Raw genomic sequence first — 72,089 nt, forward strand, 5'->3', positions numbered from 1 at the left:
TCACCACCATATGCCTATAACCCATACCCTCAACATAACCCTCAATCACTGCATTTTCAAACACCACACCAATACCAACAACCACATTCTTACATACCACTTTAAGATACCTACCAACATGAATCACCTTCTATATATACAACCTTCCTCCCAAACAATAAAACTCCTCTTTCATCACAATGTGAAACTTTCCCACCCTTGGCCCAAGAGCCACAAGACCTTCAACCCTTTCTCCAAGAGCAAGAAGGATTCCGAAGGACACAAGAGCAATTTGTGGAAACCATAAAATCGCTTAGTCCTCTTACGCTCATCCGATCAAGACACTTCTCTTGAAGAATGTGAAAGATCAACTAAAGAATGGAGTGAAGAGGAGAACGTAAAGCCTCAACGAAAGGAAGAGGAGCCAAGGCTTGAGTCACAAGAGGGGGAAGGTAGAACTAGTGAAACGGAAGAGGTAAATGGAGAATGGTGAGAGTTTGATCAAGAAGAGGATTGCATCATCAATGATTTTTTGTCCACTTGGTCAACCCCCTCAATGATCTTGAGGAGCCTTCCACTCTTGAGTTTGAGAGAGAAAGGGAAGAGCTAGAAAAGAATGGTGAGGAAGAGGTAAATACCCAAGAAGTGAAGCAATTGTGCAATAGTCCAAGAGAATGATTCCAATTCACGGGCAATTTTAATGGGTAACAATTTCCTCCATGAGCTTCATAGGCCCATACCAATATGCTCTCTTGGAAACGGACCACCAACTTAAGGTGCTTCTTGGAGTGTTAAATGATGAAAGATTGGGTGTTGGTTCCCAAAGGATTTCAAAGCATGAGTGGTGCAAGGGCCAATTAGGAAGATTCCAAGATCTCATTGGATGCTCAAAAGGTGCTTGGAGAGGTTGTTCATCCAAGGGTACAAGTAAAAGTCAACAAGAGGATGATGGAGAAACCAAAGTGTGGGATCCAGGCATACAACTCAACAACCGACAATTTTGGGTCCCAATTTATCGCTTAAGGTTGCTTAGGAGCTTAATGTACTTCGTTTGGGATCCCGGAGGATTCTTGAAGAGCAAGCATGGTTGGCAACTCAAGGATGGATGGAAGCACAAGCCTCCTTGATGTGAGCTCCAACCAAAAGTCTAACTTGAGGACTTAAAACCAAAGTGCTAGGTGGGAGACACCCCACCATGGTAATATCCTTTCAACCTTCTCTCTTTTAGCTTTTGTTTCATGAATAATTGGCTATGTTGCTTGCTTGGTTAGTTGAATTTTGATGTTTGTTAGATAATTTTAGTGAAATAATGTGTTTGTGGGAGTTTTATGATGTTTTGGGACTTGAAAACCTGTTTTGGATATCAAGTTTGATGCCTTAGAGGCAAAATTTTTGTTGCAGGAACAGAGACCTGTGCGTCTGCACAGCCTTGTGCGCACGCACAGTTCTCCTGTTTTCCCGTCCTTATGCGACCGCACAGTAATGTGCGCACGCACACTCCCAAACACCCCCTCTATTCGCAGCACGCGCACGGCCTGTGCGTCCGCACACCCAGCGTGCGAACGCACACTTCATCCTTTTACTTTAAAAAAAAAAGTGTTATGTGTGTGCGCACAGCTCTGTGCGTGCACAGCTCTGTACGCACACACAGATCTTGAGACCCTCTCTGCCAGCAACGCTCGCACGCCCTGTGCGTATGAACGCCCCCAAAAACTTGTTGGTGTGCGTACGCACACTCCCCTGTGCATACGCACGGGTCGCGGTCTGGGCAATAATGAGGAAGGGTGCCCTGTTGCGCCACTCCTCACCCCTTTCTTCTTTCCTTCTTTCTTCTTCTACCCCCTGATCCCACCCAGCCCCATTCTTCCAGCGACCACCGCCGCCGGAGCCACCACCACATTTCTCTCTCTCCCTATTTCTTCTCTTTTCTTCTTCTTTTCTTCTTCCTCTTATTTTATTTCTTCTCTCTTTCATCTCTTCTCCGGCGAAACTCCGTCGCCGTGGGCCTCGCAGTGGCTATCACAAGTGCCACTGTTGCCTATCCTATTCTTTTCTATCCTTCAACTTTCCAATTTTCTTGTTTTACTCTTCTTTGTTTTGATTACTTATTTGCTTAATTTTTATCTTCTTTATTTAGTTTTGATAATCTAGCTTGAGTTTTGCTTAATTGGTTGCTTGTTTGTTACATTGCAAGTGTTCAATTTTGACTTTTGGGTTGCTCATTCTTGAATTTTTTGGCTTGATTTGTTGAATATGTGCACTGCACTCCATGAATTTGACATAATGCCTAAATGAACTTTTTGTTTAATGCATGTGTTGTCGCGACCATATGTGTTAGACTATATCCTTGTTTGGCATTCTAATTAAGAATTGTGCACTTTTGAATGATTATGATGTTATTTTGAAATTGAAATTTCAATAATGTATTTGTTCATTATCTTGAGTTAGTAGCACCAAATTGATTTAGAAATTGACTTTTTGTCTCTTATATGGTGCAATTTTTAACAAGTACATATTGAATTTAGTGAATTGAATGGAGCTGCTTGTTCATCATGGTTTTTAAGTCAATATAATCACATCACAAGATATTTGCTCCTTGTTAATGCTTTGCATTTGTTTGAGTTGACTTTACTTGATTCTTATCAAGACTTGTCACTTTTTGTAGCAAGCACCTTCCCATGTGATTATTGCCTTATTCTTAAGGATGAATAGGTCATTTCTCTTCATCATTGCATTGGTTATTGTTGTTGTGCTATTTTATATCAATTTTTCTCTTTCACTTGCACAACTTCAATATCCCATAATTTCTACATTCAATTCACTCTTGTTGTAATTGCCTAAGTTTGCTCGTGTTTAATTGATCCTCATTCATTGCTTGCATCTTAGGCCAGTTAGTTGAGGAACTCATTCTTACTTTTTGATTGTGTGGATGCCATTTTAACTGACCGTTGTGTGTATTCTAATCGCGTGCATAATTGAAATACACACATGGCTCATCTTTTCATCATACCACACTACTATGCAAAATTCCTCAATCAGATGCTTATTTGCTTACTCCTTTACCTTTTTGTCCCACTTGCCCTATGATTCTTAATTATACTTTATCCATTCTTTTGAGGATGAGACATGGAGACAAGGAGCCGGGAGAGGAGAAGGACACTGAGGATGAAGATACCAAAAATACTTTGAACTTGGTGATTTCCACACAACCCAAGCCTCCGCATCCGCCAACCAAAGGTGGAGGAACTTAGAGACATTATTCCCGGATCGTGTTCGTGCACGGAGGACCGTGAAACGCTTAAGTGTGGGGGAGGATTCGTCATTTTGGGGCGTAAACTTTCTTTTCCGAATACTTTGCACTTTATTTTTTGTTTCTTTTTATTATGTTTCTTGCAGATATTTGAGTGCTTTTGACTGTTGCATTGCATTTTTTCTTTTGGTATATATATATATCTTAGTTTATTTCTAGTTATTGCATTTGGCATTTTTTGTTTTTGCATGATATATAGCTTATAGATAGAAGTTGTGATTGGATGATGTGAATAGTATAGCACCTAGTTCAATTTTGTCCTAATTATTCATGTTAATTTTTGGATGTTAAAAATTAGGAATAGAACTAGGGAAGTTTTTGAAATTGTATCCATCACATCATTCATACATATAGGAAATAATTTTGGTGAAGAACAATAAGAATTTTCCAAGAATTTTGTTTTTAGGGCATTCTATTGAATTGATTTGGAAAATTGTTTTTAAACTTGCTTGAATGAATTTTTATGGAACATAGAAGAGAGATAGAACAAAATACCTTGTGAGTTTTTGAGCCTTAATGAGTGGTTACATATTCTAACCACTAATTTTGTTCTTGTGTGATATGCTCCTTCTATGATTGTAATCTTGGTTTTGCTTGATTCTTTATTTCCAATGGTTGATGTTTTGAATTGCATTGAGCATGATTGATGCTGTCTTTGATAAAAGCTCACTTTACCCATATGGTCTACCATTGCATCTACCTTTGTTAACCCCTTTGAGCCTTATTTACCCCATTGTTTGTAATAACACCACATCACAACCTTAAGTAGAAAACCATAATTTACCTTGGATTGTATCCTTGATTGGTTTAGGTTGAGGAGTGTGTTAAATTTAAGTGTGGAGAAATTTTGGAAAATATTGATAGTGAATGAAAAATTTTGTTTTGGGTATTTCATTGAAAAATTTAGAAAAATGGGTGCACATTCATGTATCAAATTGCTTTAACTATGTGCATTTGTCATAGAAAAAAAAAGAAATAAAAAAGAAAAAAATGAAATGAAAATATAATAAGAGGGGACAAAGGTTGCCCCAAAGAAAAGAAAAGAAAATGAATAAGGAATGCATATGTGTTTTGAATAGAAACTAAGGCATGAATGTGTGTGGAAAGAAGTAATAGGTGGTTAGAATGCATTTTTGTGATTTGGTGGATATAGGTTGAGTTGGATACTTGAGCTAATCAAAAATTCAATCCTTTAGTCCACTTAGCCATATATTCATCTTACCCTTACCCCAATCCCATTACAACATTTTAAAGACCTCATGATATTTGCATACATGCATCAAATACTTGTTGATTGTTAGATGAAAAGCAAATCCTTGAAAGCATGATTAGAGGAGATTTGAGTGAATTGACCCTAAACACCGAGTGATGAGAGTGTATACACACCTAGTGAGGGTTCGATCACTCAATTCTATGTTTTCACCCTTCTTATCATGCATTCTTGCAAGTTGCTTCTTTTTTATGAGTTGAATCAATTCTTTAGATTTTGATTGCATTGAGCTACTTCGTTGTTTAGCCCTATATGCATATACTCTTACTTGGAAATTTGATTGTTTGTTTTCACCAAATCGATAGGAACTATAGATACATAGATATATATAGATGGTATATAGCATACTTGCATGCATATAGATAGTTGCATTTAATAAGTTGCTTACCCTTTTACCCTTCTCCTTTGATTGTGATTAGCATGAGGACATGCTACTGTTTAAGTGTGGGAAAATTGATGAGTCTATATTTGATGAGATATTTTAACTTGATTTGAATGAATTTCATCACATAAACTCACACTTATTCACCAAAATAGCATACTTTTGTGTTTGATCCCTAAATTGAACCTAAATGTGAAAACATGCGTTTTTGTACTTAAATTGAGCAATTTAATCCCACTTTTATTCCATTTGATACCGTTATATGTTTGTTGAGTGATTTCAGGTCAAGGGGGTAAGAATGAATATGCAAAAGTGGAAGGAAGCATGTATAAAGGGAGAAAGCATGAAGAAAACAAAGGAAAAGCACACAGCCATGTGCGTACGCACAAGCAAGCGTGCGTACACACAATAAGGAAATCAGCATGCGTGCGTGCGCACAACCACCTATGCATACGCACAGGATCCCAAGTAGAGCGAATCCAGAGCATCGCGAAGTGTGCGTGCGCACAACCCTCTGTGTGTACGCACAAGTGGAAATTCAGCGAAGTGTGCGTACGCACACATCTGTGCGTACGCACAGGTACCAGTGCGTGCCTTCATTAAAAATGCACGTGCACTCGTATTTTGGGACTCTTTTTGGCCCATTTCTAAAGGCTTGAGGCTGAATTCAAAGGCTATATCAAGGGGGCAACATCACATACGAAGGCATTAGGAGAATTAGCTTAGGGAGCCATCTTAGGATAGGAAAAACACATAGTAGGAGTAAGAGTAGTGTAGATTAGAAAATTCTCTCTTAGGATTTTAATTAGGTTTTGTAGAATTCTATACTTCAAGTTTTGATTTGGGATTATAGCAATTTTATTGTAAGTATTTCTTTAATTCTCTCTTTTATTATACCACTTGTTCTACCCTTGCTTTTATTTTCATCTCCTTTATCCATATTTACATAGTCTTGCAATTTTGGATTCCTAGTTGTTTAATTTGATGTTTGATGGCTTTTATATGTTTGTTTGAGTTGCCTTTATTGATTTTGAGTATTTGTGGTTCATAGTTTTCCTTAATTTACCAATTTTGCCATGTTTTATGTTTATACCCTCTATGTGTTTGATGAAATGCCAATCTTAGTTATGGGGTAATTTCCACCCCTTGGCTTGGGAAAAATGAGTTTATGGATTACTAGAGCTATAATGTCAAACATTTAGTGATAATTCTTAGGTTGTAATTGTTCTTGTTCCCACTAACGCTAATTTGTTGCTAAGGTAATTAGCAAGCAAGCTAGGATCTGTGGGTTAAGAACACTTATGCTCATTTAACTTACTCTCCGATGTGAGGGTTGACTTAGTGAGATTAATCCATCATAATTATCGTAGTTGTGGTTATGGCAAGGAAGGGATTCCATAACTCATCCCAAGTCAAGATTTTATTTATGTTTTAAACCACTTTTCCATCAATTTTGAGTCTTACTTGTTTATATTACATACATAGTTCTTTTATTCCTTCATTAGTTTATTAATTATAATTTTGCCTTGTTCTTTTATCTCTTTATTGTTTACTTCAAACATTGAAAACCCTTTTGATCTTCCCAACCAATTTTATGCACTTGTTGTCACTAGTTCCTAGGAATAACGACCCGGGAGTCTAAATACTCTCGGTATATATATTTGCTTTGAATTGTGACAATATTTAGAGTAATAATTTGACTATTGGCCAATTGTTGGTCCGGAGCTATACTTGCAACGAAGATCTATTTGGAAAAAATCCCAACCTACAATTTGGTCTTTGTCAATGAAATTTTTACAATAGTTAAGCATCAATTAAGAGAAGTTTGTGTTATTTTGTGATAGCTAAAGTGTTATCCATCTCAGCAAGAATCCGACGTTTCACTCTAGATCAAAGCACATAAAGGTGAGGTATCATTGGATATGTCAAACGCTTGAGATGAAGTCATATGCACTTGAAAAGATCCATACTGATGACAATGATTCAGATATGATGGCTAAAAATTTACCTACAGTGAAGTTTGATTCCTGCAAAGAGAAGGCATGCTTAGTAGAACAGCCTATTCCTACTTGAGTTGATAAAAGAGAAATTTGTTGTTGGGTTTCCAATTCAAGTGAGACCCACACTTTAAAATAAAAGAAAAAATAATAATAAAAGAAGTAGTGGCTTATAGCCACGAGTAATTAAAAAAAGTAGAGTGGTGGAGTCCTTCATTTGAAAAAGAAAAAGAAAGAGGGAGAGGGAGAAGAACTCGCCGAAAAGAGAAGAAATTGGGAAAAAAGGGCAGGTTCAATTTGATCTCATTAAATTGGTAAACTTGTTCTATTTCTTATAAAATTTTAGTTTGTTATTCTTGGTGTAGAGATGAACATTAAGGTATAACTTGTTAGCTGTATTGCCTTTTCTTTTGTCTGATTTGAGATACCCATTTTTGTAGAGTATTTATGTTGGTTCCGTCAGTTTTGATGATGTATTTTGTTGATTGTTGAGATGTCATAGTGCTTCTATAAAGATTAATTGTGTATTCATTATTTTGATAGTAGAAAATTTTACTAGACTAGATTTTATAGGTTTTTTATCCCTCCTTGGAGGGGGATTTTACAATAAAAATTCTGGTATTTAATTATTTAATTTCTGCTATTATATTTATTGTTTGGAGTATTTTTGAAGTTACCTATTTAATTACACAAATTGTAAAAAAATATTTTTTTGATACTTTTGTTGTTAGACAAATTCTTGTGTTAACCTTAATTTTTTTCAATAATTTTTAGTATAATTTTTAAATATATGTATATATAAATAAGATAGGTACTCTAATAAAGATTTTATAATTATTTTTATATAATTTTTTTTTAGACTTTTAAATAATAAATTATAAAATTAAATTTTAATACGTTATAAAAATATTTTTTTATTTAAAATATAATCAAATAAATAAATCATACCTTTATACAAAAATATCTTCATAAGAAGATTATTTTGAGGTCTTCATATTTGAGTAGCTCCTTATAAATTAATTATTTCACTAAACATAAAAATCTCTTACAATTTAATGTTATTCTCATATTAATGATAGAGTAACAAATTGGCAAGAGTGCGTGCCAAGCAAGGAAGAAAAGAATAAGAGTGGTCAACCACTCCAGTCAAAATTAGAAGCAAGCCGCCGTAAAGGAATCTAAGACCTATAAATAAATGTGCTAGGCTGTTACTCATTGGCACGAATCAGCTAATCAACAATCATGGCTTTGGAAGAACCCCTTCAGCTTCACTTTGTCATGTTTCCATTAATGGCGCAAGGCCACATGATCCCTATGATGGACATTGCAAAGCTATTGTTGCAGCACAAGAACGTTACCATCACAGTTGTGACAACACCAAGCAATGCATCACGCTTCACATCAACCTTTGCCCGTTACCATATGAGAGTGCTTGAACTTCCATTCCCATCCAAACAAGCTGGTTTGCCAGAAGGCCTGGAGAACATGGACATGCTACCTTCCACTTCCATGACCATGAAATTTTTGAACGCAACAAAGTTTTTCTGCGAACCCGTGGAGAAGCTTCTAGAAGATCTAACACCGCCACCAAGCTGCATCGTCTCTGATATGAACTTATCATACACTAGGCACATCTCTAGCAAGTTCAACGTTCCCAGGATCTCTTTCGGTGGCGTAAACAACTTCTTCCTCTTGTGTCAACACTGTATCCATGTCTACAATGTTAGCGAGAGGGAGCGCGAAACCGCTGAATCGGACTACTTTGTTTTGCCCGGTGTCCCTGACAGACTCCAATTTACCAAGGCGCAGATTCTGCTCAGCCTGGACGAAAGCTGGAAAGAGTATAACGACGAAATGATGGCGGCGGAGGCGGTTACTTACGGCGTAATCATGAATTCCTTTCAAGAGTTGGAGCCTGCGTATGCGAAGGAATACAGCAAGGTTAGAAACAACAAAGTCTGGTGTATTGGCCCTGTTTCACTAAGCAACAAGGATCAAGTGGATAAGGTGCAAAGAGGTATGGTTAGTTTAAAACAGAAATGTTTGTTAGTCAAAGAAAATTAGTAAGAAGAGTTGATAGTTAAGTATTGGTCAGATTTTAATAAAAGTGTTGACCCTTAGATTTTTTTAATTAGTAAAAAGTAATCATAATTTATTTTATTTAGTATTTATTAATTATTATGATAATTAACAAATATTAAATAAGACAAATTTTTATTATTTTTTTGGTTCTCTAATATTATCCGTTTAACTAATTTGTTTATTTTAAATTTTTAATTCTAGACTCTAAATTATATATCTAACAGGAAAAAGTGTTTCGATGGACGAGTGGCATCATTTGAAGTGGCTTGACTTGCAGAAACCGGAGAGTGTAATCTATGCATGCCTTGGAAGTGTAACCAGTTTGATTCCATTGCAGTTGATAGAGCTTGGTTTAGCCTTGGAAGCCTCGAGAAAACCCTTCATCTGGGTTATAAGGGAAGGAAGGCAGTTAGAAGCTTTGGAAAAATGGATGAAGGAAGATGGATTTGAAGAAAGATGTAAAGATCAAGGTGTTGTAATTCGAGGTTGGGCTCCTCAGCTGCTAATATTGTCACACCCTTCCATTGGAGGGTTCATAACACATTGTGGTTGGAACTCTACCTTAGAAGCCGTGTGTGCCGGTGTACCAATGCTTACGTGGCCGCAATTTGGAGACCAATTTTTCAATGAAAAGTTAATTGTTCAGATATTGAAAGTTGGAGTAAGGATTGGGGTGGAGTGTCCTGTTACGTGGGGGAAAGAAGAGGAAATTGGTGTGCTGATAAAGAAGGAAGATGTTCAAAATGCAATAGAGGAGTTTATGGATGAGAGTATTGAAAAGGAAGAAAGAAGAAAAAGGATAAGAGAGCTTGCTGAGATGGCTAAGAAAGCTGTAGAAAAAGGTGGGTCTTCTCACTCAAATGTGACCCTCCTTATCCAAGATATTATGCAAAAAACTAAGGGAGATATATGATATCGTTTGTAAGCATATCTTCCTATAAGAGGCAGCGACCTTAATTTCTCTAATGGCTTTTTCAAATTTGTTTAGGAGAGTCAATTTTATATTTTTGTTTCAACAACAGTGTTATATATCTGAGCTTATCATTGCTATTAAGTTTTAGTTTCATCAGTCAGATCGAATCTCTAATCTGTTATAATAAAAGACTGCATTGTCATAACTGAAAGGGTTTTATAATCACTTGTATTTTAGGAAACCAGCAGAAGAAGACCAAGAAAAATGAGAAAGTGTGAAATAATAGATAAAGACAGAAACATAAAAAAATAAAAGATAAAGAGACATACAAGACGTGTACCCATATATCACCAATGAAACAATTTGAGAGTCTCTATTCTTTTAATTTAGAGGACTGTAAATAGTGTTACAGATTGTCAGATTGTATGGCTAAAGCAGCTGCTCCTGTCGCGGACATTTACTCGAATTGAAGCCAACCATAGAGTGAGTTTCAACATCTAATAGATTTAGATATGACCTTAGCCAATTAATTTGGTTTTGTCTCTCTTTTTTTTTTTCTTTCTTTTCTATTTAGTCACAAAAAAATATATCACCAATGAAACGGAATATAATTTATGTTGCCATATATGACTTTAAAAGATTTTAAAAAATACTGTTTGTATACCAAATATTTTTTATATTTAATTATTATTAAATAATTATAAATTTAAATTATTTTTTATTTAATAAATAAAAAAAATTGTATATAATTATTAAAAAAATATTAGTTTAAATTAGTATTTATATAAAAAAATGTATCAAAAATAGAGCTACATAGAATATTAAAAAAAGACTAAAAATATTTATATAATTAAAATAAAATTAAAATAAAATTTTAAAAGCGACTAAACTAAAATTTACATATAATTTATATATCAAAAATTAAAGTTAAAGAGGGCATTCCCCCTTTCTCACTATGCGGCTTCGTCCCTCGGATGTATATCCAGCAAAATTGTATTATTTTTAAAGTCATAATCGAAATAATAGACAAAATTTAATAAAATAGAAGAGACTCTCTGACCCTGGAAAATGCATGTAAAGCTGCTACCGAACCTAGAGAGAAAATTGGATTCATATCTCTGTTTGTATGCATATAACCAAGTGCCAAGCTACACCCAATGGGAAAAAACAAATGCATAGAGACAGTATATATGCTGTAAAATTACGTAGACATTTTATGTAAACTAATAAAACAAAGAATCTAATCAAGCAAGAAAGGAACTGCAGAACAGAGATGAACACATATGCCAGAATCAATGTACCCAGACATCCGAGTTTTCTTTATTAAAATTAGCAAATTCAAAATTATTGTACTTATATGTTAATATTTTACCCTTTCATAAAATAAAAGTTTAGAAAACTGAAATATACATTCTAAATTTTTTTTACCTTGCTTTTTCTTTGAGGATAAAAACTGCAACATCTACTCCAGTTTTTTTAAATATACTTGTTTTATTTATAAAATAATTCATTTTTCAGAGTTATTCACATTATTTTTAAATCAAACTGCAAAATCGTCTTTTCTCTCCTCTCTCCTCATTACATTAAATAATAATATTGTTGTAACTTGCAAGTAATTTGCCTCCTTCCACTTCCAAGTTGCCACCCAGTCGAATTGCAATTTCACTTATATCTATAAAAAATATAAAATTTAACATATATTTAAAAAATAATATTCACATAATATTAAAGGGATTAATCACTAAAAACGCCTCTAAATTATTCAAACGCTGACAAAAATATATTTAAATTTAAAATTTTATTATCAACAAAAATGCTGTCAAATAATTTTAAAATGCGATAAAAATGTCTAACAGTAAATATGTATTTTCAAAAAATGTCTTAAAGATTGAATTTTGATGTGATTTCTTAAAGTATGATTAAAAAAATAAAATATTAATATTCTTAAAATTTGGTGACTTTTTTGCTAAGTATATATTTTTTTGTGATTTTTTTAAAAATATTATTGGTTGTTAAGAAAAATTACAAAAAAAAATTATATACTTAACAAAAAATTACCAAATTTTAAGGATAATAATATCTCATTTTTCTAATTATGCTTGCAAAAAATTGTATCAAAATTCAATCTCTAATATATTTTTTGGAATGTTAGATAATCTTACAAAAAAATTAACATTAAATATGTATTTCTCAAAAAATACATTAGAGATTGAATTTTGATGTGATTTTTTAAAAGTATGATTAAAAAAAAAGATATTATTATTCTTAAAATTTGGTAATTTTTTGTTAAGTATATTTTTTCGTAATTTTTTAAAGAGTAAAGTATCGTTTTTGTCCTCAACGTTTGGGGTAAGTCCTATTTGTGTCCCTAACGTTTAAATCGTCCTATTTGTATCCTTAACGTTTATAAAAGTGATTCAATGTTATCCTACTATCAATTATACTAACAAATCAGATTATATTTTTCAATTATTCTCACTTGGATGTATTTATTCTCAATTAGGTCTCACTTGGATGTGTTCGATTTTAATATTATACCCACTATTTGTGTTTAGATTTAATTATGTCCCTAGAAAAGTGAATTATGTAAATGTTGTAGGAGTTAGTTTCAACATTTGATGAGCTATTTTTCGGAGTAGATCATCGATTCTATCCCAGACATTTGTATTCTAACTTCAAGAAGAGATTTTTAAAACTCAAACTAAAGCGCTCATGATGTGTATTGATGGCAGGATAACATTGAATCTCTTTTACAAACGTTAGGGATACAAATAGGACGATTTAAACGTTAGGGACACAAATAGGATTTACCCCAAACGTTGGGGACAAAAACGATACTTTACTCTTTTTTAAAAGTATTATTAGTTGTTAACAAAAAAATTACAAAAAAATATATACTTAACGAAAAATTACCAAATTTTAAGGATAATAATATATCATTTTTATAATTATACTTGCAAAAAATCGTATCAAAATTCAATCTTTAAGACATTTTTTAAAATATATATTTACTGTTAGATTTTTTTGTCGCGTTTTTAAATTATTTGAAGGTATTTTTGTCGATAGTAAATTCGGGTGCATTTTTTGTGGTTAAGTATAAACTTAAAATTTATATATATCATGTACGAGACTTCTCTAGTACGGGTTGAGGGAAGAATCGAGGACTGTTGGTCTCAGTGATGATGTGATCGAACTTCTGGAGCGGCGGGAGTGGTACCTGCAAAGATACTCCGACGCTCAAGTCAGAATGGATCTAAGAGGTATAAAAGAGGGTTAGGAGTGTGAAACGTACCTGAGGGAGCCTTTGGCTCCCCTTATATAGTTGTCTTGTTATCTTATCTTATCTTATTTTTCTAAGATACGGGAGATATTTGAATTTAAATATCGGTTGTTGATTTCTGGCTAGTTCGGGCCGTAGAAAGGGTTTTGGGCCCAGGAGTCAGGTCATTGTTTGACTGTTTCAAGTCCCCCGAAGGCCAGACCCAAAATAGTTGCACCCACAGCATGAGGGTAAGTTTGCTTAGTTTCTTTGTTGATTGAGTCTTTCCGTGAGTTAGGAGGTCGCAGACCTCACATGGAAAGGTAGGACATTGCCTTCCGTTTCTGAACATCCTTTGGTTCTCTGGTGGGCCATTGCGACATTTCTTCCGTGGCTGATGAGTTCGGTTTTTGTTTATTTAGGAGGTCGAGAGTTCGTAGATGAGACGAGCAGTCGTTTCTACTTCTGTCCGTTGCGTTACTCGGTGGTGTATTTTTGTCCGTTACGTTTTTCCATTTGAAAAGTTGGGGGTTTTATTTTCCCCTCACTGTAATTGCTTTTTCTTTACATTTTCCTTTACTGTTTTTTTACCTTTCCCTGTCGAGCGCTTTCTGTTGATTTTAGTGTTGTGCCTTGGCCTGGTTTTTTTAGAATTTTTCGAGGGTTTTTGGTTCTGCTTTTCTTGTGTTTGCTGCTACTTCACCGCTTTAGTTTGAATTATGAGAACAGGTTGGTATTTTTACTCTTGTTCTGCCATTTTGTACATTGTTTTGCTTTTGGTTCCTCCTTTTTTTTTATTTTTCCTGCATAGTAGTAGCAGAAAGTAGGGGGCTACCACTGTTTTGGTATAGATTAAGTTTCACTAAATTTTAGTGTAGGATTTTGTATTCTTCTGTTTCTAAGGAGTAGGCTGACGGTGGTGCCCCCTTTGGTTATAGGTATGGTCCAGTGGAAGTCCGAGCGTGCTAGGGTGCTCGTCTACCCGGCGAGAGGCATTCCTAATGACTATTATTGGGTAACCTCCAACGTCCTGGGTACGCCCTCCTGGCTTATGGAGGAGGATCTTCAAAAACTTCGTGACAAGGGTGCAGTGTGTTGAAGAGGCGATGCTAAGCGTCAGTATGAGTTGGTGCTCTCCAGGGAGAACGAAAGGGTTTGCTATATCAACCCTAATTCTCCCCAAGTTGCCGATCGGATTTGGGTTTACGATCCCATGTTTACAAAGCTGGGAGTGCAGCTCCCTTTTTCCACATTTGTCCAGACCCTCTTGAATCGGTGTTCGGTGGCGCCGTCTCAACTGCATCCGAATAGTTGGGCAGCCGTCCAAACTTTCGAATTGGTTTATGAATATTTGGAGCTTCCTGCTCGGTGGAGGTGTTCTTGAATTTTTTCTTATGCACAATCCCGATCAAGGAGGGGAGGCACAAGAAAGGTTATGTGTCGTTCCGTGCTTAGCTGAACCGCCAGGTTTTTGGGCTGTTCAAAAATTCCTTCCACGATTTTAAGGAGGAATATTTCAAAGTTCACCTCTTTTGGCTAACTCTGGAATGAGAACGTCGCTTCGCCACTTACTGGAATTTTGCTCGGGTTTGTCTTACCTGACGAAGATTACTTATGAGGGGTTGTCCCTAAAATTAAAGATATTGCTGATATTCTATTGGCTGTCTTTGGGGACAGGCTGTTAAGTCCTCAGGATGTTATGGGTGATTCGGGGGCGCGTTGGTTGTATGTTGGTTGGTTTTGTTTTCTTTCTTTTTTTCTTGGTATCCAATCTATTGCTTTGTTTCCTAGTTTATAACTTGTAAACTTTTGTTTGGTTTAGCTTTTCAGTTGAGATGGTTGAAGGGTTGTCTACTTTGGCGAGGTTCAAGGCTGCCTTTGCTCATGACTCAGAGAGTCTCAGTGATGAGGCCTCGCCGTCAACTCCTCAACCCGTCTCTCAGTCAAGTTCACAAACTATATCTCAGGAGATGGTTGTGGCTAGGTTAATCGGTGCTGATGTGGAGGTTTTGGAGATTCCCATCCCCGAGTCTAGCAAGAAGCGAAAAAGGCCGATTGAAGGGAGCGGTGGGAAAAACCTTGAGGAGGAGGTGTCTGTCTCTTCCGTGATGGATCCGGATTTTGATGCTCTGGCTTTCATCGATCAACATCTTCTGTCGAGTATTGAGGACTTTTTCCATGACTGCGATCATGCCGACTAGGCAAAGTCCATGTTTTGCGCTCTCCTTCGCTCAGTTGTCATTGTTCAAAAGGCGAAGCCGATGCTGTCTCAGGTATTCCTTCTGGATGGCAAGCTCCGTCAGTCTCAAGCGGAGGTCAGTAAGCTGAAAGAGAAACTGGAGGTTGCTAAGACTGCTCAGCTGAAGGCTGTGAAAGATGCTGAGGATGTTGGTTCAGAGATCCTCCGTCTTTCCGAGTTGGAGACCTTGCTTCTTTATCAACTGGCTCGACAGTGGAAGCGGGATGCCGAGGTTGAGTCAGGGGACGCTTCTACCCTTGCTGAGGTGGAGCGTTTGAGGACCGAGGTCGCTCAACTGAAGAGGGATAGGGAAGGCCTGCTTGCTGATGTTACGTATGCGATTTCTGCGACTGAGGAGGCCTTGAAAGCTCAGGTCAAGGTGCTGGCCCCCGAGGTTGATGTGTCCGTATTGCGGGCCTTCCGGACTGTTCATGATGGGGAGATCATTGATATAGAGTAGTTTTATTTTATGGTATTATGGAACAATTTGCTTAAGTTTGTAAGCCGTTTGTTCAGCGTATATACATTGCTTTTTTGGCTAGTTTTTGAAGTTTGTGAGCCGTCTGTTCGACATATGCACTACTCTGGTGGCCTTTTTTGGGCCGTTTTGTTACGAAATGCTTTTGGGCCTCTTGATGGGCTGAATTGCGTGCTTATTGTGTTTGTTTGGATATCCGTTTCATAGCCTTCGAGGGTGATCGGGCCCCGGGGTAGCTATTTTGTTTATACCATTTTGCTCAGGTAGAAACGTGGAAACTTAAAAAGGAATATTTGAATAAATAATATTTTATTGAAGATTGGACCTCGTTAAAACCTCCCGTTGTCTTTTGGGTAGGAAAGAGAACCCGGAAAACGATTTGATCATAAATATGAAAAACGAAAAAACTAAAACAAAGCAAAGGAAATAAAAGAACTGTAGATAAACCTTAAATTTTGCTAAAGTTATCAACTCGGTGGCGGTCGCCTAAGAGTAGTAGTAGTGTCGTATGTTTGCGGTGTTCCACGATCTTGCTACCTCGGTGCCATTGAGCTACTTCGGTTTGTAGGCTCCTTTTTCGATTACAGATTTAACTCAGTAGGCCCTTTCCAGTTAGAAGTCAGTTTTTGTTTCCCCATTGTGGGAGGGCCTATGTCGTTGCATCGTAAGATTAGATCTCCTTGCTTGAACTCTCGTTTCATGATGTCTCGGTTATACCTCAGGCTTACCCTTTGTTTCAGGGCAAGTTCTCGTTGGTGGGCTATGTAACACCCTTACTACCAAAATGTCACGCTTCTGGCTATGCCACTCTGATAGCGAGGATATTACGACAATTTTCATATACTTAATAACAAAATAAGAGCTGCTAACTCAGAACCGTATCGCTGTTTTCTTTGAAAAACTGAAAATACTTTTTCTTTAAAAAAACATACCTAGATACAAATCACAGTATATATATATATATATATATATATATATATATATATATATAATTACAATCATGACTCCTATCCCTCTTACAAAAATATAATAATAATGGAGAGGAAAAAGTAATAACTAAGCTAATACAACGATATCACATAACAAAAGCGCAGTATACTCTTCATAAGCTTCTTCGCTCATTTTCTGATAAAGTAAGGCTGTAGGGGGTGAGAACCTAATCACACGGTCTCATTAGAGGAGTTTTAGAATTGTCATAAGAAAATATATAAAAGAAAGTTGTTTTCAACCGTAGTGATCATCATTCGTCTTATGAATCTTTTCGAAAATCAACAATTACTTATCTTAAATCCAAATTCATATTTTAAATTTATAAAAGCCAATCAAAGCATAATATCCAAAAGATTCTACCTCATACAAAGAATCATTCTTATCAAACTTACCAAGACATATAACTTACCCAATTACGGCCTCTGGCCCAAACATAATTAAATCATGGCTTTTAGCCCAACATATAATCAAATCATGGCCTCCGACCTAGCATATAATCAAATCATAGCCTCTGACCCAACATATAATCAAGGTTTAATTACTCTGTTGGTCTCCACAATTTCGCAAAATTTTCAATTAGGTCCCTATATCTTTTTTTCCTTTTAATTTGGTTCTGCACCAATTTTTTTTCAGTTAGGTCCCTCTTGACAGTAATTGGTTTAATTGTATAGGGACTCAATTAAAAAAATTGGTGTAGGGACCCAAAAAAAAGAAAAAAATATAGGGACCAAATTAAAAAAAATTGGTGCAAGGACTCAATTAAAAAAAAGGTATAGGGACCTAATTAAAAATTTTGCGAAACTATAGGGACCAACAGAGTAATTAAACCTATAATCAAATCACGGCCTTCGTCCCAATATATAATCAAATCACAGCCTCCGGCCCAAGGAAAATTGATCAACACTCAAACGACTATAATCCGAACCAACCAGTCACAATCACAAGTAATGAAGTTCAAACACAACCGAGAGCAATTACAGTATGACAATTAGCAGTTAAACAGAAATATTCACATAGGCAAACCAAATAAAATATGTACACCCAAACAATATGATGCATGCTTATCCTACTGGGCATGAGCTCACTTATCGGTTATAATGCCAAACCCGACACATCCAGTAGCTAACCCGGACATAGAATACCATATCACGGAGCAAGTGGGACTAACCACAATCCTTACGTCTAACCATGCAGATGCTTCACACCGCAACCCAGAGCAAGTGAGACAATGCCTCAACCCTTGCATCTACCCAGGCAGGTGCCTTTCACCACATCCTGGAACAAGTAGGACAATGCCTCAACCCTTACATCTATCCAGACAGATGCCTTTCATCACATCCCGGAACAAGTGGGACAACACCTCAATCCTTATATCTACCCAAGCAGGTGTTTAAAATCTCAACCCAAAACAAGTGAGACTAAGTCACAACCCTTGCGCCTACCCAGGTGTCCCAAACCTTAACCCAGAGCAAGTAAGGCATAACCCTTGCTTCTACCTAGGCAAGTAATCAATAATCATAATCAGAATCCAATTCATAAGAGTCCCAATTCAAGATCACACATTGACATCTTTTATTTTCAACAACAATATATGTAATTAATTCACATCATGTCAAGAATTACTTTTACTTCTCACTTAATCTAAAATTTGCAGTCGGATTTGCAAATCATTTAGAAACTCAAATCCTTTTCCTTTAAAACCAATACTACTTTTGAAACCGGACTTCATATTGGGATAACTCAACCGACCAAGAGAGCATTCGCCTTGCTAGGTCTGACTTCTGAAGTACTTGTTTGACGGCTTGGTCTATTCAGACCATAGTAAGGTGGCTCTGAAATTATTGCCGGAGCCATCGGGACACCATGAGTAGTGCGTAGGCGAGTTTCTCAAGGCTGGAGTAACGTGTCTCGGTGTTTCGAAAAACTTTACTTATGAAGTATATGAGACCTTGCGTTTTTTGTTCGTCTTCCTCGATTAGCGTCGCTGCTAGCGCTTCCTCTGTTATGGATAAGTAGAAGTACAATGTTTCACTTGTCTTGGATTTTGAGAGTATGAGAGTTTTTACTAACACTTTTTTGAAGTGTTGGAACGCCTTTTCACATTCAAGTTCCCATTTGAAATGTATACCCTTTTTCATGAGACTCTGAGAAAGCACAAGAGGACGACTAGTCATCCAATTAGTATTTAAATGTCCTTGAGATTTGTAGAACTGTTCATTTCGAAAATGACTTTGCATTTTTTGGGTTTATCTTTACTCCCTGTTGCGTGATCATGAAGTTAAAAAATTTTTCGACTTCCATTTTAAATGCACATTATGTCGGGTTGAGCCTAAAACTACGCACAGAGTTTACCTATAAAAATTTTTATCCTATTTATACATCCACACCAAATAATATTTGTGAATTGAGGTCTAAGATGGAAAAGAATTAAAGGAAACGCTTGAAGAATAAAATTGATTCCACCTTTCTCAACAACCCATTCTTTTCTTCTCCTTTCCTTTCCAAAGCTCAGTTCTGAGTATCAAGTAAATAATGTTGTTCACATTTCACAAGACTATATAATTTAAATAAATGCTAATTGAACTTAAATCGAAGTGAACATTGTAGAGTAATTAAGTTATAAGCCAGAAAATAACCTTATATAAAAAAATCTTTAAATAATAGGATTTTAATATAAATATTTTAATTTAATTTTAAAATATATAATTTTATTAATGAGTAATTTGTTCAACTTTAAATATACGTAAAATATTTATTTCTTATTTTAATTTTTTTATTAAAAATAATTAAACTTTTTAATTGATTGTGACTTAAAATTGTTATAGTAATATTTTTTGTACATTTTTTTTAAAAGATAAATACTTCATATATTTTTATATATTAAGCCGTGCACGACACAAGTAGATATATTAGTTATCATGAAAAAACCATTTTATCTTTTATGAAGGTTTAAAGTGGATAAGATACTAATGCTATTTATTTGGTAGATGACTCTGATTGGCACAAGATACTTCGAATAGTTCTAAGATAGAGAATTATTTGTACAACATCAGATTTTTTGTTCAAATTATGATCTTTGCTATTGGGATAATAAATAGGGTAGAATAAAGTTTGGATTTTATTTTAATTTTATATGTGGATTAAATTTTTTTAAAATTAATTTTATTTTATTTATGAGTTGAAAATTTCTTTTTATTCTAATTTTATTTACATTCTAAAATTTTTAACTTTATATTATTTTACCTTACTTGTAAAAAAATTAAAATTTTTTAAATAAATATAAAATTTAATTATTTTATATTTTATACATATTAATAAAATAAAAAATTAAAAATAAAGTTCGAATCAAAATTAAAAATAATAAAATTTTAAAGAAATCTAACATAAAATTACAAATAGCATTATCATCAAGTTTTTAATAAAAGGAGGCCACTCAGATAAACACGCCTAAAACGTCTTTTTTTAAAGATGTCTTTATGTTGTGTTTTAATTGGTTTTGGTATAATTTATTCGGTGTTCCTCATCACATATTATTAAATTCCTCAAAAGATTTTCTTTCCAAAAACAATAAAAAACATTTAATTTGGACTAAAACAAAAAAGGTAATAGATTAACTATTAGATTTTTTTTAAAAGATTATTTACATAAAAAATATATCACATTCATCAATATATATATATATAAAAGCTCTTAAAAAATTTTATAAATAAAAAAATAATTAATTTTTATTCGTATAATATATAAAATAATTATTATATTATAGATTAAAATTTACTAATTTAAATTTTGTTTTTATTTTTAATATAAGCATTAAAAATAAATAATTTTTTTATAACAAGATATATTGTAATAAAATATATATAATATTAATTAGTTTTTAAAAAATTCTGAAAAGATGGTTTTTTCTAATAAAGTGTTATTAAAAAATTAACATTATAAAAACTAATTTCAACCAATATGATATAATATGATATAATAGGTTATTAAATATATTTAATACAAAATACATTGAATATAAATTTTTATTGAGTTTAAATTTTAAATAATTTTTAATTAAATTTCGAATATTTTTATTTTAAAGTGTTAGAATATTTTAACATCATTTTTTTCGTATCTTTTTAATTGAGTCTTTGATTTTTTAAATTATAAACCTTATTTATAATTAAAAGTAATGTTTTAACACCACCAATTAGTCACACATATAAAAATACAAGAACAATTCTATTGTCATAATTATAATCTAACTTTATAAGCAATACAATAAAATGAAACTATATATAAGTAATATAACTAAATTTTATCTACATCTATAGTCACATTTCATAAATAATATAATTAAATTATATTTATGTTTATAATTAAAATATGAATAAAAATACAAAAAAGTATCAGAATGGTTAATTTTTTTCATTCATAATTTTTTATTATTTTTGTTGTGAAAAATTTAATTATTTTAATAATTAATTATTTTTTAAAAAAAGATAATTGAATAACACAAAAAAGTCTTATTAAGAGTAATTTATTTATATATGATTAAAAAATAATTGAATAATTATATACGGTAAAAAATTAATATTATTAAAAATTAAAAATAAAATTTATTTTAAAATTAAAAATAAAGTTTATTTAAAAATAAAATTAAAAATCATGGTTTTTTTTTCTTTTTTCCAAAATTTATCTACGAGTAATTCTATAAATATTTTATGATGAATAAAAATATTAAACTCATACTAAAATTTATTCTAATAAAATTTATTTTTATTCTACTAAACGTTAAATAAATTATTGAAAAGAATTTTGTTTCCTCCATTAGAGAAGAATGATAAACTTCCATACTTCTATTATGTTATGGTAATAATTTGGCCTGTTATTTTTTAATGTACATAATAATAATAATAATAATAATAATAATAATAATAATAATAATAAAAACAAGTATATCACAGTAAAAAAGAAAGCACGTCACCAAATAATTTATCATCCGAATTATATATGAATCAAATTGATAATGAGAGCTAACACTACAAAAATCGACAACAAAGTTAGAGACTTACAAAACCTTTCTTAAGATCATAGAAAAAAAAACGTTTATATTTGTGTGATATACAAAGCAATTATCATATTATTATTATTATTATTATTATTATTATTATTATTATTATTATTATTATTATTATTATTATTATTATTATTATTATTATTATATATATATATGAGCAAAAAAAGTCCAACTGTATGTTTTAAAGTAAAATTTTTTTTAATATTTGATTAAATGTTCTTGTATTTAGTACTTTTTTTTGCACTTCCTCTTAGTTAAAAATATAATCATTATAATTTTTTAGTTATTATTGCTAGGGGTGTTTATAGATGGGATATGGCTGAAATTTCGATCCAATCCGCACTAAATTCATTAGATCAAATTCGATATTCGCACTTTTTATGTTTGGATCAGATATCAAATATATCCATAAAATAAAAAATATAAAAAAAATTATTTTTATAAAAAAAAAAGTCAATAATTTTTTTGTTTACTTTTTTAAACATATTTACTTCTATCTGATTAGAGTGTGGATCCGATTCGATCCAATCCGATCATCTTACAGATCAGATCATATTCTCAAATTACAGATCAGATAATGATCTAATCTATGAACACCCCTAACTATTACTATAGGTTCATTGTTGCAAAAGAATGTTTCTTTTATTATAAACTATTATTAGATTTTAATTACCATTAAAACAACTGAATGGTCAACTTAATTACCATTATTATATCCATAGTTGTAAAAACCGAACTGGATCGGTTGGTTCGACCAAAAAACTAGTAAACCGGACTAGAACTGGATTATAGTGGATTATAGTCCAGTTCGGTTTATTCTTTGGACCGTTTAAGGAATAAAATCGGTGTGAACTGGTAAGAACCGGTGCAAACTGGTCTAACCAAACTGGTCTGCGGAGCAAAAGTAACCTCTACTTGCCACTTAGCCATTACACTTCTAAGTACTATATTTGACAAATACTAATTATATAGTATACATAAATATCTAATTTAATTTAATTTTTGTTTTTTCTATTTTTAAAATTAATTATATTTTAATTATATACCATTATTAATATAAATATAAATTTCACTAAAAATTTATTAATTTACTTGATCTATTTTATTGCTAGTATTGTGATTAAGGTTATTTGTTTTGATGTTAGTGTTAAAATCTACTGATATTATAGTTAGATGATAGGCTTTGTGAATTAATTATTTTTTTATTGTGTCAAAATAAGATACTATTGTAGTATTAAAATTTTATGGTTTTTTTTATATTAGTTATTTTTAGAAGTTGAGACTTGATTCTTCATAAAATGTTAGTGAAGATATGCATTTCAAATTTTAATTTTAAGTTTTTAACTATTTTATATTTTTATATTTACGTGAGACCAGTTTTATCGGTTCAACCAGTAATTTATCAGTTGAACCAATAAACCAGTAAACCAGTAGCTTGATCGGTTCGATCACTGGTTCAGTTCTAACAATTATATTTCAATCTAATTTTAAAAATTTCGATTTACTCAATTTAATAGTTATGACTCACAATTGGTTCCTAATCAAGTAACAACAAATTATGTCTCCCAATTGGTTCCTAATCAGTTCTAACAATTATGTCTCCCAACTTAATAGTTATGACTCACATTGGTTCCTAATCTTATTTTTGTCACTGTCTCACAAAATCGTTAACGACATGCTGAAATGGACTAACGACTGCTACATTATACATTCTAGCGACTATTTGATGTGACAATTGAAATTTTTTTACCTTATTTTTTATTTTCAACTAAACACTTAAAACCCTAATATGAGTCACGGATACCTAAGTTAAAAAATCAAACTAAGTAAATTGAAACTTTAAAAATCAGATTAAAGCTTGAATATAACTTCAAAACAGAACTTTAACTTATGTAGTGATTAATTTAAATGAAAATCAAATAAATCAAAATTCAACATAATTTTTATCAATGTTTTTAAATTCGAAATTTCTATACCAAAATTAACTAGGATTTTTCTTTAAATTAAAAATTTAATGAAATAGTGACTTTAATTATCTTAACCAATGTCCTAATTAATTGCTTTTATGTCTTAAAAAAACCGTATATGAGAAAAAAAATTCATTTGTCTACTTTAATAAATAGTTATTTTACTAAAATGAGAAACTATTTTTTTAAAATTTTTAAGAACTAATTAATATTATATATATTTTGTTACACTACATTTAATTATAAAAAATTTATTTATTTCTAATACTTATATTAAAAATAAAAAAAATTAAATTAGTGAATCTTAATCTATAATATAATAATAATATAGTAATTATTTTATATATTGTACGAATATAAATTAATTATTTTTTTTATTTATAAAAATTTTTAAACGCTTGAGCTTGTTTTATATATATATATATATATATATATATATATATATATTTTTATGAATGTGATATATTTTTTATGTAAATAATCTTTTAAAAAAATCTAATAGTTAATCTATTACTTTTTTTTGTTTTAGTCCAAATTAAATATTTTTTAGTGTTTTTGGAAAGAAAATCTTTTGAAGAATTTAATAATATGTGATGAGGAACACCGAATAAATTATACAGAAACCAATTAAAACACAATATGAAAACATCTTTAAAAAAAGACGTTTTAGGCGTGTTTATCTGAGTGGCCTCCTTAATAAAATTAAATAACACAAACAAAACTAAATGTCTTGCCACTCTTTTTCTAACCCCAAATTCTTGTAACATTACTCTTTAAATAACAAAAATACTAAATTAAAATTAAATGGTTAGCTTAGTGGTTGCTTTGAGTTTTTACAAGAAAAAAATCGTTAGATAGAGTCTATATTGTGAGTCCTAAGAGACCATCTCTAGTAGAAAACTCATTCCATCCCTATTTATGACCCACCTGTCATAAAAAGTAACTCCACATTAATTTTTGCGTCATAAACAGTAAATAGAAACTCAAAGCATCTCTCTCTTCTCTATTAGGAGAAACAAACTTTAATTCCTATTGTAGTCTCACTTAATTAATTAATTAATTTAAGTAATTAAAATTAATGTAATTACTATTTTTTTACAATAATATTATTTAAATTTAAAAATTCAAAAATAATTTACTGTTAAAAAAATATTAATATTAAAAAAATTATATATAAAAATAATAAATTAATTTATAAATTACTTAATATAAAAAAACAAACTCTATAGTTAAACAATAAATAGTGTGTTCAATTAATAAATTTAATTAATTATGATTTAATATAATAATATAAATAATATTTGATATTAATTTAATATAATTATTTATATTAATTATAATTTACTATAATTAATTATTAAATAAATATATAATTATTTAATATAATAAATTATTATAATGACTAATAAATTAATTATAATTTAATTATTTAATATATATATATATATATATATATATATATAATATTTTTTAATTTTTTTTATTAACTTATCATACGATAATAAATTATTGGCTGCTGTAAATTTTTCTTTAGAAAAATTCTCAACTTTAATCCACGTAAAAAGTCTCTTTTCACTTTTCACACTTCACTTCAATGATAATTAGATCTCCAGATATCAAAAGAGAGACTCCATTTTCTAGCGTTGGAGTTGCTCTACTGTCCCAGGGAAGTAGTTGACTCTCCTTTCTATATCTCGACAATTTTATAATATTCAGCAATTAAATTTCAAAAGGGTATCAAATCAAATCAAACTAATATGGATAAGTGTCTATTACAATAATTGTTTACAATTTCAATTGCATCTGCTTACTCAGTTTCTTTTAAATTTTAAATTCTTAATTTTTTAAATTTCTTTTACGAAATGTATTTTCAATTTCACCGTATTTTTCTGTTATAATATTGTTTTTTCTATTGTCTGCCCTTAAATGAAATTTCACGACAAAAACACATTTATAATTAAAAAAAATATATTCTCCTCTCAGTTAGAAGTGGCAATGGGTAGGATATGATAGGATTTGGATCCAACCCTAATTCTACTCGCGAATTGATAATATCCCAACCCTAACCCTATCCGCTCTTAACCTGCGAGTACCCAATCCTACCTACGGATTACAAAAAATATAACATTATTATATAATTTGATGATAATTTAAAATAGAATTGATTTTTATGTAAAAAAAATATTAAATTATCAATTAATAATTTTCTTTTAGTGGTTAAGGATCTTTTGTATTTAATGAGAGGTCTTTGATTCAACATCCACTTAAAACATATTTTTATATAAGTATATAACATAAACATATATAGAGTGCATGTTGGTCGGATAGGATTGAATCTCAACCCGCACCCTATCCGGTCTGCACAAAAACCCTACACGCACCCTACCCTATTCGCTGCAGATCGGGTTGGCAACCCTACCCGATCGAGTGGAATCGGATTGGATACCCGCGAGTAGGATTCATATTGCCACCCCTACTCTCAGTTCATAATGTCTATTGCTTTTAAAAAAAATTAAGCTCAATATAATAATTTTATATTTTAGTGTATCATTTATTAAACTATTTTTAACTTTATCAAGTCCATAACTTTAGGCACAACAAACAGCGAAATATTAATACAATGAATTAGTTAGTAAATAAAGATGTTTTACTAAACAATTTGTAATGAACTCAATGTGAAGTTTTCTAATGTGCAGAAAGATAAAATGATAATAGATATTATAAATCGAATATTTTGGAGAGATAAATTAGTTAGATATGTTGGCAACATTTCAGAATATTTGACACATGTAGAGTGAGATGACATCTCATCCCCCCTCATAAGAAATTGTGATACATTTGACTGTTAAAGTGTAAACAGAAGAGAACATTTAATTTAAGTACACATCCCTTTCCTACAACTTTTCATAACAGAATAGTGGGAAAAAAAAGTACTAAAGGTTTATCTGCAAAAAAATATATTTTATTGTGAGCTTCAGGACATCAAAATCAACAGTTTTTATTATTTAATTCTAGACCTACAACAAATATGCTTCAACCTTGTTAATCCAATATGCCAGCAAATAGAAATGCCAAATAGTACATTACAACAATTATCTCTCCACAACTCCACCCTTATTTATTTATATGGAAGTTACTTTGGAAATTATGACAATACATTTATTGATACAGCTAGCTCCTGTATCTTAAAAAGGGACAAGTATCCAAGTGAATTTCTAGGGGAAAACTTGTATGTTGGTAACATCTGCACAATAACTTAATAAGCACTGCACATATTAGATTAAGGTGGCTACTAAACAACTTTATCTGAACTTTTAAACCATCAGAATATAAAAAATATACAATAATTATACTGACAAAAACAACCAAAGTAAGTTGCACCCAATGAGAACAACTCTCAATTTACAAAAATATATCATGAGAGTTGGCCCTGAAATTTTTTCCTGAAGGTCTGGTTGGCTCGGGGTAATTAAAAATGGGGTAGGAAAATTTTCATCGATAAGTCTAGTTACATAAACTTACACACGGAGTTCACCTATAAAAATTTCCATCCTATTTATACATCCACAACCAAATAATATTTGTGAATTGAGGTCTAAGATGGAAAAGGATGCAAGGAATCCCCCATTCCTTTCTTTTCCTTTCCTTTCAAAATCTCAACTCTCAGTATCAATTAAATAATGTTGTTCACAAGACTATATAATTTGAATAAATGCTAATTGAACTTAAACCAAAGTGAACATTGTAGAGTAATTAAGTTATAAGCCAGAAAATAACCTTATACAGGATAGTCTCACTGATATTGAATAGTAAACTCTAGTTCTCAGATAGATGTTTGTCTAGGAAAGCTTTAGCTAGATTACTGAAGCTTGCACTAACTTCTTCAGCTGCTGCATACCTTTTGATGGCATCAATAACTTCTGGTTTTAAAATCTCTTCCTTGTTAGATTCATTACACACATAATAAAGTGCTCCAAGTGCATAATTTACCTAAATATCAAATGGTAATTACTCAGTGATACATCGAATCATAATAAGAAGAAAATTAAGAATGTTAAGGTCAATAAAGATACATGATTTACTCAGCAGTTACTAGGTAATTTTGAGGACAAATTATTAGTAAGCAAGTTTAACAGGTATAAAGGTATAACATTATAGAGAATCTAACATGTTTTACTAAACCTCCTATGAAAAATCATTCGAAGTTATTTCTTCTGATACACAGAAGACACTAAGAGAACCTAAATTTCAAAGATAGAGTAACAAATATGAATCATGCTCATATATAACATAAACTAGGGGGAAGATTATTGTGTCAAAAACAATTTTAAGATTCTCGCTTTACATGTCCCTTTTGGCTTGTAGCATTCACAGGTTGAACTAAAGAGCCAAAACAAAATCATGAGGTGGTCAAGCAAAACAAACTCAAGAAAGTTTCTTATCCTTACAGTGTTCCTGACTGGGCTTGATAGACATTGAATGATAAGAGGTATGCCACCAAACTTACTTACAATTGCAATATTTGCCTGATCTAAAATAAATAAATAAATAAATTCAAAATGCTGTTATCATGAATAAAATTCTTTAAAATAAAAGTTTACAAAACAAGAGCAAAACAACTAGCATTTTACCAGCACAAGAATTGCAGATGCCTCCAACACCAAACTCTACAAGTTTTTCATTGGGTTCAGTCATGCAGTCCAGGAAGAGTTCCAAAATATTAAGCTGCTCATGTGTCAAATTGGGTAAAACAGAAGTTACAAACTGAACAATGCGTGCATCGATATTAAAGAAAGTTACAAAGTACATAATATGCAATTCTTTGGCTCCATACCTGTCGCAAAAAGTTATAATTGTAAGGATCATAAGCGAAGTTGGCCAAATTTGCCAAAATCCTCTCTTTTGCTTCTGTTAAAAGAGGGGGGGGGGGGAATATGAAAAAGTTTCAGCAATCTAGAACTCTAGAAGACAAATGTGTCTTTACAAATGCAGTTGAAAAGAGTGTTTCAGACATTACTAAATTATCAAATAAAACTTCTAAAAATAAATGAAAAAAAAGTATACCTTCATCGGCTGTGTTCTGAAACTGAGACACCAGTTCCTGAAACAATCGTCATCTATCAACGAAAATACTAAATCAATGCAACAAAATTAAAATAGTTGTATATGACTATTGTTTGTTTTTGTTTTGCTGTTGTTGTTGCTGTTATAGTAATAAAAGCAACAGAAGTTGAAAAGAAAAAGATGATGAGTGAAACACCTGAAGGTATTGAAATCTAGGACTTCCATATTTTCCAGTTCGCTCTTGTTGTCTCTGGTCATTGGTGAACATCAATGGTTTCCTCTTCTGCTCAATAACTATTTGTTAATACTAATAATAATAAAAATACAAATCTGTTAGCACTAAAACTTGCTGATAGAAATAGTAAGAGAAGCATGGGAGGGAATGCCAACAAGAACGATACAAGCTTGGAAGGGCATTAAAAGAGAAAGATGGAGATAGCCTAGAAGTAATTGTGATTACTGCTACATTAAGCTTCCTGGCTAATTTTGATGACATGAGATAAAAACTAACAACACTTGATGGACAAAGTGGTGTGCGTAGTGTATAAAAAAAGGTATTCAATAGTATCATTCAAACGAATATATTTAGAGTACTGAAATAATATCAAAACAATTGTAACATCAAAGAATGCAGGATTTAACGATTTTTTATTAACGGATTGCAAATTCACATTCATAGAGAAGCCTTTTTTGAAAATCTGAAAACTATTTTCCGAACATTGTATCAGGTAAAATTCTACAATGAAAAAGAAAAAATTATTGCAGATCAAAGATTCAGAAGCAAACATCATATATCAACATTTGAATAGAAAAACCAGATCACAGTTCCATAGCAAATCCAGAATTAGAGATAAAATTTGTTGTTGCAAATACGGAATCATCAATAACAACAATAGAAATTCCAGAATCACTCTCACCAAGAGACCAGAAGCAAAAGACGAAGATGATTTGGAAGAGCCGAGCAAAATTCTATTGCGATGCAACCAATGGCTTCGAAGATCGAAGCAAGGGCGAAAGGTTTGAACTTGCACGCGGTGATCTTTGGCGGAGCTGTGACGGAGAAGACTGTGGCAGAAGCACAGCCGCGCAAGGAGGATTATGCGGCAGCAGAAAGCGATAGTTGGTTCTCGGCGGTTAGGAGGGTCACTCTTTGGCCAGAGGAGAAGCTGCTCACAGTTCCTTGTTGGAGGATCAGAGACGAGCGGCACAACACGATTTGTGGCGGCGGGTCAACTGCTCCTCAGTCACCGGACTTGCCTTCTCATTCTCACACAGTGACGTCGGCGGCGAAACAAGCCGAAGGACGAGTTGTTCTGATTCTGAAGGTGAACCAGATGCGCACGTAGTGGTACTGTGGTAGAAAGTCCACGCTGTTGTTCCATGCCCCAGAGTTGGGCCTTCCATGGATGAGCACAGTCCAAGCCCAAATCCAAATCCAATCTGAATTTCACAAAAAAAAAAATAGTATTAAATGTGTATTTTTCTTTTCACAAAGGTTGTCTTAGAGAATGTGATGTAATGAGTAATTAAGGTTTATGGAAAATCCCAGCTCTGCCAAGAGTACTGAATTTCACCTGGAGGCTCATCTCTAATGTCCTGCCCACAAGAAAAAAAACCTACAACAGAGAGGAATCAGTATCTCACCTCTTTGCACAACTTTGATGCCGCCGGAGCAAATGGATGAGACCGCAGAGCTGGAGCTGCTGCAACCTGAAAGATCCATGGCATGGATTCATTCGGTCAAGGAGACAGAGGCACTCTCTTATTTACTGGGATTGAAATTAGCAATGGAGGGGTGTTTTTTTCAATGTTGTGGTTGAAGGGGATAACTATAAGAGTTCAACAAAGAGTTCTGTTTTATTATAGTGTCAGAGCTCAACAGAGTTCTGCTGATACATACCATTTTTTATGGCCAAAACTTCAAATGTTAGAACAAAGTCAAGAACAAAGTTTAATAAACTATGCATGGTACAAAATTGAGAGAAAATATTTTTTTTTTAATTAATTTTTTTCTTAAATTTTTTTATTTATTTTTTTTTCTATTATTTTTATTCTATATATAATTATATTTTATATTAGTAATTTGACAAATCAAAATATGTCATCTGATATTTTTTTATAATTAAAATATTTTAAATATAAAAGTATACATATTAAATTATTTTAAATTTTAGATAACGAATGTTAAAATTAATTATTAATAAAAAATTAAATTTTTTCATATAAAAATAATAACTAAAAATTTTATTAGTTAATTTTTTATCTGCAGATATTTTGGTTTTCTTAGTCAGAGACTTTTGTCAACTTACAACTTTTTTGTAAAAATAGTTTGATTTTATAAATCTTTTGTGCCATGCATAATTTATATTGTTAGAACAAAGTGAACTATAATTTTAAAAAAAAAATTATTCTCGTAATGTTATTATGGATAAATATACTAGTTTTAATATAATACATAAATGCACTAATGCTAACTTAATATATGAATGATGCACAAATGAACTAATGCTAACTTGATGCATAAATGAACTCATGCTAACTAATGCCACTGGTATGATGAAAACTGAAGTAATGTAATTTAACAAATTCTAATATAATACACAAATGCACTAAAACTTAACTAATACAATTTAAGAAAAAAAATAGAAACAAAACAAGCTCAATTTCTGCAATTTTAATACAAATAATTTAAATTGCAGAATACAACAAGTTAACTAGATTTCAAAATACAAGCATAATTTTATAAACTAAATTCTCATAATAGAAGCATAATAGAAGTATAATGAACTAAATTCTCAAAGACCTATTTGTCCTTCGAACTTTATTCCCCTTCCAGCGTGGCACCATAACAGACACCTGGACACTGTTTCAGCCACGTCAGCCAGTAACGTCTAATGTATGAGAGGCAAATAGACGGAAGGACTAAATTGTCCTCCATTTATTAAAGTCAGGAACTTTTTTGTATTTAAATTTTATTAGAAATGTATTTGTCAAAAATTTAAAAAATTAGAGACCTATCCGTCTTTTTCTCTTTTTCTAAATTAGGCTTCTTCCTAGTTCAAATTTGAGTACACACTTATTTTATTCTTCATATTGCTTTTCTGCTTTGAATAATACTTCATCTAATATAATTTCAATTTTAATTGTGCTTGGTCATTGACTCAAGAGCCATTAATCACATTATTTTTAATTTATATGATTTTTATCATATTATCCTATTAAATTCATCATTATTTACATACCTAATGATTCACGTGTTATTGCTCATTACAAAGGGATGGCCAAATTTTTTTCATTAATTATTCATGATATTTTTTATCTACTATATTTTATTTTCAATTTAATTTTTATTTCTAAAATTACATACAAACTTCACTGTGAACTTATTTTTTCTCGTCAATTTTGCACATTACAAGAATTCAACAACTTGAAGATTATTGGTTTGAGTAAAATGAAAAAGGGGTTATATATCCTTGAGCAAGCTCTACATAGTGGATTAGTGGCATTTCATAAAATAAACTCCATATAAACTTTACCTATCACACCTTTTAATTTGTGACATTTTTTATTAGGACATATTTTTAGATAAGGACTTAATATTTTATATGGGCAGTTTTTTTTTTTATTTTCTCATACTATATACAAATTTGTGGCCTATGTCATATTTCAAAGCAAAAAAAATTATCATTTTTTTAAAGTTTTAATAGAGCTAGTATCATTTTTGAGTTATTGTATTTAGACATATAAAATCTTTTCAAGCAAAACTCAATTTACAATCATAAGTAATTTTTTAACCATTGTGGATGATTTTAGTCATTTCACTTGGGTGATTTTGCTAAAAACAAAAGGTGAAGTTTCGCAACATGTTAAAAATTTCTTTGCCTTAGTTGCAACATAATTTAATTCAAAAGTCAAAAGCACAGTTTAAATAATGGTCCAGAATTTATCTTATATTATTTCTTTTCTTTTAGAGGTATAATTCACCAGTTAGTTGCGTTGAGACTCTACAACAAAATGAACGAGTTGAACACAAATATTAACATATCTTAACTATTGCTAGAGCTCTTATGTTTCAATCAAATCTCTCTATTTATTTTTGGTCATATGCCATTAATTATGCAGTTTATTTAATAAATAAGGTACTTTCTTTAATTTTAAATTCTAAAATACCCTATGAAATTTTTCAAAAGTGTTACACATACAAGTCATTTTGTTTTACAAGTCATATAAGTTGGGTCAAACCCAACAAAAAGAACGCTCACCCATACGAGCATGTTAACACGCGCGCTACTCAACAGTTTTCATAGCGCGCTTCACGTTCCTCTTCCTCCTCCTCCTCCTCCTCTTCCTTCTTCTCCTTCTTCTTTGCATTTCTCCTCATTTTTCTTCGCGTGTTTTATCTTTATCGTTATTTTTTATTACTGTTATTGTTGGTACATTTTTTCCTCCTTCTCTTTCTATTAATTTTACAACATTATGTATTTTTTTTTCTTTATTTGATTTTTTCCTCCCAAAAAGACTTATGAGAATATAAAATGAGAAGATGAAGAAGAAGAAGAAGCAGCAGAAGATAAGAAGGAGGAAGAAGAAGAGTTTTGAATTATGCAGAACTTATCAGCATACATACACCGAAAATTTTTAAACAATACATCCAAATATCTTCGTGTTACACCCAAATTTGCTGTTAATACAGAAAAATATTTCCTTTAATTCTGTATTTTTTTCTTTTTTTTCTTATTTCTTTCTTTCTTTTAGTTGAACGAATATAAGTTCATCCTCTTCCAAGTAATTTTATACCATTATGTGTTTCTTCTTCTTCTTTGATTGATTTTTTTGTTTTTATTCTTGTTAAAAGAGTAAAACAAGAAGAAACTTGAGAAGCTAAAACAAGAAAAAAAGATAAATAAAAAAAAAAAGATGATGATGATGATGATGATAAAAAAGAAGAAGAAGAAGTGGCAGAAGATGAGGAGGAGGGAGAAGAAGAGTTTTGAATTATGCAGAACTTATCAGCACACATACACCAAAAATTCTTAAAGAATACACCCAAATATCTTCGTGTTACACCCAAATACAGAAAAATATTTTCTTTAATGCAGAACTTATACATTACATTCAATTCAAACCATCAACAATGAACAACAATATTCACAAATAAAAACAACATTATTCACCTACAGAATCATAAACTACTAACAAAAATATTAATTAGAATTGAACCACACCTCAACTACTTGATTGGATTTAAAATAATCAATTTCGTTCTGGTTCAATTGACAATCTGAACTTAAATTATTCGTTATCTTCAATAACGAGATAACTGATGATGGAGGAGAATGAGGAAAAGGAAGGAGAAAAATAAATTTCAATGAAAAGAGAAGGAGAAAGAAGAGGAGGAGGAGGAGGTGGTGTTGGTGAGAGAGTAAAACAAGAAGAAACTTGAGAAGATAAAACAAAAAGGAAAAGATGAATAAGAAAAAAAGAAGAAAAAAATTGTGATGATGATTAAAAAAAAAAGAAGAAGAAGCAACAGAAGATGAGGATGACGAAGAGGAAGAGTTTTGAATTATGCAGAACTTATCAGTACATCTACACTGAAAATTCTTAAACAATACACTCAAATATCTTCGTGTTACACCCAAATTTGTTGCAAATACAGAAAAATATTTCTTCTAATGCTGCATTTTTTTCTTCTTCTTTTTTTTCTTATTTCTTTCTTCATTTTATTTGAACGAATGTAAGTTCATCATCTTTCAAGTAATTTTGTACCATTATATGTTTCTTCTTTTTCTTTGTTTGTTTTTTTTTTGTTTTTATTCTTGTTAATGGAGTAAAACAAGAAGAAACTTGAGAAGATGAAACAAGAAAAAAAGAAGATGATGATGATGAAAAAGAAGAATAAGAAGCAGCAGAAGATGAGGAGGAGGGAGAAGAAGAGTTTTGAATTATGCAAAATTTATCAGCACACATACACCGAAAATTCTTAAGGAATACACCCAAATATCTTTGTCTTACACCCAAATTTACTACAAATACATAAAAATATTTTCTCCACTGCAGAACTTTTACATTCCATTATATTCAAACCATCAACGATGAAACATTATTCACCTACAGAATCATAAACTACTAACGAAAAAATTAACTAGAATCGAACCACACATCAACTACTTGATTGGATTCAAAACAATAATCAATTTCGTTTTGGTTCAATTGATAATCTGAACTTAAATTATTCATTATCTTCAACAACAAGATAAGGAGGAGAAGGAGGAAAATGAATGAGAAGAAAAAATTCCAATTAAAAAAGGAGGAGGAGGATGAGGAGGTAGTGGTGGTGGTGTTGGTGATGAAGATAACGAAAGAGAACATACAGTAACGGCATGAAAAAGAACATGCGCGCGTTGATTGAAAAATCTGTTAAATTAGGAGGGACGTGAAATCGACGTGCTAGAAGAGGCGCGTCTGAATATAAGGACTTGTATGGGTAAAAAGCTTGTATGTGGAGAATAATTCGAAATTTTATTTAATAAAACCCCAAATTATGAAGAACTCAAAGTTTTTGGTTGTTTATATTTTGTCTCTACTTTAATTTCACAACGTTTCAAATTTGATCCAAGAGCTTCTAAAGCTGTTTTTCTTGGATTCAAAGATGAAATAAAAGATTTTATTTTCTATTCATTAGATGATAAAAATATTAAGGTGTCCAGAAATATTCTTTTCCATGAACACATTTTTCCTTTCACAAAAAATAGCCATATCCTATATCAACCCAATAACCCACATGAACTCACAAATTTTTTGCTTAACCATTCCAACATTTAACACTCTCATTTCAATAATCAAAGCCCACACTCTTCACACTCCACATCATTTACCCGTCACGCCTCCCTCCCTCCCAACTGACCCGGACCCATCTCCACCTTCTTACCCGGTTTTCTCTTCAACCCCAACTTCCTCTCACTCTCCAAACCCATCCTCTACATCCACCGATCTTTCATCATCTTCAACACCACCTTCCACAATATCATCACCATCTACCACTATCCCCACTCATTCAGCACCTTCAACAATCAACACAATACCTTTACCACCTCGACGAAGTCTTCGTCAATCTCATCCCCCACCACATCTATCAGACTACATATGCTCCTCTCTCACCTTCTCAAATCCATCTTCTTTAAAGTGTCGCTACCCACTTTCTTCTGTCCTCTCAATTTATTCTCTCTCTGCATTTCATGAAAACTTTATTTTATCATTGCACTCTAATATTGAGCCCAGGTCGTTCAAGGAAGCCAGTACAAATCCACACTGGCATGATGCTATGAGGGCAGAACTAGCGGCACTGGAGTTGAACCAAACATGGTCTCTTGTTGAATGCCCTTCTCATGTGATGCCAATTGGTTGCAAATGGGTCTATCAGATCAAGCGACATCAAGACGGATCCATTGAACGCTACAAAGTCAGACTAGTAGCAAAAGGGTTTTTACAAACTGAAGGAATGAATTTTCTTAAAACTTTTTCTCCTGTTGTGAAGCTAGCAACAATTAAAATAGTGTTGGCCTTGGATTCCATTAAACATTGGCCTATTCATCAGCTTAATGTCAACAATGCTTTTCTCTATGGAGATCTAACCGAAGAGGTGTACATGTCTCTGTCACCGGATTTGAATTCAATTCATCTCAATCAATATTGCAAGTTGCACAAATCCATTTATAGCCTATGACAATCTAGCATAATGTGGTATGAAAAATTATCTATCATTTTGCTTTATTATGAGTATCAGCAGGCTGTCTTTGATTATAGCCTTTTCATCAAAATTTTGAGTAGTAAAATATGCATTTTATTGATTTATGTGGATGACATTGTGATCACTGAAAATTCTATGTATGAAATTGCTAACATTAAAAGAATTTTGGATAGAAATTTCAGAACTAAGGATTTAGGCACCTTTAAGTATTTCATAAGAATTGAGGTTGCTACTAAGGGTATTTCTTTATCACAACGTAAATATTGTTTGAATTTGCTAGATGATTCTGGTCTGTTGGGGACAAAAGTAGCCTCAATACCAATGGATAGTGCTACTCGTTTATATCAGGATGATGGTCCATTGCTCGCCGACCCTTTTGTTTTTCAGTGTCTTGTTGGGTGTCTTCTCTACCTCACTACTACTCGACCAGATATTACCTATGCTACTCAGCAACTAAGTCAATTTATGGCTTTGCCAACTCAAAACCATTATAATACTGTCCTCGTGTTTTTGGTACTTAAAAGGAACTCCAGAAAAAAGTCTTTTATTCCTAAGAAATTCTACAATTCAGCTGAAAGGATTTAGTGAGTCTAATTGGGCTGGATGTCTGGATAGTTGCTGCTCTCTCATTGGCTATTATTTCTTTTCAGGAGACTCTTTGGTTAGTTGGAAAAACAAAAAGTAAACTACCATGGCTCATTCATCTACCAAGGTCCAAGGCTGAATATTGCGCTTTGGCAAGTACCACTTGTGAACTTCAATGGATCCTTAACTTGTTGGGCGTTCTGCACATCATTTGTGACCGACTACCTATTCTTTATTGTGACAACTAAAGCGCTCTTCACATCGCGATCAATCCGGTTTTTCATTCCTGTATTAAATATTTGGAGGTTGACTGTCATATTGTGTGCCAAAAGGCACAAGCGGGCTTCTAGAATTGGCCGATATTTTGACCAAGCTGCTATCTCCACACCCATTTTATCTCAATTTATCCAAGTTGGAAATTTTAGACATCTTTCATTCTCTAATTTGTGGGAGCATATCAGAGCACAAGCATAAATCACTCCAAAACAAGCCAGAAATAAATTATCGCCCACTCAAAAGAACAAAGCCCAAACAACTAACTGACAATTCATATATTTTATTGCTTTTCTATCAGTTGCATTTCATACCATCTTCTAGAATAAGTTAGTTTTATAAGTCACCAATTCTGTTAGCATATGAATCATTTTTTGTAAATTTGAAAAAATTTATGATGATTTACTGAGCTGTGCATATGATAGTGTATTTCCCTATCTCTATTCATCATCCTCTGTACTATTAACATTGAAGTCCTCCAAGCACTGAAATATCCAATTATCCACGGTCATTATTTTGGACTCTTTTTGTCAAATTGTAAATTTTTTTTGGATAGACTTAGATTTACACAGATTTCTCATGTAAAGAAAAATGGTAACTTTTTTTTGGTAAAAAATAGGGGCATAAGCCCAAAAGAAAAAAAAACACAAAAACAAGGTTCAATTAAACAAGTACAAAGTGGGGCATTTGAACCCCTTTGGTGTCATTATTCAGTTTGGGAACAAGTTCTACAGACGGCATATCAACAAATTAGAATCCTTGCTCACAGTCAAGATTTCGTTTAGCTAACCAATCTGCACATGAAGCTTCTCTATATTTTTTATTAAAGCATTGTGACAAGGTCTAGACTTAGATATACTCTTGAAGGAGATCTTTAAATCTGTTTCAACTATCACACGACGGATCCCTATCTGCCATGTCATATCAATGCCATGAAGGATTTCCCATATTTCAGCTTCATCAATGCTACATTACCCCAAATTCACCATGAATCCTCCTATCCACTCCCCAAGGTATGTTCTGATTAATCCTCCACACCCCGCATTTCTCTCTATGTTTTATTATGTACCATCTGTGTTAAGTTTATCCCAGTTTTTGGGAGGAGGTTCCCATTTGATTCGAATCTAAGTTCTGATTTGTTCGTGTTGTATGAGCTTTTTCTTGTTGAATGCTTCTTTACTGCTTACAATATAGTCCCTGATGAGTGACACTGCATTGTTGGGTCTAGAAAAAGGGGGAGAGAAAAACTCTTTACACCTCCACTTCCATATCCACCAGTAGGTGGTTAGAAATTCTTCTATCCAATTAACGTTATTGAATTTTCCCAAATTATTTTTCAGGTTTAGGTTGATCCAATTCTTAAATTGGATTAAAAAAAAAGAGGGATAGAGCTGAGGTTTAGAACTTGTACCCAAATAGGGGCTGTTTTGGGACAATTCCTTAGAGCATGTAATATAGTTTCAGAGTGATGTTGACAGTTCTTGCATCTTGGGTCAGTTCTCATTAATTAGATTGGTAGCTCTACTTGCAGAGAGTAGTCTGTTATGTGTGAGTTACCAAGCAAAGACTTTGATTCTTTCTTGTCCTAGCCATCTCCATATTATTTCCCATATATTCTTTTTCTCTTTTCTATTTTAATTCAGCACTTTGTATGCTGTAAAAACAGTAAACTCTCCATTTGTGGTATGGCTCCATTTGATAGTGTCCATTCCTGCTTCTCTAATAAGGATTGTGATGGCTATTATTTTATCTATCACGCTTCCTTTCTGAGAAAATTAGTCATAGTCTCTAAATCCCATTCTGCTTCACTTTTTGTAAAGGCTGACACCTTCAAGTTTAGTTGCTCTTATGGAGGATTTTGAGTAGATATATTTAATAACGGACCTACTCCCGTAACTCAGTTGTCTCTCCAAAATAAAGCTTTTTCTCCATTTTCAATTAGCCAAGTTGTGTTCTCCTTAAATTTTTTTCAAAGTTTGGATTGAAGAGAGGACCAGTTTTCTCTCTATATCTAACACTGTATGGATAGAATAAATTCCTATAAACATTTGTAATATTGCTCATCTAGATATTTTGGGCCCTTATCATAATGAAACTTGTATCCTCCATTTCAAGAAAAAATGTTTAGCTTAATAAACAAAAAATAGAAATAAATAGGCTTTTTTACTTATATAAAATAACGGAGATTCAAAATTACTAGAATCCTCTAAATCAAATTCTGCTACTTGAATATTATCTTCCTGTTATTATATAACTCGTCTTAGGACTTTGTCGTTTAGGTTAAATAGTAAAATGTTATACCGTATAACGATTTATGTTTTTTTATTTTCAAAAGATAAGCATAAATCCTGTCAGGATAGTGGGTGTCCGAATTTGATTATAAATCATCCCCTAAATCATATAAAAATAATTAATTTTCAAATCTTCTACCTAAAAAATTATCTAAACACATGAATTTGATTAGATAATCGTGTTAAACTCTTTAATTAAACTCACAAATTAATAAAATCTAACATTTGAAGATTGAACTTAATAAATACTACGTAACATTTATACTAAAATAAATTATTTTAAAATAAAAATAACACCATATAATATAAAAATATTAATTAAAGTTTAAAAACATAATATTTTATTACTTATTTCAATATAAAATATATATTTTAATTATAAAATATGATTTTAACCTGGGCCAGGTTAACCCTAAGCATGACCAAATTCATTAGCAAGTGCCTAAAAAATCTTAGAAGGTTGTATATCAGTCGTGTTGTTACGTTTGATGACAACTTTAGTATGTATAGGGAGTTCTCTAATCTACTTAAACATCCATGCAAAATGGTATCACATCAATGCATGAGTTTATTGTACCTTTGATAGTCTATATCATCCAAGTTTTGTGTCTCTCTTTGCATTTATGCACACTTTGGAATTTATAGATGACATTGTATTTGATCTTTGGGTCATTTAGTTCTTTTTCTTTTGGTATCCATTTCTATTATAGTAGATAGATTGGTTAATGGTGAGTTCTGTGGTGATTTATTATTCGGTGACTAAAGATGACTTTCTTTTGACCACACAATGGTATAGGGACACATGTGCAGCAGGTAGTCAAAAGAAAGAATGCACTAAGTTTCAGTCAAAGCTAGCAGTTAGTGCTAAGTGTGGTAACATTTAAAGGTTTACTGTAAGGGTATGGATGGAATTTTGGGTTCCAAAACAAGACTTTGACATGGTCAAAGTTTAGATCTGACAAAAATATTTAGTTGAAAAACCGGTTGGATGTCCAAAAAATTATCAGACAATAACTAAGATTTATAGTTCAGAAGGGGACGCAAATTATGGACCCCGTTGTAGATTAAATTTAAAAAGGAGGATGAAAGTGGTTCTTGTATGTCTGATTTAAAAAAGAGAAGGAAAAAAAGTTATTCTAAAATTTTATTATGTTAATTAAGGCAAACTTCAAGAATGACATCCGATTGTTGATTTGCTGACCGAAATTAATTACAGATTCTGTGTAGAGGTATGAAATGAAAATCGTAAAAAAAAGTTTGAGAATAAATCTTAGTTATATTAATTTAAGTATTAGATTCAATTGAAAAAAATTAATTCACTGCTGTAATTTTAAAATCTAAAGCACTTTTTTAAGAATAAGAATTTTTTTATTATGTAAGAAGCTTAAACTTGAGTGAGAAAAATTTTAAAAAAATCTTTAGTTGCTTTTAAGGAGACAGGTTATGTAGCAGTATTAATTATATTAATAATATTTAAGAGGTTAAATTACACAATTAGTCCCTACACTTTTAGTGAAATTGCAAATTGGTCCCTATAGTTTAAAAGTTTGTAATTGGGTCCCTAAAGAAAATTAAAATTTGTAATTGGATCCCTACCGTTCAAACACCATCTGATTTAATGGAATATTCCTCAGCATATTCGCTATTTTAAACATGTGAGTTGCACGTGTTTAACAGTAAGGACTAATTTGTAATTTTAATAAAAATATAGGGACCAACACTATAATTTAACTATTTAAAAATGACCAAAAAATCCCTAACCCACCCCACCCCCTCCCCTCCCCAGCCCTCTCACTGTCACTTCTCCATGCCCAAAATGAAGCACCTCCTTCGAAAGCTTCACATCGGTGGCGCCACCACTGCCACTCCCACCACCGCCATCCACCACGTGCCGCCGCCGCCGCCGATTATCGCTCCCTCTACTTCTTCCGCTTCCTCTTCCGCTCTCTCCTCTCCCACTCGAATCGTCGTGGATCCAATTCCAAACCCTAGCAGCACCACCACCACCAGCATCAGCAATAGCGAAAACGGCATCGTTAGTGATTTTGGTTTGTTGGAGGAAAAGAAGTTTCAGATGTAATTGGCTCTCGCGATCAGCGCCTCCGATCCCGATGTCCATAAGGACCTTGAATTTGTGTAGATCGATGCCGCTAAACAGATCAGCCTCGGATATGAAGGATATGTGCTATCGTTCAATTTCAGTCCCTTCGTTACTGGGTACTCTCTCTCTCTCTTTCTCTCACACACACATACATAGTAGCAGATACATTAGTAGTCCCTAATTACTGATACATCAATAGCTAGAAAGGATTAATATGACTATTGATTGTCTTGGTTAGGATTAATGTGGGTAAATGGTTCTCTTTTTTTCTTGGTTGATATGATTGTTATGCAGACACGGCTGGTGAGCTTCAGGGGGAAGCTCTGATGCACAAGACATATGCTGCTCGCCTTATTGGTGGAGAGGCATCAGCCCCTGCAGCTGCAACTTCAGTTCTTCGGTTTATGATTGATCTTGGTAAGATGTGTCGCCCCTTTACTACTGTTTGTAGACGTGCTGAGTTTCTAGAAAGCAGCATTGACTTATATTTTTCTTGTGCGAGGTTAGTTCTGAGATGAGTTTTCCTTTATCTTCTTTTCGGTTTGTTCTATTGTTCTTCGGTTACATCTGTTCAATTTCCTACCTGTGGACTGTAATCATATTCTGATTAACTACTTATTGACTTTTATAAATTTGTGTCGCTGTTATCACTGTCCAACTGAAAATAGATTCTTTTATATTGAACCAAATCTTTTATGACTTACAGGGCTGCACATGCTGTTAAAATGGCAAAAGAACTCTCTGCGGTGTCAGAAGAGAAAACAACGAACGAAGGTGATGATACTTGCAGTTCACAGAATACATTTTCTAGCTTACCTCTCGAGCAGGATCAGTCTGTTAATACCTCCACTAGAATTGGTAGCATTCCTCTTGTGCAGTGAAGAAGGAAGGGGAAGAAGAGAAGAGAAAGGATAATAGAAAAAAAGGAAAAAGAAGAAGTGGACATTATGGTAAATGTGTATTTTTTTTACAGTAAACGTTATTGAGGATCTAATTACAAATTTTAATTTTCTTCAGGGACTCAATTACAAAATTTTAAACTATAGGGACCAATTTGCAATTTCACTGAAAGTGTAGGGACTAACGGTATAATTTAACCTATTTAAGAGACAATAAAAATCAGTTTAATATAAATAGTTATAAATTGTCTTATTTAATATTTATTAATTATTATTAAAATAATTATATAATTTTAAATATAATAAATATGTAATTATAGATGTATAATAAAATAATTGATTAAATTAAAGTTTTCTAATATTAAAAAATTTTTGTTATCGTAAACCATAAATAATCTTAAGTTTCAATTTAATTAGTTTAAAAATTTTGTATTTTGTAAAATTCAATAATAATTGATACTTTTCGGACAATACGCACACTTTTGGTTTAAGCCAACCTTTCATTATTGTAATTTCTTTAGGTATTTTAGTAGTAGCAGACAAACATGTAGCTCAATTTTTTTTTAATTTTATATTCAATTTTTAAAATTATTTTTAGTTTCATTACCCTTTTAAAATTACTATATTATATTTTTATTATATTTTCTCATTATATCACATATTATTTTTTGTTATTATTATTCTTTATACACAAATGAATTCCAAGAAAAAGAATAATATTAAATTTTATATTTTTATATATAAAAATATTACAATTTATTATATTATAAATTAACTTTGTACCACATAACAGAAAATAGAATTATGTATTTACTTGTTGTTACTTTCTTTTTTTCTACTTTTTTTTAATTGTCTAAATTAGCCTATATATTATCAAATTATTTTTATTATTTATACAGTATTTTTTTTCTTTGATAGTTATCTGTTGAATTAGCAATTTTGTTTATTGTATTTTAATATTTTTATTTTAGTTTCACTCAATAAATTATCCAAATTCAAACCTATTATTACGAATCACTTCTTGATCATATAATTGGTATTGTTTAAACAGAAATCTTGATACCTTAAAATTTTTAAAGTAAAAGAAAAACACAATGAAATCAAATTAGATGAGCTAATAAAATAAAATAATTTTAAAAAAATAGAAGATATATAAAATGTTAAATTAAAATTTACTTGGTCTGTGAGAGAGGAGAAGAAAGAAAAGAAAGTTATCATAAAGGTTGAAACAATAAAAAATATATGATAGAGAATTTAGATATTTATTTGGTTGTCAGATTATTATAAGATAAATATTCATGTACTCAAGTTTGAAATACAATATTAATCAATAATTTAAAAATAAAAGATAATATTTTTCTATGCAAAGCAATTTAAAAAGAAAAAATGAGTTAATGAAAATTTTTTTTGAGAAAAAAATAATAGTTCTCTTCGTAAATCAAATTATTGAGAAGGAAAAAAATAAAGTAGTAGACCCAATACAAGAAAAAGTAATATTTGTAACAAAAATATTTGTTATAAAAAATATCAAATTTTTTACTATACGATTTTGTAAAAAAAAAAAATTTGTTACAGAGTTGTTACCACATGACCCGTTATAAAAAATTTTGTAACAAACAATAAAATTGTTACAATATAAAATAATATTTTGCAACAATATTTTTTAATACAAAAACTGAAATTTATTACAAAATCAATCATAAATTTGACAAATAAACTCGTTTTTGTAATAATTTAGATTTTGTGTCATAATATTTTATTACAAATTACTACTTACTTTGTTGGGAAAGTATACCATTCCCCCTTGAGAAAACACCTTTGACAGAGAAATAAAATAGACACAATCACAACACAAGAATTTAACGTGGAAACTCCAATTACCGGAGAAAAAACCACGGCCGTTGTCAAATGAAGAATATCACTATGTGAAAATTGTTACAACACATAGACTTCTTTCTCTCTAACACCGGCACCCCAGTACACCCACACTCTCTCAAAGCAAATATCTAACTACACCTCACAACACTCTCTAGTCAAAGAGTACAGAGGAAAAGAAAAATCAGATACAAGCTTAAAGTGTTTCTGACTGGTGCAAAAACAAATGGAGAACTTAGCCTCATATTTATAGCCTAGGCCATCCACTCCATTTGCTATCCTAAGCAATGTGGGACTAATTCAACCAAATTCTAACATACTTCTGTAACATTTTTTATTATTTTAGTTACAAAAATAAAAGGTTCATTTTTCAACATTTAATTAAATAATTGATACATCAATTAATTATCTAAACACACTAATTCAACATTTTTATAATATATAATCATATAGATAATTATGATATCTTATATGTAATTAAGATTCTTTTACAATAACACATTAAAAATCAAACCATATAATTACCTTCATCAAAGTAAGTTAAGTTAGAACCCACGAGTTAAAATTAACTAATTCTTAGAGAATCTATTCTTAAAGTTAAAAACCAGCCAATCAAAAATGCAAATTGTGAACAACTGACGATTTTATTATATAAACTTCGGTTTATGTGGCCTTTTTTCTGTCAGCCCTCTCATAGTGCTTCTTATCAAGCAGCGCTTGTCGATTCCAGTAGAAAAACTTCTTCAAAATATCCCTCTCTCTTCGTCTTTAATAGAATTTCCCTTTCGCACCGCAAAACCAATACCCTTTAGCCAATTAAATTCATTATTACATCATATAAAAAGGTACTACTAAATTTTTTTAAACATTTTTTGGGACATCACTTTTGGCCAATGAAAATACTTATATTCTTGTGATATAGTTTACACTTGAAAAATATTGGGAACGTGCATTGACATCATTTATCACACTACCTAGACCTAAACCTGCTGATGCCTAAACGCAACTTTGAGCCAAGACCTATATGTGCCTGCATCAAAAGTTACAAAATGCTAGAATATGTGCACTTTAAATATTAATGACAAAAATAGTTAAAGAAAAGGTACAAATTAAACGTATTTCAAAAGGAAAACCATTTTATATTCATTTTAAAGCCATCTAAAAAAATGTATTTCTAGAAACAGTTCAAGACAAATTTTTATCATCCTGTAAATAAATAGAACAAAAGCAAAACATTTGCTACTAAAACACTTGTGTAAGACTCCCATTTTTCATCCATACCTCTACCATAGAGCTTTCATTTGTGATTTGTATGATCTTTTAAATGCCAATGTTTAAATTTTTGGTTTCATTTGTCTCAGATTAACCAAAAATAACATTGAATTTCATGACCAGAATTCTTATTCGATATGCGAGACTTCCAATCCACCAATGACTGACTTCGATGCCAGTCCCAAAATACAATGTTGTAACTTGCGCAAATCCGTCCCCTACTTGCTATGCTGGGCATCTTTCAAAGGCCACACTTGATTCGAGCTGCACAACTCTCGTCAAGGATTCTCCACTTTTAGAAGCAGACACCAGAAATGCGATGTGCCTACTCCATTTTATAAAGAACCTTGTCACAATGCTAAAGAAAAATAAATACCATTAGATCAATTTTCAATTACAAATGCTAATATACACAGCAAACTTTATTTTTTATACAAAAGGTATATTCCTTTCCCATTGCACGTTGTAATAATACTTTCTCTGAATTTGAGCTAGAGTCCTATATGTACTTAATATGCCATACGATGTTCATTCTTAAAAATCACAATGGTAATATTTCAAATAAACTCCAAAAGTAACTGTTAGACTGGGACTGGCATTTTGAAATTATTTATGAATAGCAATACCAAATCGTACAAACAAAATAGCATGGTAACTAAGCATAAGACATACGATCCAAAAATATTTAATCTGCATCCAAAGAACCAACGAAATGATCAAGTTATGTTGTGTTTGGAACAATTTGAGAATAGTTATCTCGTAGGAAAAGAATTCTTTTCTTTGGGCCAATCTAGCAACAGATAGAGGATCTGAAAGCTATCATTGTGAAACAGGGACAATTCAATCAGTATGTGCTCAATGCTGCACCAGGACATAGGTGCAAAGGACAAATCTCCGATTATGGAGAGCAATTTTTCGAACGCCATCCGGTCGAAGAACTGGGTGACAAATACAACCGAACACACTACTAAGAGGGGTCAGCCAAGGTTAAGAACATACAAACGGCGTAAGACTAGGACCAAAAGCAAAGCGAAGGAGGACCATGACTACGTTCCGCAACAAAATCATCTGAGTAACTCAGACGGCAGATCCTTCAAGTTCAGGCGCAGCAATGCCAAAACGACTCCGTCATCGAAGACTGCAGCAATGAAGTCTGGTCTCAAGGGGAGGCAAAATCTGTTTCTGGCTTTGATGGTTTCAACTGGATGTCATGAACCCTACAACTCGTATGTCACGAATACAACTGTGAAGATTGCTCGTACTCTGGCCCTTCAACAGAAGTTCATGCAACACCAGCACTTGGATAGCAGTTTTATGGAAAAAGACGCTGGTAGTAAAATCTCCAAGGTTTGTGCCTTAAACCTGGATGTTTTATTGGCATTAGTTCCTATTAATGTGAACGACTGTTGTTTGAGAATGATGTTAACTACTGATATCATTGATCAAGGTATGTAGGTCTCGTTTCAACCTAGTCCGGACACGGAGATAAATGGATTACACCTAGCTATCGCCTCCTACATCTTTAATACCGCACTGGATCAAGAGAGAGTTTACCGTGTAGACACTTATTTCCATGATGGTTTTGGTCGTTGCAATTATATAAACAGAGACGGATTTCATGGGGGGCTAATGAGAGGAGTTGGCCCCCCGGAAAAAAATTGAAACTCTTATACATTACTGAATTTAAATGGATAAATTATGTTGAGTCAATCTTAGTCGTTAATATTGCTTTCTTAAAAGAAAATGCTAATATAGATGTCTTTATTCTTCTGAAAAGATGACACTTATTAAAACTACACCTAACCATAATAATTAATTGGTCAACAACATACTTATGCTTAACTAACATTAACTAATCAAAAGATAATTTTTTAATTTTATCATATCTTAAAACAATGTTAGTTTCGGCATAAAATTGAAATGTACATGGGAGCACATATTTGTATTCTTAAAATACCTGCTCACTAGAAATGGGAGCAAGAGCCCTGGTATGTTTACATATATGTCGGTTCCTATAAGATTAAACATCGTAGATGTTGGAAAACAGTTAGATTGATTTGTTATTATTATCAAGGAAATACTTGTTCTGAATCCATATTGTGCCATGAAGAACAAGGCCCTGGGGACTTTAGAGTCGAGGAAGCAAATGGTGGACGACGTACGTCACACATGTTTAACTATCTAAATTGAATGCCAATTATTTTTCTATGACCGGACACTTTCATTTTAATGTCAGTGTTATGTTTTACACAGATATTGATTCTACTCGCAAGGATGCTTGCATTGGACTCCATGAGGCTGCAATGGTACCTGCCGACGACCTTTGCGGTTAGTGATCTAACTGTTTAATTTGTTTTACATTGGAGCTATTCGATAAGCTTAAAGCCAAAACTGTCAAATGACTGTAATAAATGAGGGTTTTAACTACCTAACACTCTGACTGTGTGGTAACAGTTTCAATCTATAGAAAATAGGGACAGGGCGAGGCCCATTACCGAAGGCAACCATTTCTGCCATAAGAAAGAACTTCATGGGTTACGCTGATGAATTCCTAAAGGTATTTACACATGCTTTTAATTGTGCGTGCTACATCTATATGACCTTAGTTAATAACTGAATACACATTTTATTTCCTCTAATATGAGGCAGATTTATTGCCCCATGTGGTGCAATAACCATTGGTTTTTATTATTGTCGACCTATCACGAAATTAGCTGGTTTATCTTGACTCACTCAGGAAATTGGTAATGTTGTTATTCCAAAATGTCCAAATATCCTTAGCTGCATATTTATTATGATGAACATGTTTCTGAAAAGATATGTATGTTTTGCTACATGTTTGTCATTATTCTTTGGCAATAAAAGTCTGCTTGGGTCGAGCATAGCTGCTAGTTATGCAGTGTTGTGTTGTATGCCTAGCCTTGCCATGGTTGGGAATGTGTACGATGACAGGATTCTGCTATGTATTATGTGCTCTACATTCATCATTGGATATTTGTTGTTGTGAATATTATAAAATGTTAAACAGTACACTGTATTTGCAACAAAATTTATTCAGCCAGCAATGATCGTTGTGTCTGTGATAAGTGTGTGAATACTTTAATTCGGGACCATGCTAGTCTTTCTATGTGATTTTCAAATCTCCAATATATTCTAGTGATATAACGGACATGGCTAACAAGAATGCAACTGTTATTGTGCCACAGACAATCTTTTTGGATGACCTTTTGGAGGACCGTTCTTGGTGTGCTAATGCAAATATGGACAAAATTGAATGTAGTGAGTTTGAGATTAAGGAGTCTAACATTGTTCAACAACTTCCACAAAGGTGACTGATTTATACATAAACTCGAAACAAATGTTATTCCTTGATTGCAACTATTACCATATTTGCATTGGTTAAAAAAACTTGGAAGCTGATTGGGCTGATGTTATAACTTTTTTTCGGACCGCGACCATGAACCCGTACAACAATGACAGTGGCGTGTTTGTAGAACAGTGGATGATCATGTACCACTTGTTCTATGACTACGGTGTTGAGATATAATCTGGATTGAAGTTTCATAAACCCTTATAAATTAGATCACATTGCATAGAAGGTATGAACTTTCATTTGAACTAACATTGCACTTGTCGTTGTAATAACTCACAAGTGTGTTGACGTTGTACCAGAAATTTTATTTGGTCACCGACTACAGCCAAATGTGCCTTGCAATCGACATGGTACTAAAGTATCACAACGATAACAGAATGGAAATCATTGAAGCAACTTTGAAATACTGGGAGAGTTTCTTAGCCGATCCTTGATATCAACCTTGGGGTATACTTAGCCGAAGAAACCATTTCTTTTGTTTGAGGCAGACAAACTTTGTTCCCTACTATGACTTTTCTAAAAGCATTATTTTGTAAAATGAGTTGTCTCTCCAATTTGGAGATTAACACTGTTATGTTTGTGCTGCTGATCATGTGATACTTATTATGTTATGTGGATGCTCTACTGTTGGACAAATTTTCTTTTAACTACTATTATGACTTTATTTAGAATACTAATGTCATGGCCTTCAGTTATGTTCATAGAATATACTAGAATAGATATGTAAATACAAAATGTTAGCCTCCCATGCTAAAATATTGCTCTGATACCTGAAGTGTACCTCATTTATCATTTGATAAATGGCCTCACTTGAAACAAGTTTTGGTAGATTGTAGAAAGTCCATTTGTGAATTAGGTGGTACAATGACAAAAAAAAAGTAGGTATAAAAAATATCACGCTACATAGCACAATCTCAGGTGCTCCAATGCTAGTTTAATATGAACACAACATTGTCCGAAATACACAACATAATATTAATGAACCATAAGTCTCCCTTGGGCATATGCATCCTCTCATGTGGCAGTGAACTATACCCACCCCTCTCCATCACACTCCTTGTGTCCCAGTAGAACATGATTAAAACATTAATATTGTCTACAATACTTTGCCTTAAAAACATCGAACATCACAATAAAGGAACCACAACATGAATGAAATAAATTACTTGCACTCAGCACCAACAGTATTAATTCAAAGAAGTCCCATTCATAAGTAACACATCACTTCAGAACCTTTTTCAAAGCACATTAACCTACCATAACATTGTCTAATATGGCAAAACAACTAAAATCATAAAAGTGGATAAGCACACTAAAAAGATGTAAATTTATCATAATTGGCTAAAACCCTCATTCACAAGTAGTCACGTCCATGCAACTAATTTCTCCGTGAAATCTTCCCGGTAGAATGAACTTGCCTCTGGCTGGGTCCACCATCCTGCAAAATGATACTTGGCCCGTCAGTTGAATCAAGTACTGAAGTTTAGAACATTAATGCACAACAAATATCATCAAATAAGTAACAACTACGAACGTGAAGCATTACCACATGTGGCAAATACGACACACGATAATCCTAGGAATCAACCAACACATACAAACCTCATCATCGATATCGTCGTCTGTGGCAGTGCAATTTCTTCGGTCATGGCCGAATCCGAGGTACCACTTACAACACCTCCTGTTATTGCTATTCATTCTCCCGCGAGGTGCACCCTTCGACCTGATAACCTTTGGACCAAGAATGTGGGTTTTCTTTGCCCCTAATTGAACGCAACGACCCCTCTGTCCGATGATAGGAAGAGATTCAAACTTCCTCGACATTCTGACAACTTTCGTCATGGCAATGTCATATGTTTCCTTGGCTTGCGCAGCTAGAAAACACATTAACAGGCAAGCACTTCACAATGCGTCGTATCTAACGCGAAATCCTTCTGTGGGATCCAATGCCGCATCCTTACTGTTGCTGCCGGCTACTTTGGCATCTTTGCACCACCTACAAAGCACCAATCGGCTCGGTAGCTCTTCCTTCTCTAGCTCTTTTAGGACACAAAATATATGGCAACAATGGATCCCTAATCTCTCCCACAACTTATAAGAACATGCATACTTATCACAACTTCTATCCAAGAACACCGTATACAATGCCTAAACCCCCTCAATCTATTTTTGCACCTCGTAGAATATCTCCCTCGTGTACAACTTGCTCACAGATCTTTCTAAGCTTTTGAGACCCGTAGTTATCACCGGATTTGAGTAAAGAGTCTTGTAATCTGCAATGAATTCGTTATTCCGGTAATCCTTAACTACTCGATCCAGGTTCTCAAACAACTCAAGTAAGCAATTCCCAGACTTGATAAATTTCTTCAGTGATGAATTAATACCCTCGCATTGAGAAATATTTCGAATGCCGGCACAAAACTTCCCACCCAAGTAAGCATTTGCCTATATATCTCTCTTTTTGTATGTTTTTGCAACCCAATCGTTGTCCTCTAGGCAGAATAACGTGACCATCTCCACTCAATAATTGTCAAACTCGTCCACATCAAAGTTACCATACACAACGATTTAAAATGTAGCACAAAAATCTTTGTCCTTGATATTCACAACAGCATTTCAAGCAAGATGCCAGGTGCATAGTTTATGTGTCGCGTTCGAAAATTCACTTCTAATGGCCTCTCGCATGGATTCATCACCGTCTGTGACAACTACTTTCAGCTCCTTCTGCCTCATTACCTCCAAGAAGCTACTTAGCAACCATTTGTAGGACGGAATCTTCTTGTCCTCTAGCAAACCAAACCCAAAAATAATTGTCTGTCTGTGGTGGTTGGTGCCTAAAAATATTACAAGAGGTCTATTATATAAGTTTTTTCTGTATGTCGAGTCAAATGCCAACACGTCACCAAAACATTTATAGTCATGCTGCATGTGACCATCTGAGCAAAACATGTGACCAAGGTGCTTCTCAGCGCAATACGAGTATTGCACAATTGCTATAGGATCCAACTCAGTCTTGCCCTTCAAGTAGCTTATTGTTGCGGTTGCAGCTCCCTTCACGATCTTGATTGCCTAACTCCATAAATATAATTATACATGTTCTTACTTATAAAGTTAAGATTGTGATATCCACCACACATATGGGCAAAGAAGACCATGATTTGAGTTGTCTGGAACCCGGCTTCATGCATGCTGTGTATATACGATTTGTGCCCCTCTGTGATCTTCCTATGCAGTGCCATTACATTAGTGAACTCTGGAGACGCCAAGTCGTGATTATGATCCTCAACCAATGTCTTTGTCCGCCACTTTCCACAACTTTTGTCTAGAAACACAACAAGCTTGCCATTGCAATTTGTTCTCGTCTCCAGTTTATGGGGCCTTTTTTAGTCAACCCTCTCATAGTGCTTCTTTTCACACAGCCCTTGTTGATTACAGTAGAAAAACTTCCTCACAATATTCCCTTGCTCGTCTTTAATAGAATCTCTCTTTTGCACCACAAAACCAATACCCTTTGCATACGCCACATAACTAGCATACGCATCTTCAACCCCGTTAAACTCTACAGACAACAACAAAGAAGCATTCACCGCACTAGACCGCTGAATTGTTCACCCATGGTATTCTCGGAGTTCCCATGATCCTCTGTTGAGGCATCTACGTCACTTCCACCACCATCACAGGATCGACTGGGCCACAATCACCTTCCTCAGTCTGCGGTTCCTCTGACCTGTTCGACTCATCTTCATCACCTGAATTGGTGCTCCAACCATCAGTCCATTGGCCTAACAACTCTGACGTGCTACCATCGTCCAAATCCGACTCACTATCACACATTCCTGGGGTAAAAAATAATGAAGCCAGTCAAGAACAAAGCATGTCATATACATAGTCGGTTACAGAATTAACTTAAATGGAGACAATTGCTATACAATTAGGCATTAACCAAAGTCCATAATTGTGACTGTGTTGTAATTAAAAACTTTAGCCAATTAAATTGATTATTACATCAAATAAAAAGTACTATTAAATTTTTTTACAAATTTTTTGGGACATCACTTTTGGCCAATGCAAATGCTCCGCTTATTATAATGTAGTTCATAGTTAAAAACTAATAGGACATGCATTCACATCATTTGTCACGCTACCTGGACCTAAACTTGCCAATGCATGAATGCAACTTTGAGCCAAGACCTAATGTGCCTGAATCACATTAGAGGAAGAAATAGGATATTTTCAATCCTTTATAACTCATACATAAATATGCCAAACATCACTTATAGCTTTATCAATACTTCTAATATTCACCTACAATCATCAATTCGTAATAATAGAAATAAAGTGTTAAATATTAACCCCTAAAACTTATCACTTCAAAATGTAAGACCTGTATAGAGAACGATCACCATACAAAACAGAATGAGAATGAAACATGTCACTTTAAGACAAAAAATTTGACCACATCTGGCCTTGAATGAAAAAGATAATTCTAGATTTTTTATTCCAATAACTCCATTTCGTGGGAGTTCAAAAGTTGCAAATGCTAGAATATGTGACTTGTAAAATTTAATGACGAAAATTGTTAAAGAAAAGGTACAAATTAAAAGTATTTCGGAAGGAAAATCATTTTGTTTTTATTTTAAAGAAATCTAAAAAAAAATTTATTTTTAGAAACGGTTCAAGACAAATTTTTACCATCCTGTAAATAAACAGAACAAAACAAAACACTTACTACCAAAACACTTGTGTAAGACTCCCATTTTTCATCCACACCTCTGCAATAGAGCTTTCTTTTGTGATTCGTATGATCTTTTATATTCTCTTAATTAAATGTTCAATTTCATTTGTCTCAAATTGACCAAAAACAAAGTTGAATTCTATGACCAGAATTCTTACCCGATATGCAAGACTTCCTACCCACCGATGACCGACTTCGATGGCAGTCCCAAAATACAACGCCATTACCTGCACAAATCCCTCCCCTACTTGCTATGCCCGGCTTCTTCCGAAGGTCACACTTGATTCGGGGTAACAACCCTCGTCATAAATTCTCTACTTTTAGAAGCAGACACCAAAAATACGATGTCGCTACTCCGTTTTACAAATAAACTTGCCACAATGCAAAAGAAAAAAAAACACATTAGATCAAATTTCAATTACAAATGCTAATATACACAGCAAATTTTATTTTTTATACAAAAGGTATATTCCTTTTTCATTGCACATTGTTATACTTTTTTGAATTTAAACTAGAGTCCTATATGTACTTAATATTTCATACAATTCATTCTTAAAAATCATAATGATAATATTTCAGCTGAAACTAACATTTTTAAACAAATATATATGGTGCCCTAATATCTATATCTTCGCTTAAATTTTCACTAAAATTATTCTAAGTCTCGGCTAAACTAATCACACATAATTATGATAGGAGGTTGCATGCAGGGGTAGGGTGTGATAGTAACTCAAATTATAGAAATGACTCTATCTTGTGATTTTTCATTGGTGGCAAAAAGGTGGCAATTTAGGTGCCTCATTTAACTCGCATTAATATCATTATCAATGGAAGCTATGTTTTCTGGCAATTAGGGTGCCTCATTTGATAGGATTTTTTTTCCGTAACATATTAATAGGACTCTAAAATGAATAATCTTCATTTGCAAACAAATAATAAAAGAAAAAATATATGGTAGTTATCTTCTTGTACTTCATTCTTCCAACATCAATATTGTCCACAATTTTCTTTCCTTGTATCTTCTCTTATTCCTTTCTTCCCTTTATATTTAACTTTTATCTGTATATCGTCAATAAAAAAAAAATAGGAAGTGTAGGTAATATTTTTTTCTTTTTGATTTTCATGTTCTGTAATCTTCAAGAGAGCTAAAAGGACAAATATTTCTAAAATTTCAGAACAAAAAAATCTTTCTGCTAAGTGCCAACTATAATGGTTCACTATTCATATATGATTCAAGAATGTCCTATGTGACTTTTGTTCCATATAAATTGATTGAGTCCTTGGTTTTTGACATTACAATGAAAAAATTGATTTTTTGGTAAAGGGTGAGCGGAGGAGAATTGCTAAAAAATGATATAAAATCACTTTGGTACAAATCGTTTGTACTTAACGCACACTGTTTTTGTTTTCAAATGCATAAGGTTTGTCATTTAATTTTTCTAAATGGAGATATCAAGAATTTGGCAGTGATTAAATCTTCTATCTATTATATGTATAGTCAGAAACATCTAGTTTTGTTCCAATCACTTATTTGTAGGATGCAGAGTCAAAAGGCGCCGGTAAGAAACAATTTTTTGGGTGATTGATTATAGGGATCATCTTGATCTTGAGCATTATAACTCTTTTTAATTTTCAGTTGTATTTATTTAGTTTAGGAAATTCAAATTGAGCATGTATGTGTAGTTTGTTTGGAACAAAATCAGAGTATCATATGCCTAACAAAGCCGATTGACACAAAACCATCTCAGCAAATTCAGAACAACTGCATATTCATCAGATTTAGAACAAAAAAACTCACCAAAATTAGAGCATACAAGAAGAACGAATAGGAGCCAGAGTCCACCGATTCAGAATAACAACGACACATAGGAAAAGAGATGGAGGACACTAGGGGAGGCACAGAGCCAGCTACGGATGCCAGGGTTCAGGGTTTCCAGCCTTGTGAGAGAGAGAGACAGAGATCGGGAGGGAAGGAGAGAGAGGAGAGGCGACAATGGAGCAAAGTCTAGGGTTCCACTCTTCTCTCCAAGTCGCCGGTGAATATTCTGATTCTGCTCTTTGGAATCACTTGACTCTGGTAAAAGGTAGATTCTAATGTTGCTGTCAGGTAGCGTCGCCTCGATCAACGACTCTATCCTTCGTCTAAACCTTCCTCAGTGAATCCACTTCCAGAAGCGGGCGTCGAAGATGGCCTTCGCCCACCTCCCACAACTAAAAGCCCAACTTCAAATTGAACCCTAATTTTTCTGAGTGCTTCGAAGGTTTGTTCATTTGGCTCATAGATTTAGGAAACTTTTAATTTTTCCTTTCAATTTCTGTTTCTATTCTCCCCATCTTTCAACAATAGGCGTGTTTGACATTTAAAAAAGCCAACTACACAAATTATATTTGATAATCCCATTATCTGTTTTAAAAAAATCAACTACATAGTTCATTTACATCATTCACTAATTTATTTGTTAATTAGTATAGTTTAGCGTCGAAAACATTTACCATGCCTCCATTAGCGTATTCACCGTAGTTAGCAAAGTCAATAGATTTGGTCTTCTACCCCATTTAAGCCATGTGTTGTTCTCGAATTGGCTCTTCTGACTTAGCCACCTTAGCCACGGTTTCACTTTATTCACCACATACGTCACCTTGGTTAATAGCCGTCTTTTCATTCTTCTTCAACTTAGTTCTCTTTATCTTTGATTTGAAAACCAACATATTAGCATAATTATTGTAGTAAAACTGACGAGCTTCGTCGGGAATTTCAACTAGCATAAGAGCAGCTCCAATGGGTGGTCCTCATTGCACTTTTTCCTGACACATGGTGGAATTTACCGTTGGAGAAGGAGAGAGATGAGTTCCTTCACGGAGGCCAAGGCAGAAGAGTCCCTCTGAGCAGGGACTCAAACATAACCAATGGTAACTTGCCACATGGCAAGTTACCTTTTAAATAAATACATATAAAATTATAATTAAATAAATAATTATATTAAATAATTAAATTATAATAAATAATTATATTAAATAATTAAATTATAATAAATAATTATATTAAATAATTAAATAAAACTAAATTTAATAATAATTATAATAGTTAATTAAATTAAATAATTATAATTTTATTTAATTAATAGTTTATATTAATTATTTAAATAATAATTAATTAAGTAATTAAATTATAATTAATTTATTAATAATTATAATAATTAATTAGATTAAATAATTAATTATTTATTTAATTAATAATTTATATTAATTATTTATATAATAATCAATATTAAATATTATTTATATTATTATATTAAATTAGCCGTTGTAAAACTAGCCGTTGTAAAATTATCTGTTGCAAAACTAGTCGTTATTATGTTACCGTTATTATTAATAAATTAATATTTTGTTACTCTATATATACCACTTAGATACACTTCTATTCTCACATTATCTACTACTCTTCTTTATCTTCTTCCAAGTTTACGAAATCAAAGTTCTGCTACTATTATTTTTTGTTCGAAAAAATGGATCCAAACCAACTCAACTCTTTCTTCAATTACTTACAAAACTTTCCTCAAATTCCAAATACCCAACAATCTCAAACCTCAAACTCTCAAGTTCCAAATCAAAACTTCACACTACCAAATTCATTTCAAAATCCAAATTCACAAAATCTTTCTAATTTCAATTTTCAAGCTCCTAATAATAATCAGTTTCCTATATTCCAACCGCAAAATCAAAATTCACAAACACCCCATTTTCCATTTTTGTCCATATTTAACCCCTCTATCGGAAATGTTACTCCAACTTCCTTGCCGTTTCCAACTCAATTCAGTGCATCAAGACATAACTCATCTGGTGTTGGTGGCTCTTCTAACCCATCCTCTCAGACTCCTATACAATCTAGTCCAAATTCACAATATTCAGATTTTGCCAACCCTCGTGGATTAGATGATATCGACCTTAATGATGATGATATTGAAGATCGGAGGCAAGATAGTATTCAACACTGGAATTGGAAAGAGGATGAGATGCTGATCAGTGGATGGTTAAATGTTTCAACTGACCCTGTAGTTGGTACCGATCAAAAGGGAGAAACATTTTGGAGTCGAATTCATAGCTACTGTGTAGAATTTTGCCCCGACATGACAAGGGGGTAGTTGCATGTAAGAAACGATGGTATAAGATCAACAAGGCTGTTGCACAATTTGCTGGTTGCTACGATCAAGCTAGTCGAAACATAAGGAGTGGTTCGAACGCTGATGATATAAAGGAGTTGGCTTATAAACTTTATTCCACAAATTATGGTCAAAAGTTCACTTTTGAGAGGCATTGGAACATGCTTCGCTTGGAGCAAAAATGGAGAAGCCAACTACCTACACAGAGTGGCGGCTCAAAGAGAACCAAGGTTAGTGCAACTGGAGCATACTCATCCTCATCAAACCCAGAAACACCGTTGGCTGACGAACCCGGTGTGGACTCTCCCGTTCGCCAACAAGGATCAAAGAAGAGCAAGCGAAGAGGTAAGGGAAAAGCACAGATGTCTGAAGATTTTAGCGAAAGAAAATCATCGGTTGTCAAAAAATTATCTCTCATGGAAGATATTAAGAATGTTAGAGAAAAGGAACTAATGGAAAGGGAAAAAGAAAGAGAAGAGGAAAAGGAACATAGAGCAAAGATGATGGCAATCAAAGAGAAGGAGTTACAAATTCAAGCGGCAATGAAAGAACAAGAATTACAAACTCAGAGGTATATTAAAGAAATGGAGATAAAAGCAAAAGAAAGGGAAATGGATATGCAAATACTTAATGCTGACACGTCTACAATGAGTGAGAAACGACGAGCTCTTCATGAGATTGCATGTGAGAAAATAATGGCCAAGTGGTTTACTTAATAGTTCCTTGTATTTGTAGAGTTATGTAGTATGTTTTTATTTATTTATTGCATATTACTAGTATGTGATGTAGTTTGTTTTATTTATTTCTGATGTAAGTTTTTAAATTAGTCAATATTATTGTGTCGTTATTGTTCATGAAAGTGACCGTTGCAAAACTAGCCGTTAAGTAGCCGTTGCAAAACTAGCCGTTACAAAACTAGCCGTTAAGGTACTTATTGCAAACACATTTATAAATATCAACTATCAATGACTCCACAACTCCACTTCAACTCTTGTTTCTCACCTCGACAGAGAACTAAAATTACATTTTCTCCATATGGCTAGAAATTTTGATGATATGTTTAATGAGGCTTTGTATGACAAAAGAAGACGGCAAGATAACACACTGATAGATAATTGGATCGATGAGTATTTACTCGAAGATTCAGAAGAAGAAGATATCGATAGAAGCCCTATCCCAATTACTCGTAGATGGATCAACAGAGATCGAGAAGCAGGACATGATCGCCTTTTCCAAGATTACTTTGCAGATGAACCGGTGTATAATGCTAACATTTTCCGACGGAGATTTCGAATGAGAAGAGATGTGTTCCTTCGGATAGTAGACGCTCTCTCAAACGTCTATCCGTATTTCCAACAGAGGGTTGATGCAACTGGAAGAAGAGGCTTGTCGCCACTTCAGAAATGTACCGCTGCGATACGGATGTTAGCATATGGCGTAGCAGCTGATGCTGTTGATGATTATGTGCGCATAGGCGAGAGCACTACAATTGAATGCTTGGAAAAATTTGTTGAAGGTGTCATTTCCGTGTTCCAGGATGAATACTTGCGAAAACCCAATCCAAATGACGTACAACGCCTGCTACAAATAGCGGAGGGTCGTGGCTTCCCTGGCATGTTGGGTAGCATTGACTGCATGCATTGGCAATGGAAAAATTGTCCAAAGGCGTGGAAAGGTATGTACATGAGTGGTTATCGTGGGGTTGCAACCATAGTACTTGAGGTTGTAGCATCTTCAGACCTTTGGATATGGCATGCGTTCTTTGGAGTTTCTGGTTCAAATAATGATATCAACATGTTAGATCATTCTCCAGTGTTTGACGACATTCTAAATGACCGTGCTCCGGAGGTAAATTATACTATTAATGGTAATAATTATACAATGGGATACTATTTAACAGATGATATTTATCCTGAATGGGCCACATTTGTCAAATCAATCTCAAAGCCACAAGGTGAGAAACGTAAGTTATTTACACAATACCAAGAAGGGCAAAGAAAAGATGTGGAACGAGCATTCAGAGTGTTGCAAGCACGCTTTGCAATTATACGTGGTCCAGCTCGTTTTTGGGAAAAGAAGAAGCTTGCCAACATAATGAGAGCTTGTATTATATTGCATAATATGATTGTTGAGGATGAAAGAAACAGTTATGCAGGAAATTTTGCTCAAGGCTTAGAGTATGATGATGTTGAAAATGGCTTATCACAACCTCAGCTGGGAGAGGAAGATTTTGCACCATACCATCAATTTCTCCAACGAAATGCCCAACTTCGAAATAGGCAGCAGCATAGACAATTGAAGGAGGACTTGATTGAACACATATGGCAATTTCACAATGCTTGTCGTCAACTATAGAGTTTAATTATGTTTTTCTTTGTATTAAGTAATTTTACAAATTAGTGTAACCCCGAATTATCTATTGTGTATTATTGTTATATATGAATTTATTTAATATTAATATCTTTTAATAGTGAATTATTTTTAAATTTAAATATTTAAATTACATTATTAGAAAAAATTAATTACATTAATTACAAGTATTTTAATTAATTAATTAAGTGGGACCACAATAGGGACTAAAGTCAGTTCTTCCTAATGAAGAAGAGAGAGATGCTTTGAGTTCCTATTTACTGTTTATGACGCAAAAGCTGATGTTGAGTTACTTTTTATGACAGGCGGGCCATAAACAGAAATTGGGATGAATTCTCTACTGGAGATGGTCTAATATACCCACCTTTGGAATCTCTTTGTCGGGAATAAGCAAATGAATCATGACCTGTAAACAATCATAATAATGAAGGCTATGACTGAAGTAAAACAACTCAACAAAAGCGAAAATTTATTTTCTCTACCTTTACCGATTATGGGAAGCGCTCATCTATTCATTAAAACTTGGTGAGTTCTACGGTGAGGAAGGTTATTTTATTTCTCATGTGTGAAAGTGATGTGGCCATTACTAAAAGACTAAGCGTGTAAGCAGTGTTTGAAGAGAGAGAGAGACAGTTCCTGCAATATTTTTAGAAATTTCAGATATTATCCTTGTTTGATATTTAATAATGTTGAATGTGTTAGCGTAATGATTTTAAAGATATTTAAATAATTATTTTTTGTAATATACATAAAAAAAATCAAATCTTTATCTTTATAGTAATATAAATAGGGAGTTCTTATGTTAACATGGTGTTCATACATTGAGTTTGAAAAATATTTTTTAGGTGTTGTCACTAAAAATCTTTAAATTTTTTTTTATAAATTATAAATTATTATTTTTTTAGATCGTTACTTTTTAAATTTTTAAATACGCTTTATTAGGTTATTAGGTATTTAATTTTTAATATTATTGAACTAATTTAAAAAAATTATTTATAAATTATTTACTTAAGTTAGTATTTTTTAAATTTTTAAATTATAGTTACATTTTATTCTTATTATATAATTATTACTCTTTTATTTAAAGAAAAATCAAATAAATTATAATTTTCGAAAAAACTAAATTCACATAATAACTAATATAGATTTAAATCAACGTATGCACATACTTCCGGAATCGTCAAATATCCTACCATATGGATTTAGTTTTATGAGTTTTGACACTCTCAATGCTTCTGAGTTTGATTATACTTATTAGATTGGTAAGTTTATTGTTTTTAAAAAAAATAAATTCATTGATAAATTTATTTATTTCATCGATTTTTTTTAGTAAACTTATCGACAAGAAACTCTTTTTATCATTTTAAGTTATTTGTTTAAGTTGTTACTTTTTAAATTTTAAGTTATTTGCAGTTTATTCTTCTAAATTATAAACTATTATTTATTTAAGTTGTTACTTTTTAATTTTAAGTTATTTGCTTAGGTTGTTATTTTTTAAATTTAAAATTATCTACTTAGATTATTACTTTTTAAAATTTTAAATACACTTTTTTAAGATGTTAGATATTTAATTTTTAATGTTGTTGAACTAATTTAAATATTTTATTTATAAATTATTTATTTGGATTGCTACTTTTTAAAATTTTAAATCATAGTTATATTTTATTCTTATTATAATAATATTACTCTTTTATTTAAAAAAATTAATAAATTATAATTTTTCGAAAAAACTAAGTTCAAGATTAACATACTTTAAATGTACTGGTAGTATTATTATTATTATTATTATTATTATTATTATTATTATACCTACACAGATTTCATGAAAAAAAATTCATTCTATCTTTATTTGTTTAATGGATAAAAAATATTTACTATTAGGGGTGTGCATGGGTCGGGTGAAATTGGGTTTGATGTGACCCAGACCTGACCCGAAATATATATCGGGCCTATTTGTTAGACCTGAACCCGATTCTAGACTCAATGAAATCTATACACTTTCGGGCCACGATTATACCGGGTAAAAATCGGGTGAAAACCGGGCCGTTAACATTATATTACCTTGATACCTTCTTGTAAGTTAGCATGTAAAAATATCCAAATTTTCAAGACTCCAATCATTATTTGACATGGTAAAATTCACTTAGAAAAATATAATAAGAACCAACTCTTCTCTAAAATTAAAGCATAACCATAATCAATACTAATATTGTCTAATAACACCAAATATTTAAATCAATACAAATAACACAGGATTATGCATTAGTCTAAAGTCTTATGCATTTTAAACATAAAATATTAACTTATAGTCTTATATATAATGACTAATAACACAAAATATTAAGGTTTACAACATTTAAATTTCACATAATAATAGCCATCATCCATCACTAATAACACAAAATATTAATTATGTATGATGACGGGGCCACCGGGTCGATTTCGGGTGACCCGAGTTATGGCCCGGACCCGACCCGAAATAATGACCGGGTCTATTTTTGAGACCCATACTCAGCCCTAGACCCAATGAAATCACACCAAATTAACCTCTAAAATGTTCGGGACCGAGCCGGATCTTCGAGTCGAGTCGGGCTATGCACACCCCTATTTACTATCAATCCAACCCATCTTTTTCAAAAATTTTCAAATCAAATACCAAAAAGACCCACAAACTTAACCATTTCCATTATGCTAACACATTTAACATTATTAGGTATCAAACAAGGACAATATCTAAAATCTCTAAAAAGTATTGCAGGAGTTATCTCTCTCTCCAAACATTGTTTACACGCGTAACCCTCCAATAATGACCACATCACTTCTACACATGAAGAATAAAATAACCTTCCTCACCGTAGAACTCACCTTGAAACTTTTAAAATAAATATGCTACTACATAGTAGTTATATATGAATGAATTGTATTGGGTAACTCAATAAATGTCGCATAATAAATGGATGTGCTTTGATGAGGTGCAAGGTGTTATATACTTATATGTTGTTATGTTTCAAACTTAATTTCACATAGGATACTCTAGTAAAAATATAAAAGTCTTTGTATGTTAGTAGTGTCTGGATGTTATACTCAAAATAAATCAAGAGATGTGCTAATGGACTTTATTCTTACATGTGTAGTTAAGCATGTGTTTATACTTTCTATTTTGGACATATATATGAAAAAGTCTTTTACCTTTGTTGACCATGTGAAGAATCTGAACGTTGAAGGAATTAGTGAATGCATTAGTTGGCAAATTAATTCACAATTATGAATGGCAATAATAATGGATTCAATTTAGAAGACTATAAAAGAAAGCAAGCAAATACATAAGTTTTTTTGTTCAGTAATATAATAACAACACACACAAATTTATATCTCTCATCTCTATTTTTCGTGCTCTCCGTAATCACAAGGCAACCTAAGCTTTTATCCATATTAGGAAGCTTTGTTTGCAATAATTTAATTAAGAAGAAGAACAGAAGTTGTGTTGTTTTAAGTGTTCCAAAAATATTAGTGTGGATTATATTTTTTATGATTCAAATTTAATTTTAGAAGATTTTCATCAAAGACATTCCACCTAAGAGTAGGACCGTAATAAATTCTTAAAAATAGTGTCTAATTAACACGATTCGTTATACATTTGATCTAATATATTTTTTAATTTATTTGTCTACAAAATTTTATTTATATTTAAAAGTAGTCAAAATATTATTTTAAAAGTCTATTTTTCTAACACAAGGATATGCTTCATTGAGAAGATTAGAATATATGCATGAACTATACAAATCCTGGAAGCTTTTACGATGGTAAAAATATTTTAAGATCCTTAAAAGACCAAAATATGTTATAGAATTGTGAAAAATTCGAAGATAGTAAATATGCCAATTTAGCATTAGCCTCCCTTTATTGTTGACGTGGACCGGAAACTGTAGACTTAACTCCAATTAACGTTAATGTGACCAATAAATGGAGTTCTTGCGTTTCTTGGTTTCCATTGTAATGCTTGCGGTTCAGCCACCGCAAAACTAAGGACCCAGAGTAGTAAACTAGCTTCACCCCCTCCAATCAACAGTGAAAACGTGGAAGGATCTCCTCTATAGACGGAAAACAACCTGATCCCATGGCAGCAGTGTTCAACAATACATCAACGCTCTCATTTTCCATCACCAACAATAAATGAGATTGGTGAAGGTAGCACCTTCTTGGGTGGAAGTGTTCTCCATTAATTTCTCTAGGATATTAAGATTGGAAGTTTGAGGCAGCAAGCAAAAGATGAAAATATCGTTGGGAAGGAAAGTGAGACCGATCAAGTTAATGGAGTCCCAAATGGAAAAAACGGCCCAGAAAAAGTTATCATCATACCAGCAGAGGAAGTTTCTCTCAACCAAAATCCAAAGCCACCTCCTTCCAAGGTCATCAACAAAAGAAGACGGAAGGAAGATGCATTTGAATATTTTTCCCCCTTCTGTTGGTAATTAAAGTTTAGGTGAGAGAAGTATTATGTAGAGTTTTTTTTCCTGTTCTTCAGATGTGTGATGTTCTAATTTGAGATATATCCAGTCTCTGTTTTCTGGGTTTGGTCGGCCTAATCCAACCCAATCCAAGACAACAAACAATAATCGTAGTAGCATTAACCATGAATCTAATCATGACCAGCTAGTAATTCTTAACAAGTGTTGGAAAACTTTTCTAAAATAATTCTATAGATGTATGGCTTGCTTCTCATCCACTCATATAGCATATTTTGCCTTGGACCTTTCAGATCCAACTTTCACTTTTTCCATCATAGACACTTTCATAAATCATAATCCCTACAGGCTACAGCCAAGAGCATGAATTATAAAACTCTAATCCCTAACTTCTCAGACCTATAAAATAAAAAAAGAAATAAAGAAGAAAGAAAGAGAAACTAGACTACACGTATATGGATGTGTTATATGCGCATTTACGGATGTGCCACGGTGAGAATTTTTATCTTCAACATTTTTTAAATTCTGAAGCCTATTAAGATTCTAGAAGTCTTTTATATATATTTAACATTTTTCAAAAATAATTTTAAAAGGATCTTAAATTATTTTACTCATAAATTCCATATATCACTGTCTTACAAATAGTATATCAGAAGTTAAACAGTAATATCAGAAGTTGTTTTAATCTTGTTCGGTAGGTCGGGTACCGGACGGATCGGGTCTGGACTCTGGGGTCAACGCTTGGGATAGTGGAGAGGCTCGTCTGGTCGTGGTCTCCTGGTCTCGGGTGTACGAGGTCTCGAGTACTTCGCGTGAGAGGGGGGTGCCACCTGCAAAGACACTCCGACGCTCTTGTCAGTAAGGTGTACAGGTGGAAAAGGTGATAGAGTATCTTTCGTACCTCGGGGGGAGAGCCAGTCTCCCCCTTATATACATGTCAGTAGCGGGCCCCTCAAGTGGACAGGCCCATACCCCCAAGGACGCTGTCCCACAGCTGTGTGCAAGCCGTACGGGACGCGTGTCCGGGTCGGGTGGAGGGCGTGTTGCTGGGCCGGAGGGAACTCGGGTCGGGTTGACCCACGTGAATTTGGGCCAGGCCGTAACAGTGCCCCCGACGCGTCAGCGATGGCCGTGAGGGCCATTGGTGGCGCGTGATGTCTACGTTCGTACGTTGTCGTTGGGTCGGCTGATCGTGGGAGAGACGCGTCTCTTGTGCGCGTGTCTCTTGATCTGCTGTGGCATCTGTTTGCCGTTTCGTTCTCCGCGCTGGGCATTTAATGCTCATAATGATTTGAAAAAACCTGCGCGCAAAGACTATCTTGCCCCTGCTTCCTTTCGCGCTTTTAGGATAGGTTTTTGGGTGGTTTATGTGGTAGCCGTAGTTTTTAGCCGTGTTTGGTCACGATTGAGTTGAAAAGGCGTAGTTTCTGAGTTTTTTCGGGCTCCCGACCTCAGAGACTAACGGAATGGTACCCCGCTGTAGGTATGCCTCGCGTTGTCTCCCGGTCTTCCGGATCTGGTGCGGCTTACGACCCGTATGCTTGGGTGACCGACGATATAAGGAGCTCACCCAACCAGATGGGCTTGGAGGAATTGACGGAGTTCCGGCAAGCCGGCTACTTGTGTGGGGGGACTGACGAAGAGGCCAACTACGAGGCCATTGTCCCTGCTCCCCATGAGCGTATTTATGAGCTCAATTTTCACTCCCCTCGTGTCCCCGATTGGATCTGGTTTTATAAGTCCATATTCACGCAAGTTGGCGTTCGGATACCGTTCTCCGAGTTTCAAATGGCGCTGCTGAACCGGATATCCGTCTCCCCGTCTCAGCTTCATCCGAACAGCTGGGTTTCGATCCGCTGCTTCGAAATGGTCTGCGAGTACTTGGAGCTGCCGGTGTTGGTGGACGTTTTTCTCTTTTATTTCAACCTTACCAACCCCTCCAAACAGGGGAAGGCGAGGAAAGGGTTTCTTTCTTTCCGTTCTGCCCAGGGTAGGAAGATTTTTAGCCTTTTTGAGGACTCCTACCACGGTTTTAAAGATAAGTTCTTCAAGGTTCGTCCCGTCAAGGGTCGTCACCCCTTCTGGTTGTCGTTAGAGGGGGAGCGCCTTATCCAGACTTACTGGAGTTTTGGCGCGGGGTCGAATCCTTTCGTCAAAGTGACGTACAAAAGGTTGTCGGCTGTAGATAAGCAGATAGCCGACGTCCTTTTTGCTATCTTTGAAAAGAACCCCGTGAACCCACATCTTCTTATGGGTGAGCGGGAGGCCGCCAGGAGCTATATTCATGAGTTGTCTTCTTTGTTTGCCTATGTTTCTTTGTCGTTGTTTTTCTCTTTCCGATCTAACGACTAACGTGCCTGTTGTTTGTTGCAGTGGAAATGTCTGCCACCGTGACCGGTCTTGAGAATCTGATGAAGACCTTTTTTGAGGCAAGTGATGACGAGAATGCCGAAGAGAAGGACGTCGGTAATTCGGAGGGTCCTTCAGGGGAGAAGGAGAATCAGGCTTCCCCTACCCGGGATACCGAAACGTCGGGAAAACAGGCCGTAGGGGGTCAGGCTTCCCCTACCCGCGAGGAAGGGCCCGCTGATGGGCACGTGACTCTCACCCCTCATCCGGATAGTGACGTGGAGCTTATCCATACTCCCAAGATGCGAAAGATGTCTTCCAGCCCGGAAGGGGCCCTTACCATAATGGAGAGGAACTTTGATGCTACCAAATTCATTGACTCCCAACTGATACCCGGGACAGAAGAGCATTTTCATGAGACCGAACTGTCCGGGCAGGCGAGGTGGATGTATCGCACCTTGCTTCGTGGGCCGTGATAGCTCGGAAGGCCGAATTCGAGTTATCCGGTATGGAGGCGCTTCGGAGGAAGCTTGAGTCCTCTGCTAAAGCGAACAATGACTTTAAGGCTCAAGTTGAACTCCTCCAGGGTCAGCTGTCCGAGATGGGGGGAAAGCTTAGTGCTGCTGAGGAGAAGTCGTCGTTTGTTGCGGAGAGGTTGAAGGCGTCCGATGAGACCGTGGCCCGGCTTCTTGAGCGCGAGATGACATTGGAGGGTCAACTGAATGCCGCTCAGGGTCGGGTTGTCACCTTGGAAAAGGAGCGGGAGCAGGCCGTCTTGGAGGCGAAGGCCGCTAAAGCAGAGGCCGCTGAGCTTAAGAAGAAGCTTAAGGTGGCCAAGGAGCAAGGGAAGAATGCTATCTTGATGACCGAAGATGCCCTGAAGGCTCAGCTGAGGATCGCAGCTCCTGATTTCGACACGTCGTCAATTGGCGTTTTCAAGACTATCCAGGACGGAAAAATTGTTGACATGCCGAGGAAGTGAAGTCTTGTAACTTAGGATATTTTGTAATGCATTTGCTGAACAACCTGTTGTTCGTTCTTTGTTTTGACTCTTTATAAGTTATACTTGTTTGGTCGTTTGGCCGGGTTGTTGTTTATTGTATTTGTTGTTATTTCTCTTGGGGGGCTCGCGCCCGTTTTCCCGTTTTGTGATAGTTATGGCTTGGATTGCCGTGGTCGTGTTGTCGTCGCAGTTGTCTTTGGCCGTGACTAAGATGGCCCCCGGGGTGATCAGTCCCGGTCTGCCGTTTTAAGACGCGCTCGTGTGCGTCGCACGTAGGGAGGAAGTAAAAGAGCACACAAGTAGACAAGCATGAGTAAAAAGCAAATTAACTAAGTATGAGTTAATCGTTAGCCAAGCAATTTAACCAATATGGCGAATATTTGACAAGATAAAAAGGTAGATTGTCATGTGGACAAAGCGGGTATTTACTTATTTCTTTAAGTTCTCAGTTCGGCGAATCGTCTGGTCATGGGTAGAACCTTCTCAGGCTACCCGCATTCCATGTTCTGGGTACTTCCTTGCCGTCGAGTCTTTCGAGCTTGTAAGCACCTTTGCCGAGTATCTCCCTTACCCTGTAGGGTCCTTCCCAGTTTACCGCCAGCTTGCCTTCCCCTGGGGTCGAGACGCCGATGTCGTTGCGTCGCAGGACGAGGTCCCTTTCCTCGAAATCTCGTTTGAGGACTTTTGCGTTGTAACGCAGGGCTATTCTTTGTTTCAGCGCCGTTTCTGTTAGGTGAGCTATCTCCCTCGTTTCCTCAATCAGGTCTTTCTCGACTGCTTCGCTCATGCCCGCGAGCAGTAGTCGGGGGCTCGGTTCGCCGATTTCGACTGGTATCACCGCGTCGACCCCGTATGTTAGGCGAAAGGGAGTTTCCCCAGTAGCGCTTTGCTCGGTTGTCCGGTAAGACCATAAGACGGAGGGGAGTTCGTCAGCCCAGCTCCCTTTCTTATTGTCTAGGCGCTTCTTTAGACCAAGGAGGACGACTTTGTTTGCGGCCTCTACCTGCCCGTTCGTTTGGGGGTGTTCTATTGAGGAGAACTTTTGCTTTATCCCCAGGCCAGAAAGGAATTCCATGAACTTCTTGTCGGTGAACTGGGTCTCGTTGTCCGAGATAACGATCTCCGGGATACCGAAATGGGTTATCACCTGCCTCCACATGAACTTCCGGCAGTTGGAGGACGATATCGTGGCTAGTGGCTCAGCCTCCACCCATTTGGTATAGTAGTCGATAGCGACGATGAGGTATTTGACTTGTCCTGGGCCGACCGGGAAAGGTCCCAGGAGGTCGACTCCCCATTGTGCAAAAGGACGTGTAGTCGTTAGCGAGCTTAGCTCGGAGGCCGGTGCCTTGTGGAAGTTGGCGTTTTGTTGACACTTCGTGCATTTTCTGACGAATTCCTTTGAGTCCTTCATCATTGTCGGCCAGTAGTATCCTGCTCGGATGAGCTTCCTTGCTAGGGCTTTGCCCCCGATGTGGTGTCCGCAACACCCCTCATGGACTTCTCTAAGCACGTAGTCCGTTTGGTCGGGGTGCAAACACTTCAATAGGGGCTGGCTAAGTCCCTTTTTGAATAGTTGTCCCTGTATGATTGCATATCTGGCCGCCTCCCTTCTTAAAGCTTTGGCTGCTTTCTCATCTTCGGGCAACTTGCCGAGTTTCAGGAAGTTGGTGATGGGGTCCAGCCATGAGGGGCTCGACTCCGTCAAGTGGAGGGCGACCGTTGGTTCCTTCACCATGCCTTGGATGAGCGACCGGTTACCCGATCCTGGCTTTGTGCTCGCAAGCTTCGACAAGAGGTCTGCTCGTGTGTTCCTTTCTCTTGGAACGTGCTGGACGATGACCTCCTGGAACTGGCTTGTCATTTGCTTAACCTTTTCCAAGTATTTTTGGAGGAGGGGGTCCCGGGCTTGGTAGCTTCCGTTTACCTGTGAGGTGACGACTTGGGAGTCGCTGCATACTTCGACCCTCGTCGCCCCGACTTCCCGAGCCAGCATTAGTCTGCCCAGGAGAGCCTCATATTCTGCTTGGTTGTTCGACACTGGGAACTCGAACTTGGTCGATTGCTCATAGATGACCCCTGCTGGGCTTTCCAAGATGACCCCTGCTCCTCCGGACGTTTGGTTGGAGGCTCCGTCCACAAGAAGCCTCCACCGTGTGCCCGTTTCCTCGGGAGGGTCGCCCGTTACCTCCACCAAGAAGTCTGCCATTGCCTGGGCCTTGATTGCATGTCGGGGCTCATACTGTAGGTCATATTGTGAGAGCTCGATGGCCCAGGTCATCATCCTACCAGCCAAATCAGGTTTTTGCAGTATTTGTCGAATCGCCTGATCTGTCCTCACAACTATACGGTGACTCTGGAAGTATTGTCTTAACCTTCGGGAGGACACTAGGAGCGCCAGCGCCAATCTTTCCAGTTTGCTATACCTCAGCTCTGGTCCCTAGAGTGCCCTGCTCACGAAGTAAACGGGCTGTTGTGTCTTTGCTTCTTCTGTAACGAGGACCGCGGCAAGCGCTTCCTCGGTTACTGACAGGTAGAGGTAGAGCGGTTCTCCGGCTCTGGGTTTCCCGAGAACTGGTGGTGCCGCCAAGATTTCCTTGAAGTGGTTGAATGCCTCTTCGCACGCTGGGATCCATTCGAACGTCATTCCCTTTCTCATTAAATTGAAGAAAGGTAGGGCCCTTGCTGCCGATGCGCCGAGGAAACGGGACAAAGCTGTTAATCTCCCAGCAAGTCTCTGGACGTCTTTGATGCAAGCCGGACTCTTCATTTGAAGGACCGCTTGGCACTTTTCGGGATTGGCTTCCACTCCTCTTTGAGTGATCATGAAGCCCAGGAACTTTCCGGCCTCCATGGCGAACGCGCATTTGAGCGGATTAAGCCTCATGTCGTGTTGCCGTAGGGACGAGAAAACGCCGTTAAGGTCGCTCAGGAGATCGTCAGGTCGTGCGGTCTTTGCGAGTATGTCATCCACATAGACTTCTACTGTTTTGCCCATGAGTTCGCTGAATATCTTATTCATCAACCTTTGGTATGTGGCTCCGGCATTTTTTAGACCAAACGGCATTACCTTGTAACAATAGATTCCCCCTGGCGTTATGAACGCCGTTTTTTCCTCGTCGGGTCGGTGCATCGGTATCTGATTGTACCCTGAGTAGGCATCCATGAAGCTCAGATATCTGTACCCTGCCGCTGCGTCGACGAGTGCATCAATATTAGGCAGGGGGTAGCAGTCCTTGGGACAGGCCTTGTTGAGGTCAGAGTAGTCCACGCACATTCTCCACCTCCCGTTGTGTTTTTTAACCAGAACCACATTCGACAACCAAGTCGAGTAGTCCAGTTCCCGGATGAATCCCGCTTCTAAGAGGCTGGCCGTTTGCTTGGTCACCTCTTCCGCCCTTTCCTGCGACATTTTTCTCCTTCTCTGGGCCACTGGTTTGGCTCCTGCCTTTACGGCCAGGTGATGCGACATGAGCTGGGGATCTATCCCGGGCATGTCGGCAGGTGTCCAGGCAAAGAGGTCGGCATTGGCCCTGATCATTTCCATCAAAGGCTCCTTTATCTCGTGGGGGAGGTTTCTGTTTATGAATGTGAATTT

The 72,089-nt window shown here is 34.3% G+C and overlaps 4 protein-coding genes and 1 pseudogene across 4 annotated transcripts; 3 read left to right on the forward strand and 2 right to left on the reverse strand.

The window, feature by feature from the left end:
* The first annotated feature begins 7,943 nt into the window (after positions 1–7,943).
* LOC107608821 (UDP-glycosyltransferase 73C3) lies at positions 7,944–10,093 on the forward strand. Its single transcript, XM_016310558.3, has 2 exons — positions 7,944–8,955; positions 9,245–10,093. The coding sequence occupies exons 1-2, from the start codon at positions 8,181–8,183 to the stop codon at positions 9,931–9,933; spliced, it is 1,464 nt and encodes a 487-aa protein (XP_016166044.1). The 5' UTR covers positions 7,944–8,180; the 3' UTR covers positions 9,934–10,093.
* Positions 10,094–27,391: 17,298 nt separating this feature from the next.
* Positions 27,392–30,382, reverse strand: LOC107608823 (uncharacterized). Its single transcript, XM_016310560.3, has 7 exons — positions 29,907–30,382; positions 29,186–29,272; positions 28,990–29,026; positions 28,760–28,833; positions 28,557–28,650; positions 28,374–28,456; positions 27,392–27,915 (listed from the first exon to the last, which is right to left on the reverse strand). The coding sequence occupies exons 2-7, from the start codon at positions 29,255–29,257 to the stop codon at positions 27,742–27,744; spliced, it is 534 nt and encodes a 177-aa protein (XP_016166046.1). The 5' UTR covers positions 29,258–29,272; positions 29,907–30,382; the 3' UTR covers positions 27,392–27,741.
* Positions 30,383–48,565: 18,183 nt separating this feature from the next.
* Positions 48,566–49,842, forward strand: LOC148550462 (uncharacterized). The gene is made up of 4 exons (XM_088493073.1): positions 48,566–48,592; positions 49,242–49,363; positions 49,507–49,574; positions 49,706–49,842. The coding sequence occupies exons 1-4, from the start codon at positions 48,566–48,568 to the stop codon at positions 49,840–49,842; spliced, it is 354 nt and encodes a 117-aa protein (XP_088349199.1).
* A 1,729-nt stretch (positions 49,843–51,571) lies between these two features.
* Positions 51,572–53,242, reverse strand: LOC148550463 (protein FAR1-RELATED SEQUENCE 5-like; annotated as a pseudogene).
* A 6,096-nt stretch (positions 53,243–59,338) lies between these two features.
* On the forward strand, positions 59,339–60,658 carry LOC107606797 (uncharacterized). Its single transcript, XM_016308816.3, has one exon. The coding sequence runs from the start codon at positions 59,339–59,341 to the stop codon at positions 60,656–60,658; it is 1,320 nt and encodes a 439-aa protein (XP_016164302.1).
* Positions 60,659–72,089: the final 11,431 nt, after the last annotated feature.

This window comes from Arachis ipaensis, chromosome B7, assembly GCF_059453495.1.
Source record: "Arachis ipaensis isolate K30076 ecotype BB chromosome B7, ASM5945349v1, whole genome shotgun sequence".
Classification (NCBI taxonomy): Eukaryota; Viridiplantae; Streptophyta; class Magnoliopsida; order Fabales; family Fabaceae; genus Arachis; species Arachis ipaensis.

What these genes read in the sequence shown, in the direction of transcription:
- LOC148550462 (XM_088493073.1), top strand. Translation starts at nt 48,566, where the DNA reads ATGGGTTACGCTGATGAATTCCTAAAG. An exon ending in ACGCTGATGAATTCCTAAAG is followed by an intron (nt 48,593 to 49,241) that starts GTATTTACACAT and finishes ATTGTGCCACAG; the next exon opens with ACAATCTTTTTGGATGACCT. An exon ending in GTTCTATGACTACGGTGTTG is followed by an intron (nt 49,575 to 49,705) that starts AGATATAATCTG and finishes TGACGTTGTACC; the next exon opens with AGAAATTTTATTTGGTCACC.
- LOC107606797 (XM_016308816.3), top strand. Translation starts at nt 59,339, where the DNA reads ATGGCTAGAAATTTTGATGATATGTTTAATGAGGCTTTGTATGACAAA.
- LOC107608821 (XM_016310558.3), top strand. Translation starts at nt 8,181, where the DNA reads ATGGCTTTGGAAGAACCCCTTCAGCTTCACTTTGTCATGTTTCCATTA. An exon ending in AGTGGATAAGGTGCAAAGAG is followed by an intron (nt 8,956 to 9,244) that starts GTATGGTTAGTT and finishes TATATCTAACAG; the next exon opens with GAAAAAGTGTTTCGATGGAC.
- LOC107608823 (XM_016310560.3), bottom strand. Translation starts at nt 29,257, where the DNA reads ATGTTCACCAATGACCAGAGACAACAAGAGCGAACTGGAAAATATGGA. An exon ending in ATTATAACTTTTTGCGACAG is followed by an intron (nt 28,651 to 28,759) that starts GTATGGAGCCAA and finishes ACACATGAGCAG; the next exon opens with CTTAATATTTTGGAACTCTT. An exon ending in CAAGCCCAGTCAGGAACACT is followed by an intron (nt 27,916 to 28,373) that starts GTAAGGATAAGA and finishes TTTGATATTTAG; the next exon opens with GTAAATTATGCACTTGGAGC.